This window comes from Bos taurus, chromosome 12, assembly GCF_002263795.3.
Source record: "Bos taurus isolate L1 Dominette 01449 registration number 42190680 breed Hereford chromosome 12, ARS-UCD2.0, whole genome shotgun sequence".
Classification (NCBI taxonomy): domain Eukaryota; kingdom Metazoa; phylum Chordata; class Mammalia; order Artiodactyla; family Bovidae; genus Bos; species Bos taurus.
In genome coordinates, this window is record NC_037339.1 from 29,949,103 (window position 1) to 30,020,779 (window position 71,677).

Below are 71,677 nucleotides of genomic sequence, written 5' to 3' on the forward strand. Positions count from 1 at the left end.
AGATCTTGTTTATTGGATTTTTTTTTTTTAATATAGAGGTTAGGGAGAAACTCATCACTTTGGTTGCCAAATAAGGCAGAAGAAGTTTGTAATCTCAAGATAGAGTCAAGATTTCTGGGAGAAATATCAATAACCTCAGATATGCAGATGACTCCACCCTTATGGCAGAAAGTGAAGAAGAACTAAAGAGCCTCTTGATGAAAGTGAAAGAGGAGAGTGAAAAAGTTGGCTTAAAACTCAACATTCAGAAAACTAAGATCATGGCATCCAGTCCAAACAATTCATAGCAAATAGATGGGGAAACAGTGGAAACAGTGACAGACTTTATTTTGGGGGGGTTCCAAAATCATTGCAGATGGTGACTGCAGCCATGACATTAAAAGACATTTGCTCCTTGGAAGAAAAGTTATGACCAACCTAGACAGCTTTTTACAAAGCAGAGGTATTTCTTTGCCAACAAGTCCATCTAGTCAAAGCTATGGTTTTTCTAGTAGTCATGTATGGAGGTGAGAGTTGGACTATAAAGCTGAGCACTGAAGAATTGATGCTTTTGAACTATGGGGTTGGAGAAGACTCTTGAGAGTCTCTTGGACTAGAAGGAGATCCAACTAGTCCATCCTAAAGGAAATCAATCCTGAATGTTCATTGGAAGGACTGATGTTGAAGTTGAAACTCTAATACTTTGGCCACCTGATGTGAGGAACTGACTCATTTGAAAAGACCCTGATGCTGGGAAAGATTGAAGGTGGGAGAAGAAGGGGAAGACAGAGGATGAGATGGTTGGATGGCATCACTGGCTCAATGGACATGAGTTTGAGTAAACTCTGGGAGTTGGTGATGGACAGGGAGGCCTGGCTTGCTGCAATCCATGGGGTCGCAGAGAGTTGAACACAACTGAGTGACTGAGCTGAACTGAACTAAACTTCAATTAATTGGGCTTGTATTTGGGCTCTGGGAAAAGGAACAAAAAGGTAGAATGGCTATCCCCTCAGAGGCCCAGATGTAGGCTCAGAGGCCCAGATGTAGGAAGACCATGGGTCCTCATCAGGGTTGAGGATTACTGGATGATTAAGAGGGCCCCCTTTTGGCATCCTGGAAGCTGCATGTAGGAATTGAATCTTCAGAGACTGTGAAACCCTTTGAAGAATCTCTCACTCTTAATGCCTTGAAATTTTATTCTATTGTGACCAGAAGAACATAAAACCTGTTCTGGAGGAAAGACCCCTCTAATAACGGCAGGCCTTACCCAACAAATGAGACTTTCTGGGGTCAGGTGAAGAGAAGGGCAGGGACCTGGGGGTGAAGTGAGTGGGGCAGGATTTGGGTAAGTGGGGGAGGGGAGAAAGAGTAGGGATGATTTTGTTTGGACCATGAAACATTTAAACAAAGCTCTTTGGATAACTAAAATGAGAGCATAAATCTCTGCAGGGTGAGGGGCTGAAGAGGATAGACGAGGTTAGGATATGGAAGCATTGCAGACACAACCTTTCTCGGGGTGGTGGAGCATAGAGAAATAGCTCCACGACTTATAATATTTAATTTCCCCAACTGAAAAAGTTGTGCCCACCTCATAGGGTAAAAAGTAAAGTAAATGTTATAATGTATGCCAAGTATTTAGAGCTGTGTAAGGCACACAGTAGGTACTCCAGACAGGTTAGCTATTATTGTTGTTATTAAGGCTGATCCTGCCTTGTTCTATCCTACAAAACGCTGATCAAATACCCTTGACACTCTTGCACGCAGCTGATTAGATGAAGAGTAAAAGATGTCCATCAACCTAAGGACTGTTGAAAGGATGAGCTGGTCAGTGTGAGTCTCTCTCTCAGTGTTTAAATAGGACTTTTGAAAAGCGTTCAGGAAATGATGGGGAAAATGTTCAGAAAATAGAGGCAGGACAGACAAAAGCACAGACAAGTGGAGTGAGCCGAGGTATATGAGCAGGGAGGCTCCAGAGTAGAGCTTTTGCGCTATTGCTCCTTGGCTCCCAAGGACTCCTCTGAGTCCAAGCCACTCCCGACTCTGCTTCATGAAGGCCCAGTTTAGAGACAGCTTCCCCTTCTAAGATTTCCATGAGATTCCCAGTCATTGCATATGTGTCCCCACCACAAAGCCCCTTGGCTTGACTCACCTTGAGGGGATTTCTGCTTCTTCCAAAAAGCCAAATTGAAAGAACAAATTGTCTTTGAATCGCAAAGAGCTGGACACAGCTTAACGACTGAACAGCTGGACAACGAATGGTGGCATGGTGGTATGAAACACTGTTTCATTTCTTCATCCTTCTCTCACTTTGATCTACTCTTGTTAAGTGCATGACCTATACCAGACATTGAGCTAGATGTTGGGATCATTAACACAAAACAGGGGGCTGACAGGGGAGCCAATAATTTTAATACTCTGATAAGTGTCAAGTCTGTTGGAGCCCTGGCATTAAACAGAGAGGAAGCACTTGACTGTGGCTAGTCAGGGTAGGGAGGTGCTTCTCAAAGGAGAAGTCACCAAAAAGATAAGTGTTAGTTTTCTTGGCAGACTAGAGGGACAGTGGCTTCCAGGAAAAGATAGAGCAAATAAAACAATGGGTGTCAGCTCCTGACCCCTGTGTATGTAGTGTATGTCATGTTTAGGAGGCTGGATTTCATCTTCAAGGAAACGAAAAGCCATCTCAACAAGCCTTTGAAGAAGAACCATTCTCTCTGCAGCATGAAGGAGAGAGATTGGGAGGGATGGGGACAGTTTGCAGGAGTCTTGAAGAGAACTGCTGAGGCCTGAACCAAGACAGCAGTGGGAATGGAGTTGTGGAGGGGGGTTGGTAACAGACTTCCATGACTCTGGAGGCTGGGGGGAGATGGGACCAGGATTCTGGATGACAAGAATGGGAAGAGGCTATCAGGAAAACAGAAAGGAAAAATGACCCGCAATTTAAGATAAATCATTCCACTGGGGGCATATTGAATTGTAGCTCCTGTTAAGATATCCAGGGAGAGAGGTCCAACCAGCAATTAGAAATGGATATACTAACACATATATATTGAATTTAGAAAGATGGTAATGATAACCCTGTATGCGAGACAGCAAAAGAGACACAGATGTACAGAACAGTCTTTCGGACTCTGTGGGAGAGGGAGAGGGTGGGATGATTTGGGAGAATGGTATTGAAACATGTATAATATCATATAAGAAACGAATTGCCAGTCCAGGTTTGATGCAGGATACAGGATGCTTAGGACTGGTGCACTGGAAGGACCCAGAGGGATGGTATGGGGAGGGAGGTGGGAGGTGGGAAGTGGGCTCAGGATGGGGAACATGTATACACCCGTGGCGGATTCATGTTGATGTATGGCAAAACCAATACAATATTGTAATGTAATTAGCTTCCAATTAAATAAATTTAAATTAAAAAAAAAATGGAGGTCAAGGGTACAGAAGAGGTCTGGACACATCACTGCAGGGGCCACTGTCAAATGAGGTCACCACAGGGGTCACTGAGGGTGAGGGGCCCAGGGAAGACCTGGGTGGAGGGCGCCTTGTTCTCATACAGAAATGTGAATGGGCTTCAGTGTCACTGAAGCCCATGTGCACAGCCCATGTTCAGAGGAGATTGTGCACACAGCTTAACAAGGGATCCGAGCTTGGGGCCGATAACAGGAAAGATAAGGCCAGAGGATTTAAGAAGGAAGGCGATCCAAGCAAGGGGCAAACTCTGGAGCCAGACCTCCATTCTCACCCAGTAAGGTTTGGGAGGTGGAGGTGAGAGTCTCTCTGTTTCTAAAGACCCAGGGCAGCCCTCACTGGCTGCAGAATCTCTCCTCCTGTCTCTGGTTCCAGCCTGCCATACACGGCTCCTGCTTGGTTTCCTCGGAATGACCCCACCCTGAACCAGCCTCAGAGCCTGAGTCCTTTATGATTCTACTCCACTTTCCTGGAAACAAGCACCATTTGACAAACTGTTCGAACTCAGAAGCTCAGTCATTATTTTCCTCTTTCTCCCTCTCCATCCCGAGTCACCAAGTCAATCTGTGCTCCTGTTACTCTCTGTTATCATGACCCCAACCCAGCTGATGTCTGGATCTCCCTGACTTTGCCTGCTCTCATCCCTGACCCTTCTGGATTCCAGATCCACTTTCCTGCAGCCTTCTGTTCTCACCCCGTCCCTTTGCTTGAAGCCCAGTGGCTCCCCACTGCCCCACACCTGCCGCTCTCTGGTTTTCTGACCTTGGACAAATCATTTAACTTCTGTGGCTTTAATTTTTGTGTTGGTAAAGTGAGGTAGTCAGTCTTTTTATGATTTCTCTGCTGCGCTTTGAAGACTCTCCTCATCTCACATCTGTTAGGATGTCTATTATCAAAAAGACAAGAGATAACAAGTGCTGGCAAGTATGTGGAGAAAAGGGAACCCTTGTGTTCTCTTGGTGGGAGTGTAAACTGGTGTAGCCACGATGGAAAATAGTATAGCGGTTCCTCAAAAAATGAAAAATAGAGTGAACCAGCAATTCCACTTCTGGAATATATATATCCAAAGGAAATAAATCATTGTCTCAAAGAGATCCTAGTTGACAGCAGCATGGTCACCATAGCCAAGGTATGGAAACAATCTAAGTGTTGATGGATGAATGGATAAAGAAAACATTTTATATATATATATAACATATTTATGTACACACATAGATATTATATATCTTTTCAATAGAATATTATTCAGCCTTAAAAAAGAATGAAATCTTGTCATTTGTAACTACATGAATAATGAAACCGGAGGGCATCATGCTAAGTGAAATAAGCCTTACTGAGAAAGATAAATACTGCATGGTGTCAATTTCATGTAGAATCTAAAAACAAAAGTCAAACTCATAGAAATGGAGAGCAGAGTGGTGATGGTTACCAGGGGCTGGGGGTGAGAAAACAGACAAGAGGTTGGTCAAAGGGTGTGAACTTTTCATCATAAGGTGAATAAGATCTGAGGATCTCATGGAAAACCTGGTGATTTCAGTTGTTGACACTGTATTGTAATTAATGTAACTGAAATTTGCTCAGAGAGAATAACTTAAATGTTCTCACCAAAAAAAGGATAAGCGAAAGGTCTCTGCTGGTGGGTTCCCACTCCAATTCACACAAGCCCTGAGGCTTCCAGGTCTCTCCACAGCCCAGGAACACCTGGCACTAGTCTCATCTAAGAGTTTCAGCTCACACTGTTCATGCCTGAGGCACTTCCCCACTGTGGCAGGCGTGTAAACTTAGGTCTTTTCACAGTGTGAGGAGACGAGAAGTCAGCTGTCCATGGACCAGGAAGAGAACCCTCAGCCAGGACCTACCATGCTTGAGCTTCCAGTCTCCACAACTGTGAAAAATGAATGTTTGTTGTTGAAGCCGGCCAGTTGATGGTATTTTGCTACAGCAGCCCAGGCTGACTAAGGCGGCTTTGACAATGAATTTAGGTTTTATGTTGCCATATTTGGGCTTCCCTGGTGGCTCAGATGGTAAAGAATCCACCTGCAATGCGGAAGATCTGGGTTCAATCCCTGGTTTGGGAAGATCCCCTGGAGAAGGGAACAGCTACCCACTCCAGTATTCTGACCTTGAGAATTCCATGGACTGTATGTATAGTCCATGGGGTCACAAAGAGTCGGACATGACTGAGTGACTTTCACTTTCTATTGCCATATTTAAGTAAAATCACCATGGGTCCTTCCCGTGTGCCCGCCCCTCCCCCTAGCCCTTTTAACGGGACCTACCCACCCATCACCCCACTCCCAGTGCTTATATTTGCCCAAGCCACCTTCTCTTTCCTCTTGATGCCTTCCTGTTTCTTGCTTTTTTTCCCCCAACCAACATACATCAACAAGTGGTCAGGCCCTCTTTTGGGGAAGACTAACCCACTGGATCCACTTTCCAGTTGACCAACCAGCTTGCTCCCAGACTCTGACCTGGATACCCCCTTTGCTGACAGTAGATACAGGTGAAGTTTCTTGTTCCTCTAGTTCTGTCATACTCTCCCTGCTCCATCCTCCAGCCTGCTTGAACACAGACACAGAAGGATACCGAAGAGGTCCTGTGCAAATAGAAGTTTTTTAAAACTGTGCAGCTCAGACGAGAACAAATCCAAACTGTCACAGGAGTGCATTTGTGGGGCGGCCAGATCAGAGCCAACACTAACATCCTCTGCTCCCCTGGAGTCTGTCTGCAGAATGTGCTTCCCAGGCTCGGAGACATGGGCCTGTTTCAGATCACGAGCTGGCATGCCCCAGTTGCCCATGGCAACCCAGCTGCACTGGCGCGTTCGCATTTATAAATGCGTGTGGGCTTAAAATTATATTATTGATTCTGTCTGGAAGACAGTCGTCTGATTTGTATATAGCTCTGAATAAATTACTCATTATCCTTTACAGCCATCAGAGTATGAGTCTCTTTCTCCCCCCCTCCCCTTTTTTTAATTTTAGAGAGACAGCAAATTGTGTCAGCAGATGTGAAATGAAATGCTTCTCATAACAACCATCCTATGAAATCAACATCCAGGGCACCATCCCGGGAAGTAGTCTGGCTGTTACTGAAGAGATTAAAAGGTGGAATGGATTTGGAAGGGACGGAGCTAATAGTGGGTAGTCCCTTTCAGAGGGGCCATAAGGGATAGTTTGAAGTACACTGAAAAGCAGACAGGAGCAGAGGGAGATGCAACCCCACCCTGGACTTGATCAATTCACGTTGAACCCAAGCTTTCTCTTCTGTTTTCTTTGAAGTGTAGTATATACTCAGGCAGATTAAAGTATTGTTCCAATACGCCTCTCCTCCCAGTAGCCATGCTTTTTGCCCTGTAGCTCTGTAGATCATCCCACAAAAAGCACTGTGTGCTGCCCTTGACTCTTATACCTTGTGTTGACTAATTAGCAAAGTGGCAGTGTGCCAGATTTGAACGTTTGCTTTAAGAAGCTTCAAGAGTTTTCACTTACCCTTCTGTGTTTTCGGTCATCAGTGTGAGGAGAATTTCCCTTGAGTAGCTGCTGCCACTTCAGCTGGGACGCAGAAAGAATACATGTGGAACAGTCACCCCTCCACCATCAAACCCAGCCAGATTGAAGGCTTGAAGCCCTACCCCAGCCATACCCAGCCCAGAGGAGCCACTTCAGCCAAGCTGCAAATGTCTGGGAAATAAATCCTCACTGCCACCAAGATTTTGTAAGTGCTTGTTACGCAGCAGTAGCTGACTGTTACAATCTTCCATCCTTTCAACATCATGGCCATCAGTGTCACTAATGTTGGAAAAGAAAAGAACAACATCCCTCACTCTCTGTTTCAGCTGCCACTGATCACAAGCCTTTAGGGAGAAAATGCACATCATGCATCACAATTTTAATTCACTTTGGTCTCTCATTGTGCATTGTGCCATCAACAGTGGCATTGTTATCAGGAGTCATGAGGAGACCAGTGCACCTGGGAGAAGCTCCAAGTAAATTGGAAGGTTTCATCTCTACTCCTTTAGTGCTCGTGGAAGTCCTGCCAAAAGATCAGTGGGCTTGTGTCTGAATTAGAGAAAAAGAGTGTCTTGATAACTCTCAGAAAGCACTGTCAATGTTCCTTTCAATCTGTCCCTAAATGAACACTTTTATCTTTGATCTTACAGCTTGGGTTGTTATTACCCTCAGGCTCTTTATAAACTTCTACATTTCCACTCTTCAGTCTAGGAATGTACACACAAGCACACTCAATCATTTTCATAAAACATTTGTGGAGCACCTATTGTGGGCTGGACACCTACTGCAGTAGTGAAGTGCTAGATGCCCTGTTGAATAAAAGAAGCACGGTTGTGACAGGCAGTTAGGGAGGGTAAGAGTCAAGCCTCACTCCTGGACATCTGTTCTGAGACACACGGCAGGTAGAAGTGCTGTTTACTAAGATGGAACAACCTGGGGAAGGACTGGTTTGAGAGAAAACGAAAAGTTCAGTTTTATACTCATATGTTGGAGATGCTTCTGAGACATGTAGAGCTGTCAGGTGGGCAGTTAGATGTCCAACATGGAGCTCAGAGGAGAGAGGTCTGGACAGAGGATATCCATTGGAAGGGTTGCCAGCATGTAGACTGGGGTTTCCCCGGTGGCTCAAGTGGTAAAGAATCAGCCTGCAATTCAGAAGACCTGGGTTTGATCCCTGAGTCACAAAGATCTCCTGGAGAAGGGCATGGCAACCCACTCCAGTATTCTTTATTTTATTTATTTATTTTAATTGGAGGCTAATTACTTTATAATATTGTAGTGGTTTTTGCCATACATTGACATGAATCAGCCATGGGTGTACATGTGTTCCCCATCCTGAACTCCTCTCCCTCCTCCTTCCCCATCCCATCTGTCAGGGTCATCCCAGTGCACCAGCCCTGAGCACCCTGTCTCATGCATCAAACCTGGACTGGTGATCTATTTGACATATGATAATATACGTGTTTCAATGCTATTCTCTCAAATCATCCCATCCTTGTCTTCTCAGAGTCCAGGGCCAAAGAACTAAACAGACATTTCTCCAAAGAAGACATACAGATGGCTAACAAACACATGAAAAGATGCTCAACATCACTCATTATCAGAGAAATGCAAATCAAAACCACAATGAGGTACCATTTCACGCTGGTCAGAATGGCTGCTATCAAAAAGTCTACAAACAATAAATGCTGCAGAGGGTGTGGAAAAAAGAAAACTTCTTACACTGTTGGTTGGAATGCAAACTAGTACAGCCACTATGGAAAACAGTGTGAAGATTTCTTACAAAACTGGAAATAGAACTGCCATATGACCCAGCAATCCCACTGCTGGGCATACACACCGAGGAAACCAGAATTGAAAGAGACACATGCATCCCAATGTTCATTGCAGCACTGTTTACAATAGCCGGACATGGAAGCAATCTAGATGTCCATCGGCAGATGAATGGATAAGAAAGCTGTGGTACATATACACAATGGGATATTATTCAGCTATTAAAAAGAATGCATTTGAATCAGTTCTAATGATATGGATGAAACTGGAGCCTATTATACAGAATGAAGTAAGTCAGAAAGAAAAACACCAATACCGTATATTAACACATATATATGGAATTTAGAAAGATGGTAACGATGACCCTATATACAAGACAGCAAAAGAGACACAGATGTAAAGCCCACTCCAGTATTCTTGCCTGGAGAATTCCATGGACAGAGGAGTGTGGTGGGCTACAGTCCATGGAGTAGCAAAGAGTCAGACACAACTGAGCAGCTAACACTTTCACTTTCTTTTTTTAGCATGTAGATGGCATTTAATACCACAAGACTGAGCAGAAAGCAAACACAGGGAAGAGAAGAGGGTCCAGTTGAGTGATAAGGACCCCAGCATTACAAGGACAGGCAGAGAGAAGAGGAGTAAGGATGAGGACTGTAATGGTGCAGCTAGGGAGATAGGAAGAAAACCAGAGATGAGGGTGGAAAATGTTGGTGTCTGCTTGTCATTCCCTCCGAGCAGCCATCTCCCCCACCCTTTGCTGCTGATGAAACTCTGCTTTGTTTGGGTCTTGGGGGTCATGCCCTTCATGAGAGGCAGGTCTCCTCCCCAGTTTTGTTGGGGGCGGGGCAGGGGCAGGTGTGAATCGTGAGGCCTAAGACATCCATGGTAATCACTCTCTTTGCTGGTTTGGGTTTAGTCATGAGCATGTGATACAACAATCAGGTGTGAGTGAAAGTCCACTGGGTGGCTTTGGGTAAAGTTCTCATGCTTTTGAAAAGTGAAGGAAAGGAGAAAACAGAGTTCCTCTCCTGCCTCACATGTGGCCTCTGGATGGAGACTCTGCAGCCATCTTGCAAGCAGGACAAATGTGAGCCCCAAAGCCCAAACAATGAAGATGCAAAGAATATTTGTGTTAAGTGACATCTTTGAATTGTTGGATTGACCAAATTTGGAGCTCTCCTTAGCAACAGATTTATTTTTCAAGATAATCATTTTTCTAAAGGTTTAGGCATGGTGGGTCTTCCATGACCTGTGTGTAGCTCTAAGCATCCTAGATAGTACTCATGGTTTCACACAACAGAGCAAGGTGACTCATGACCTCTAGTAGTATGATTATGCCAAGGGCTTGAGGGTGATATTCAGATCAGAACTTAATGGTTTCTTTCACCTTATTTGGGGGAAATAGCAATTTGCCAATCTTTTATGTGTATTCTTTGTCACTCAATGCTAATTTAATATTATGCTTACAGTTTATTTCTTTCAACAGTCAAAACCCAAATTCTTCTGCCAAGCTAAAAGCATATTTTATCTCAGTCATCTCAGAAGAAATGGATCACTTTTAATTATGACATGTTATCCACACTTGGTCAGTAGGAAGGATGCTGAGAATAACTGAGCTGAAAATAGTCTAGAGTTTATTTTTCACCTAACTTGGAAAAGATTCAGAATAGGGCAACATAAGGAAGAAAGAAATAGATATCGAAGGGTCAGGACAACAAGAAATGAGATAGAGATTTAAATACAAATAAAGTCCCTGAAGTCAAAATGTTTGATGACACTTAGTACCTTAATTAACCAGATTTTAAGATAATGACTGTATATCTTCAAATGGTTTGGGCTGTCCTTTAAACTCTTTGAATAGTGTTCTTTTTATTCAATTAATGCTTCTGAAAGAGCTTTAATTTTACATTAATCAAAAGCCCTCATGATATTCTCAGGATTTACTCAAATTAAAAGGTTTTGTTTTTTTTTTTAAGTGCAATTAAGTTATCAAGGCAGAGCCTCTGATTGCAGGGACAAAATTCCATAGCAACAGTCAGTTGACTAAGCCTGGGGCACTGCTGCATCCCATGTTCATGCCAGGCCGCAGGGGGGCATGTGGTCAGGCTCCACAATGAATGGGACCAACTTCCCTTTACCTTCCTTCTGAAGAGCAAAACCTGCTTCCTTGACAATGTAATTCAGTTCAGTTCAGTTCAGTCGCTCAGTCGTGTCCGACTCTTTGCGACCCCATGAATCGCAGCACGCCAGGCATCCCTGTCCATCACCAACTCCCGGAGTTCACTCAGACTCACGTCCATCAAGTCGGTGATGCCATCCAGCCATCTCATCCTCTGTCGTCCCCTTCTCCTCCTGCCCCCAATACCCATTTTTACCGCAAACAGCTCTCTGCCTGTACTTCTAAGCAGAATTCTAGAAAATTCTACAATATTTTTAAAAAGAGAAAAGCAAAGAACGAAGAGAATGTTTTCTTACCTGTCAGCATGAGATGTTCCTAACCTTCCCAAAGCAGTACCTGCTCTTCGTCTTCTCCAGCTCATGGCATCAGGCAGCCAAACCTGTCAGGGACTCCTGTACTGATTAGAATGATGTCTGCTTGGCCCCCAAGGGCAATTACTGATGATCAGTAGGATGCCAGGTGAAGAAAATCTTGCTACTTTCTTGCTGGGAGCAGCCAGTGCTGATGAGCTGTACCCGCGGTGCTGGCTTGCGCCTCACTGGGCCTGGATTTGTAACTGGAGTACCTGGGTACGTTCCTTCTCTCTCCCCTCCTCCCCGGGTGTGTTAATCCCATTACACGAGAAGGTAATTGATGCTAACATGAAGCTGGGAGGTGGGGTGGGGAGACAATACCAGACAGTGAACAAAGAGGAAAATAACTCCAATATTAAAAATATTGTCTTATCATCTTGCATGCTAAGTCACTTCAGTGATGTCTGACTCTTTGAGACCCCATGGATTGTAGCCTGACAGGCTCTTCTGTCCATGGGATTCTCTAGGCAAGGATACTGGAGTGGGTTCCCATGCCATCCTCCAGGGGATCTTCCCCACCCAGGGCTCAAACCCCCATCTTTTATATCTCATGTATTGCAGGTGGATTCACCACCACTGAGCCACCTGGGAAGCCCCTTATCATCTTGCCATTAATAGTAATTATATTTGGGTGCATTCCACAGTCCAAAATGGAACTCTTGATTACCCAATCTCACGCCCCCTCCAACTGCTCTATCTAAGATAACAGCTCCATTTTTTCCAGTTGTTTAAGGGAAAAACCCTTGGAGTCATCTCCTCCCCTACCCCTCCCAAACACACGTCCAGTCCACCAACAAATCCTACTGATTCTACGTTTGAAGTGTCTCCAGATTCCAGCTACTCCTCACTTCCTCCACCAACACCTCTAAGTCCAAACCACAATGCTTCTCACCTGGACCTTGGCTATACATCCTGACTGGTCTCCCTGTTTTCATTTCTGCCCCTTTGTTCAGTTGCTAAGTTGTGTCTGACTCTTTGCAACCCCATGGACTGCAGCACACCAGGCTTCCCTGTCTTTCACTATCTCCTGGAGTTAGCTCAAGTGCATGTCCATTGAGTTTGTGATGCCATCCAATCATCTCATCCTCTGTCATCCCCTTCTCCTCCTGCCCTCAGTCTTTCCCAGCATCAGGGTCTTTACCGATGAGTCAGCTCTTTGCATCAGGTGGCCACAGTATTGGAGATTCAGCTTCAGCATCAGTCCTTCCAATGAATATTCAGGACTGATTTCCTTTAGGATGGACTGGTTTGATCTCCTTGCAGTCCAAAGGATTCCCAAGAGACTTCTCCAGCATCACAGGTCAAAAGCATCAATTCTTTGTCACTCAGCCTACCCAGTACAAAATATTCTATGTAGAGAGTGATCTTTTAAAAACAGAAATTGGACAATGTTAACCCTCGGCTCAAATATCTGTCATGCTTTTCATATCATCCAAAGTAAAATTCATAACCTCAGGCTTCCCTGACCTGCCCTTCTCCCTGTCTGACCTCATCTCCTACTGCTCTCCCCTCGTTCCCCCAGGGACACCTTGGCCTTCTCTTAGAACACGAAGCGTTTCTGCCCTTGCTCCCTCTCACCGAAAGTCCTTTCTCCATACAGCCACAAGCTTCTCCCCTGTTCCCTCACTTCTGTCACGAGCGGGTTCAGTGCAGTGTTGAGGCCTTCCCGACCACCCTCATTAAAACAGCAGCTCTCATGCCTCTCTATCCTCAGCTGGCTGTATTTTTCTTCCTACTCCTGAATTCAACACCATATTATATATTTACATGGTGTATTGTATATATGGGAGATCGGGGTGGCTTAGATGGTAAAGAATCTGCCTGCAGTGCAGGAGACCCAGCTTCGATCCCTGGTCAGGAAGCTCCTGCAACCCACTCCAGTACTCTTGTCTGGAGAATCCCATGAACAGAGGAGCCTGGCGGGCTGCAGTTCATGGGGTCACAAAGAATCAGACACAACTGAGTGACTTTCACTTTTCATTATACATATATGAAACCCACTCTATTATTTTTACAACGTTTATTTATTTGGCTGTGCCACGTCTAGTTCCTGGACCAAGGATCAAACTCCTGTCCCCTGTACTGGGAACACGGAATCTTAACCATTGGACAGCCAGGGAAGTCCTGTCTTCAGTTTAAAGTAATATTATTTTTCTACTCTTCTATTTGTGAAAGCATTTTTTTAATGAAACAGAACAATTTTAAACTTATGTATAGAACAGCTTTTTCAAGAGGTTAAAAACAAAGAATGGATGTTTTGGGAAAGCATGGAAATCTGCTATATATACTTTTTTGGATTGGATGTGTGTGTGTGTGTGTGTGTGTGTGTGTGTGTAGCTGGGGGTAGGTAGTGAGGTTTGCAGGAGGTTAGAAAGAATTAAAAGAGCCATCAGGGGATACCAGAAGAGAAAAAATTTCAGAATCATTTTCTGTGTTGAAACACTGCTCTCTTTGAAATACAATAATGAAGGTAATGGTGCTACATAATTAACTCACATCATGTACATTGACTGATCTGTCTTGACAATCTGCTCTGAAAAAAGGAACCATATTAAAGCTTTCTTTCACATCCTTTGGCACATTAGAATAAGCGTGGCCGCTGGCCTCATGAGAACTTTTGTAGTGTTCAAGGTTTAAAATGCCTTCGCAGATTTTAAAATACGAGAGGACCACAACCACTCTCTCCTGTCTTAAAAAAACAATCTCTTTTTAAGCACATGTGTCAGTGGTGATCAGATTTAATATTTTTAAGAGGGAAAATGGATTCTACCAAGCTTTTCATTTTGAGGGTTTCAGAGAAGTTTTGTCTAAATAAATACTGTGCCCCTATCAGTTACCTCTGTGTATGTGTGTGTGTCTGTGTGTGTGTGCACGCTCAGTCATGTCTGACTTTTCAGGACCCCAAGAACTGTAGCCCGACAGTCTCCTCTGTCCATGGGATTTTCCAGGCAAGAATACTGGAGTGGGTTGCCTTTTCCTTCTCCATGGGATTTTCCCAACCCAGGGATGGAACTTGAGTCTCTTGCACCTCCTGCATTGGCAGGCAGAATCTTTACCACTAGTGCTGTTAGCCATCGCAATACTAATCTCAGTGGCATGCAACAGAAAGCGCTTATCTCTCGCTTTGTGGGTCACAAGGGTAGATCAGCTAGGGTAACTGTATTAGTCCATTTGGGCTGCTATGACTAAATACCGTAAACTGGGTAGTTCTCAAGCAACAAACATTTGTTTCTCATAGTTCTGGAGGCTGGAAATGCCAAGATCACAGCACGAACAGGTCTGGTGTTTGGTGAGCACTTTCTGCTTCAGATAGCCATCTTTTCTCTGTGTGTCTTGTGTGGCAGAAAGGAGCTCTCTGGGGTCTCTTTTATGAGGGCACTAATCCCAATCATGAGGGCTCTGCCTTAAGATCCAGTCACCTTCAAAGGTCCTACCTCCTAATACCATCACTTGGGGATTAGGATTTCAACAGAAGAATCTTTGTTATTGTTGTCATTCGGTTGCTCAATAATGTCTGACTCTGTGACCCTGTGGACTACAGCACGCCAGGCTTGCCTGTCCATCACCAACTCCCAGAGCTTGCTCAAACTCATCCATTGAGTCAGTTATGCCATCCAACCATCTCATCCTCTGTTATCCCCTTCTCCTCCTGCCTTCAATCTTTCTCAGCATCAGGGTCTTTTCTAATGAGTTCGCTCTTAGCATCAGGTGGCCAAAGTATTGGAGTTTCAGCTTCAGCATCAGTCCTTCAATGAATCTTCAGAATTGATTCCCTTTAGGATTGACTGGTTTGATCTCCTTGCTGTCCAAGGGGCTCTCAAGAGTCTTGCCCAACACCACAGTTCAGAAGCATCAATTCTTCAGCACTCAGCCTTCTTTATGGTCCAACTTTCACATCCATACAGGACTACTGGAAAAACTAAAGCTTTGACTACACGGACGTTTGTCGGCAAGGTAACATCTCTGCTTTTTTAATATGCTATGTTTGTCATAGCTCTTCTAAGGAGCAAGTGTCTTTTAATTTTGTGGCTGCAATCATTTTCAGAAGAATCTTGGGAAGATGCAAACAGACCATATCAGCAGCTCTCCTCCCCACACCTCTCATCCTCCTCCTGGGATCAGTGGGCAGCCAGGACTTAGGTCTGCTAACATCTCTGGTTAAAGCGAGTCACGTGACTAAATTCACAGTCAAAGTCTGGGGAAACACCTCCCATCTTTAGTAGGAGGGGTTGCAAAGTTACATAGCCAAGAATGCGGAGACAGAGAGACATGAAGAAATGGCGGGTGATACTTCAGTTTACCATGGTGCCCAAAGAAAAAGTCTATCAAATAGTGCATTCCAATGCTGTGCTTAAGTAGCATTTGTGGTTCTAGGGTGGCAGTCACTTACCTGTTCTGCAGTTCTGGAGGTAGGATGCTTTCCTGTCTCCAGCCACATGGATGGCAACCCATCTGGTTGTCGGCCAGCAGGTTGTCTGCTGCAGGCAATGGAGGTGATATAGGCTTTTCTTGCCTGTGCTGCCCTTAGACTACCAAAACTATCTCCGAAGAAGTAAAGGGAGGTTTGGGAGAAGGGTCGATTACGCGCAGATAGGGGATATTCTAGGCTGGCGAAACTATTCTGTATGATACTATAATAAGCACATGATACTATGCTTTTGTAAAAGCCCATAGAATGTCACAGCACAATGAGTCAACTTTAATATCTATAAATTAAAAAAAAATAATTTAAGAAGTCAAGGATCAGGAATTCACTAGCACGCCAGTGGTTAGGACTCTGCACTTTCACTGCTGAGGGCCCAGGTTCAATCCCTGGTTGGGGAACTAAGATTCCATAAGTCAGGCAACCTGGCCAAAAAAATTTTAAAAAGAGGTCAGTGATCCCATCTGGGACTCCCAGGGACTGGAGCCCTCTTCAATCTTTCCCAGCATCAGGGTCTTTTCTAACGAGTCAACTCTTAGCATCAGGTGGCCAAAATATTGGAGTTTCAGCTTCAGCATCAGTCCTTCAATGAATCTTCAGAATTGATTCCCTTTAGGATTGACTGGTTTGATCTCCTTGCAGTCCAGGGACTCTCAAGAGTCTTCTCCAACACCACAGTTCAGAAGCATCAGTTCTTCAGGACTCAGCCTTCTTTTTTTTTTTTTAAATCCAACTTTCACATCCATACATGACTACTGGAAAAACTGAAGCTTTGACTAGATGGACCTTTGTGGAAAGGAGGACAGTGGAAAACTGAAGATACAGCTATAACACGTCTGGAGAGATGAAACCCTCAGCCTCAGGCGAAGCTTTGTTAGCACAGTCTGAGGAAGTGGGTTAACATAAGACCAAACCATGTTCACAGGGATACACAACTTGTACTAGCATAAATTTATTGACTATTCTGGAACACAGAAGCGAGAACAAGAGAGCCCATGCTGTCAAGAGCCAACGACACTCTCTCCATGCAAGATCTGACTCCCCCTCCTTGACCTCTTTTGTCTGACAGACCCTCTGCCCCGTGTCCCCAGCCGACTATGCTTCAGCCACTCTGCCTCTGACTCTTTTCAGAACACTCTGAGAAACACTTCAAGATATTTCTTACTTGGATGACTTGCTGTTCCCCAAGCCTGGAAAGCTATTGCTCATCTTTTGGCATGGCTGGCCCTTCCTCTTCTTAATGGGTCAGCTTAAACCAGGCCTCCTTACAGGAGCCTTGGACTATCACAACGCTGCTTACACTGTGAGTGTGTGTGCATGCGTGCTTAGTCACCCAGTCGTGTGTGTGACTTTTCTGTGACCCCATGGACTGTAGCCTGCCAGGCTCCTCTGTCCATGGAATTCTCCAGGCAAGATTACTGGAGCTGGTTGCCATTTCCTTCTCCAGGGGATCTTCCTGAGCCAGGACTCGAACCCAGGTCTCCTGCATTGCTGACAGATTCTTTACCATCTGAGTGGCCAGGGAAGCCCTATGCTGTGTGTAGCACTTACACTTTGTAATTCTCCTGTTCATTTTCACTTGTTTCTGATCTGTCCCTCTCTCCATGATGCAAGCTCCATGCATGTCTTTTCACTGCTAGTGTATCCCCAAGACCTACAACCCTGCCTGGCACATAAAAGGTGTTCAATAAATATTCATTGAAAAAAGGGCTCTTCAGTGTTTAATATTTGGTTCAAGATCCTGATGGAATATGGGCCATGCTCTGGAGAGTACTGGGAGGACAGGAAGTCCCACTGCACACACTAAACTGAGACAGAATCCATATGAAATTACTCGTGGGCCACAGCTACATCCCCGGTGCTCCAAGAAAGACATAAACAGGAAAAAAAAAAAAAGAGAGAGAGAGAGAGAAATTTGGAATTAAGTAAATGCACAGAAAAAACAAACCCAGCATGAATGGCAACATGAATATAAATTAGAACATAATTCAAAGTCAAAACCATTAACATGGTCAAAGAAGAATAACATGTAATAGGAAAATGAAGAAGCTCTGTGTAAGTCATAAGCACTGATGAACAACATAGGAGCCAAAAGTATGTAGCAAAAACCCCAGAAATACTAGGAGACATTGATGAAAACACTTCTATTGTGGAATGTTTTTAATATTTTTGCCTCAGAAATATGACAGTGAAAATATACAATTAAGACAAAGAAGTGGCTTAAAAATACAATTAACTATACATTTTTTCTTCTGCTATTCATGTAATACACAAATCATTCTTATACTTGGCATAAAAAATGTTTGCTAATTTTCCAAAAGCAGAGATTTGTTTTTTCAACTTTCAAATTCAAAATCAACAATAATGAATTTTTTCATCCCCTAATTATTGAAAAATTAAGAAACCTCTTCCACATAATTCCTGGTTCAAAGAGGAAACCAGAACTGAAGACACAAAGTAAGTATCCAAAAGAGAATGGCGAAAAAACATTATATCAAAACCTACTGGATGCAGTTAAAATTGGGTGGGAATAGATTGGGAGGCAAGGGATGATTTTCAGCCTTAAATGATTTTATTGTTTAAAAAGAAAACAAACAAAATTACACCAAGTCATGATGAAATTATAATTCACAACAATTTGGATCTTATTTTTTCTTGATTATTGAGAAAAGAACTCAGTTACTTTCAGATGTTCTTCATTTGAACTACTTTTCTTTTTTATCCGTCCTCTGGCCCACATCACAGTAGGAGCGAATAAAGCGATCAAGAATCTGCCTTTCTGAAAATTATGAAGAAAAACAGGATGAAATTTTCCACTTAACTATTTCAGGGCTAAATAGAGAAATTTCTAAGGTGACAAATACCTGACAATAGTACTCTAAATATGAATTCAATGAGACCAAAAGAATCACGATAATCAAAGCTATTATGTCTAATAGCTAAAAAGACTCTTCAATATTCAACATCTCTTGAATGTAATTATTGACTAAAAAGAGCAAACAATATTCAAGGGATCAGCAAGACTTCCTGGAAAAAGCATGGATTGTGGAATGAAATAGACTTAGGCTTTTGTTCTGTGCAGCCACTCTAGTATTCTTGCCTGGAAACTTCCCTGGACAGAGGAGTCTGGCAGGTTACAGTCCATGGGGTTGCAAAGAATCAGACATGACTGAGCACACATGTGTCATCTCTATTTATTCGTTGCCTCATCTCTGAATCAAGGTACTGATACTTACCTAGCACAGGTGTTGGAACGGATGAAGAATGCTATATGTGAAGCACCTAGACAGTGCTTGTTCTGCGTGATGCGATGAGAAACAAAACAATAGAAACTATTGCTCCAAAAGTTACATGAAAGCCAGGGTTGCTTTTCTGCCTACCAGTACTGGTAGGCTTTGCAGTCTTTGAGTGATAACTGATCATGGGAGGCCCCTCTCTCCCCAGCCTCCATTTCCTCATCTGGAAATTGAAGGAGTCTTGTCTGTTTATGAACATCTATGGTCCCCTAATACTAACTACATATTTTTAAATTGTACATGGTGGAGCTATAAAGCTTTGTAACTCCTAGAAATTACCATCTGTGCAGCCAAAACTAAGAGAAAGAAAGCATGCAAGTGATGTTTGCCTGTCCTTGTGCTCAGTGTGACGAATGCCATCTGAGGGCTAGAGATCAGGGTGTGTGTGTGTGTATGTGTGCACGCAGCTGAGTTACTCTCCACCTAAGTTTGCATTTGTTTTTGTGATCCCACATTGAACTTTGAATGTTTTATAATGTACATAACATGTTAGTTTGGTGATATAGGAATATGTGTCCTAGAAAGTGACCCAACCAGTCCTGAATGACATTTATCTCTTTGAGGATGAGCTACATGAAGATTTGCATGTACCCTAAGAAGACTGTCACACACACACACAAAAGCACCAAACAGGAAATAAAGATTACACAAACTAAAACAAAGCTGTGAGAGAGCACAGACTTCCACTGGAGAAATCAATTAACCACAAGAAAAAGAGAAGTCGCCCTGGAGCAGTTCAACCACAGCAAAGTGAGATCAGAAGTAAGTGAAAAGCTAGATGTTTTCTTTTTAATAAGTGGGGATATATTCACTGGGGCTTCTTCGAATAAAAACTTATTTTCAATGGGATGAGGTTTACACAAAACTATATATGTTGCATGCATGCTCAGTCGTGTCTGGCACTTCGTGACCCCACAGGCTGTAGCTCTCCAGGCTCCTCTGTCCATGGGATTCTCCAGACAAGAATACTGGAGTGGGTTGCCATGCCCTCCTCCAGGGGATCTTTCTGACCAAGGGATCAAACCTGCATCTCTTGCATCTCCTGCAATAGCAGGTGGATTCTTTACCACTGTGCCACCTTTTTGTAGTCACATACATATATATTGAACACCACGGGCTAGAAGTTGGGAAAGTTTCTATTTGGTGGAAAGCCACGTATTATTATGACCTGTAATTTATCGAATAGTAACTTGAGACCTCATCTTACCTTTGTAGGAAACACCCTGAAGGTACTCTGTGACTTGAGAGGGGCTGAATGAGTTGAGAATTGTCAAGAAATCCAGGTAGGCTTTCCCGTAATCACTTTGGTAGATGGACTGCTTCTTCGTGCGCTCTTGGCTCCTCATGTGGCTGAACAGCACAGAAGGGACTAGAGAGACGCAAGGGAAGGAAAGACAAGAAGCTGTCACTGGGCAGAGAATCCCAGCCTTTATTTGTGGGACTCGCCAGGTCCCACAAATGTGTTGTGGAATGTATTGAGGAATCTCGGAATAAGAAGAGTCTACAAAATTGTTTTAAAAAGTTACAGGTGTACTCACCTAGACCTTGAGAAGCAATGGGTAGGCTCGAGTAGCATCCATATTTGAAACTAAAATCCTGTAACTCAGGAATTTTAGCTGGAATTTGGTAATTCCGTCGAAATTCTGTGTCTGCTGGTCGGGGAACTAACTTTTTCCATTCTAGAAACATCTGAGAACGCTGTTTATCCTTCTGATCTGGGGCAGAGGTACAAATGGAAGGCAATAATTACTCCTTGTAAGGTATTTCTAAATAGCATCATATTTTCATTCCATTTTGCTTCTGGCAGTAGCTTCCAATTTATCACACTCAGAACCGTCTCTTCTTGCATTTAGAGGTATGGTCAATGTATTTTTTATGGACATTTCAACCAAGAAGTAATTTTCTGCTTTATCAGGCACAGGAAGCATAGGCTAAAATGATCAGAAGTAGTTTCTAATGAATATACTGTTCATCAGTTAGGAGTGTTCTTTGTTTCTGCTTCATGGACTCAGACAGCACACCTCACTCCAGTAGTCCTGCCTAGGCTCTGGGGCTGGGGTTAGGAAGCAGAGTGAGATATTTTAGACAGGGCTATGGTTGCCATATAAAATATAGGAGTTCAGTTAAATTTGTTGTAGTTGCTATTTTGGTTGCTGCACAAGGCCCTTGCAATGAAATGTGGAGTTAAGTTTGAATTTCAGATAATGAATAATTTTTTGTGTCTGTATAAGTACTCATTTTTTACCTGTTATTAGGACTTCCCTGGTAGCTCAGATGGTAGAGAATCTGCCTGCAAACGCAGTATTTTTGCCTGGGAAATCCTATAGACAGAGGAGCCTGGCAGGCTTCAATCCATTGGATCGCAAAGAGTCAGACACAAGTGAGACACTAATGCAATATCATTATTCAGTTTTAATTGAGCATCTTGTATTTTTATTTGCCCAATCCAGCAACCTTAGATGGGCAGTACACATCATCCCCATTACCTAGAAAAGAACCACTCAAAAAAGACCTTACTGATGGATGGTTAGGCCAGATCATTGTTATTAGTGGGTCATAATAGTATTATTCTTGGAAATAACTGCTAAGAAATATTCACTAATATGATCATTAAAACCTCTGACGCACTAGCTAAAGTCAAGTTCCACAAGCATTACCAGATTAATGAAGTAGAGAATCACATCATCTTACTTAGAATGAGCTCACCCCTAATTCTCGCTACAAAATGTTGGTTCAGAGGTACATCACACAACACCAGCCTTAATCAGAACAAAAATATTAAAAATAGGAGTATCATGAGCAATGTCACAACAGTGCTAATTACTACTGACACTAACCTTAATTCTTCTTCCAAAATAGTTTTTCAATAGGTCTTCTCGAAATAGACTCCAATGTACATTGTATATCAAGCAATATGTGATGTCATCTACTGGCACCCAAGAGCAGTTTAATATTGATTTTTTAAAGAATGATCTCCATCCAGAACAGCACAGTGGGAAAGGGTTTCACTACATGGTGTCTCTTAATTTAGATGTTGCAGGGAGAGAGGACATGGGTACTCAATGGCCCTCATAATGACCTCATAAACTGCCTGAGGAGAAGACAAGGTTAGAGAGAAGGGAAAACTCTAGGGCTCCAAAATCAGGACACTCCTTAAGATATTTTGGACAACCGTCTGGTATTGTTGCTAGTAAGTACCATCTATATAACTCAGTTTTTGTGAATTACTAATCAGTTCAGTTCAGTCACTCAGTCATGTCCGACTCTTTGCGACCCCATGAATCGCAGCATGCCAGGCCTCCCTGTCCATCACCAACTCCCGGAGTTCACTCAGACTCACATCTCTAATATCTTTATTAATAAACAAATTCCCATTTGTTGCAGATGTCTAGCCCTTTTTCCTAGCTACAACTCAAAAGCAAATGCTTTCAGTTCCTACATGTGTTCTGTGCCAAAGTTAGAGATAATGAAGTCATTGTTCTACCTTAAGACAACCTAAAATGAGTGTGATGAGAAAGAGATAGACAGGAGACATAGATACAGAATGTAATACCTTGCAACTGTAACAAATGGAGATAATACATCAGAATTACTTAGGAAGGTTATGCCAAAATATACCTGCTGAACCTCATCCTAGACATTGAGAATTTCTAGATGTGGGAGGGACCCAGGCACTTATATTATGAACAAGCTTCCCATATGCTTAAGAATCACTGACTCAGAGCTTTGGATAAGGTGCTACAGAAGTCCAGAGGGAGTGGCTTCTCTGGTAGCTCGGTGGTTAAGGCTTTACCTTCCAATTCAGGGAGTGCAGGTTCGATCCCTAGTCAAGAAACTAAGATCCCACATGCCTCCTGGCCAAAAAAACCAAAACATAAAAAACAGAAGCAATATTGTAACAAATTCAACAAAGACTTTTAAAATGGTCTGCATGAAAAATCTTTAAAAAAAGAAAAAGAAAAGAAACCCAGAGGTGGAAGGAAGATAAGAATCAAAAGGCAGATACAGTGGGAGGGGACGTGGGTAAACCTATGGCTGACTCATGTTGATGTTTGGTAAAAACCAACATGATACTGTAAAGCAATTATACTTCAATTAAAAATAAAGAAAGGCAGACACAGCAGAAGGTGTGTTTTGACGAATGGTCAGCACTGAAGCTAAAATGCACGGTGCGTTTATCAAATGCAGTCTAGTTGGTGTGAATGTGAAGAATGCAGGGTAGGGAGGAACAGTAGCTGAGGGTGAAGCAGGAGGGGAAGGTTAGGATCCACACTGTGAAGGGTCTTGAGAGACTTGTCCATATAGAGCAACTGGAGATGAAGACCCAGAAATGACAAAAATCAGGCTCTGGATTTACTCTGAGTTCCTTTGAAGAGAAAGAGTAAGTTTTCATTGATCCTTAGTACATATCACCATAATAGACCTCATTAAATATTTACTAAATTGAGTGAACAAAAGAGAAAAAAGAAATGTAATTGCTATGTATTAGTAATTAATCTGAACCACACTCTAGTGACTGCCTACATGATATATGCTTACAGTAACTCTTAGTTCTTAATCCTTAACTAATGGTTTTATAGTCTTTGTAAAATTTCCTATAAATGAGTTCCTTCAGCACTATTGGGAGAAATTGCTGATACAGAAGGATCTGAGGAACACCATGTGAGTGCTGAAGTGCAGCCGTAATGTTGTTGAAGTCCCAACAGAGAAGATAACCTGACCCAGTGCCAACCCCACCCCGAGGGACTATCCCTGTGCCTCAGGAGACCAATTCCCACTGGTTTTCTTTTCCAGTTGGTAAAGGTGATAGGGCTTCCCTGGTGGCTCAGTTGGTAAAGAATGCACATGCAATGCAGGAGACCCAGCTGCGATCCATGGGTGAGGAAGTTCTCTGGAGAAGGAAATGAATACCCACTTCAGTATTCCCGCCTGGAAAATTCTATGGACAGAGGAGTCTGGTGGGCTACAGTCCATGGGGTTACAGAGTCAGATACGACTGAGCGACTCTTTCACACTTCCACAAAGGTGAGACCAGAGTAGTTATAGCCCAAAGGGAGAAACTGCCCCTTTGAGATAGTCCATGGAATTGCAAAGAGTCAGACATGACTGAGCAACTAAGCACAGCACATGATGTTTGATCCCTAGGTGGGGAAGATCCTCTGGAGAAGGAAATAACTACCCACTTGAGTATTCTTGTCTGGTGAATTCTATGGGCAGAGGAGTCTGGCAGGTTACGGTCCATGCAGTTGCACAGAGTTGGACATGACTGAGGCAACTTACACACACAGCACATGATGGCTGCAGAAAGGCCCCTGTAAATCCACAGCAAGGACTGTTCAAAATGACTAAGACCAAGGGCACTCAATCTATAGCCAGGTGAAAGCTAGTTCTGTTCTAATTCATCAAAGCCAAGTTCTCAAGCCTGAATGTGTAAACAAGCCCCTTTTACTGCTTCTCACTCATTGGCCTTAATTCAATAATGAGGATTCAAAGACAAGACACAGTCTCTGTGTTTCAGAAGCTTAAAGTATTAGAGAAACAGATACATAAAAGGGAATCACAATATTATTTGATAAATGATGTGGAAGAGGAAAGAACAGGAGCTATAAAAACATGGGAGGGGCGCTGATCCAAATCTGGAGGATCAGAGAAGACTCCTGGGAGAGAAATGAAGTTTACATTTAGACTTCAAATACGGACAGAGATAGGGCTTCCCGGGTGGCTCAGTAGTAAAGAAACTTTCTGCCAATGCAAGAGCCGCAGGACACATGGCTTTGATCCCTGGGTCAGGAAGATTCCCTAGAGGAGGAAATGGCAACCCACTCCAGTATTCTTGCCTGGGAAATCCCATGGACAGAGGGGCCTGGGGGGCTACAGTCCATAAGGTTACAAAGAGTCAGACACGAATTGGTGACTGAGCACACATGGACAGATAGGCTAAAAATAAAAGGAGGGAGAAGTCTTCACACAGAAGAGGCAGAGGGCAAAGGGCACAAGGTTACAGGAGGCATTGTAAAACTGGAGGGTAGGGGGCAGTCATAGGGGCTGGAGGACGCTGAGGGGGTGGGCAAGGACCAGATTATACAGCACTCACCTTAAGGCACTTAGCTTTTATCCTGGGGATAACGGTGGGGAGGGGGATATAACTGAAGGGTTTTAAGCTGGAAAGTGATGTCAATTGGCACATCTGGAAACTTACTATGACCCTAGTATGGACATGGACTTGAGGAGACAAAGTTGGAGAGGGGAGTGGATTAGAGGTTATCCAAGAGATAGATGATGATAGCCCGAATTAAGGCAGGGGCCATGGGGAGGGAAAGAAGCAGATGGAGGCGAGAGATTTAGGAGGGAGTCTCGACAGGTCTGGGGTATTTATCCACACATGGGGAAATGGTAATTTGTGCTTGCAGAGAGCACAACTCTAATTGGAAGCTTAAAGACATCTTTTAAGAAGGCTGACATTTCAGATGTTTTTCCATGACCCTTTATCTGCAAGTATGGAGGTCTTTTGATTCTGTTCCCATCCAGCTTCAGAAAGTATACTTCCCAAAGATTCTCTCCATCACTCAACAAATATTTACAGGGAATGAGGCTACATGCTGTACTAGGCCCTGAGTGAATAAGAGCTTTGGGGGGCGTACTGAGTCATGGAGGAAAGAGCAAAGCACAAACAACAGGAAACAAGAATCAGTCAACACATGACTGCAGAATGCAAAGGCGACGGGCAAACAAGATGACAGCAGGCCTCTTCAGATAAATCTAGGAAAGGTCTCACAGGCAAGGTGACATTTAAGCTGGAGTCGAGAGAGTGACAAAATGAAACCGCGCCTTTCAGGCAGAGGGGACAGGCTGAGTGCTGACCAAAGGTGGGCAAGAGGTTGCAATCTTAAAGGAACTGAAAAAAGGCGCATGTCGCTGGAGACTAGTGAATGAGAGGGAAAGCAAGGGCCAGGCCAGGCTTGCAGGGCCTTGTGAACCAAGAGAACGAAGTGGAACAGGGATTTTATTCAAAGTGCAAAGGAAGACAGTGAAAAGAAGCAGCAGAGGTATTCGATCCAGTTTAGACTGTGAAAGAGCCTCTGGCTGCCATGTGGCGAAGGAATTGCAGGGGTCGGTAGATGATACACAAAGTTCAGTGTTAGGGGAAGAAGAAGGTGATGACTTGGAACCCTAATGAGGCCTCTACTTGATCCCCCAATACACAAAATCAGGGGCCCAAGGAAGGACTTGAGGAAGAGATACAAATGCAGAAATCCTCGGGATGATGGAGAGTTGCTTTTATAAAGGAACCAGGAACCCTAAGGAACTCTGTTAGAAGTCAAGTAGAAAAAAAGACCAAAAAAAAAAAAGAGAGAGAGAGAGACACAAAGAAGTAGGGGAAACCAGGAGAGTATGGTGTCACAGAAGTTCAAAGGCCGCTTGCTCCTTCTTGTTTCAAGAAGGAGCAAGCAGCCACTGACATTTCATGCTGCCAGATTATTGGGCACGTTGACAAGAGTAGCTTCAATGACCAGATGGGGCAGAGACCAGATTGGAAAGGTTTGGAAGTAAAAGAATTAGCAGTGCTTCCTATGAAACCCAGTGGATGGCAACCATGCAAATGACTCCTCCCTCCCCACACTTGACCAGACTGAGAGCAGATTGGAGAGGTTAACACATTTTTAGAAGATGGAAACCAAATAGAGATGCAGCAATTGAGTTAGCAAAGTAGGGAAAGCTGAAATGAAGGGACTGCAGAAGGGGTTAACAAAATTAACCCACACAGCAAATCCACACAGCAAATCCACATGAGCTAATCCACACAGCAAAACTGCAGCAGGCTCAAAGTCAGAGGGAATTGGTTCAGTGGAAGGCTGGTATGGAGGCTCAGGGCAGAAAATGGGTGATCTTGGTCAAAACTTGGATACAGAGTGGTTAGAATTCCCTGAATCACCTTCTTGACCTCATGGTAGTCACATGATTACCCTTCCTAGACAGGTTCTTGGAGCAAAACTGAACCAAAGAAGCTCTGGATTCAGGGACACCAGGCACAGCAGAAGGCGATGTACTGAGATGTTGGACCAGGTAAAAATGGATTTAGTGAGTGTGACAGGCACATAGAAAACTAAGCATTTTAAAAGAATTAATTATTAAATATCAATCACCTCAGATATGCAGATGACACCACCCTTATGGCAGAAAGTGGAGAGGAACTCAAAAGCCTCTTGATGAAAGTGAAAAAGGAGAGTGAAAAAGTTGGCTTAAAGCTCAACATTCAGAAAATGAAGATCATGGCACCTGGTCCCATCACTTCATGGCAAATAGATGGGGAAACAGTGCAAACAGTGTCAGACTGTATTTTGGGGGGCTCTAAAATCACTGCAGATGGTGACCGCAGCCATGAAATTAAAAGACGCTTACTCCTTGGAAGGAAAGTTATGACCAACCTAGATAGCATATTCAAAAGCAGAGACATTACTTTGCCAACAAAGGTCCGTCTAGTCAAGGCTATGGTTTTTCCAGTGGTCATGTATGGATGTGAGAGTTGGACTGTGAAGAAAGCTGAGCGCCGAAGAATTGATGCTCTTGAACTGTAGTGCTGGAGAAGACTCTTGAGAGTCCCTTGGACTGCAAGGAGATCCAATCAGTCCATTCTGAAGGAGATCAGCCCTGGGTGTTCTTTGGAAGGAATGATGCTGAAGCTGAAACTCCAGTACTTTGGCCACCTCATGTGAAGAGTTGATTCATTGGAAAAACCTCTGATGCTGGGAAGGATTGGGGGCAGGAGGAAAAGGGGACGACAGAGGATAAGATGGCTGGATGGCATCACCGACTCGATGGACGTGAGTTTGAGTGAACTCCGGGAGTTGGTGATGGACAGGGAGCCTGGCGTGCTGCGATTCATGGGGTCGCAAAGAGTTGGACACGACTGAGTGACTGAACTGAACTGAACTGAATGGTAAAAAAAGCAAAAGAGAACTAAAAGGAAATATACCCATAAAATATCATTTGGCTCAGTAGTGTTTGTTGTTGCCGCTATTTAGTCTCTAAGTCGTGTCCAACTCTTTGTGACCCCATGGACTATAGTCTGCCAGCCTCCTCTGTCCATGGGATTTCCAGGCAAGGATACTAGAGTGGGCTGCCATTTCCTTCTCCAGGGGATTTTCCTGACTCAGGGATCAAACTCATGCCTCTTGCTTTGGCAGATGGATTCTTTACCACTGAGCCACCAGGGAAGCCCAAGCAGTGTTAACATAATTATAATATATCATATGATCATAATTATAATATAAACACTAGCAATGGCATTAACTCCAAATTTGTAATATACTTATATTGAGAGGATGGATGGAGGGGACATGAGAAAGAATTGTAGGAGGACCACATCCTCAGTTACTATAACTGAAGTCCATCATAATGCCTAAGACTGATGAATCAGAAAGAGTAGTGCGAGGATATGATTTTAAAATACAGAGGATCCCATAAGAATAAATAGTTGAAAGGATGGAAATTGATAGTCAGTGGGAGTAGGACCGAGAGTGGATGGGGGAGGGGTCAGGGAATTGCTATTTCACTGTGAACCTGTAGGTAACTATTAGATTTCACTCTATGCACATATCAGTTTAATAAAAGGAATTTTAACATAAGAGTTTTTAAAATGGTAAACCAGCAGTAAATAATTGCGACAGAAGGCTTAACTCAACCCCATCATCTTCTCCTGGCTCATCCTTGTCCTTTGGACACAAGAAGCCTATCCTGACCTCTTCCTCCAGTGTTAGGCTGATGTCCTACTGTGCACCCACAGAACCCCGCATTTCCCACAACATGCACCTTTTTATAGGTGCTCACTAGGTCAACTCTTGTTTGCAAAATTGCCTTTCTCCACGTCTATACTGTGAGTGTCTTGAGGGAAGAGACCACATCTGTGTTGCTCACCATGGAGACTCCGGTGCCTAACATTTTACCAGGGAAAGGAGAAAAATGAACGTTTACCCATCGATCGGTCCACAAAATCTCTCTTTGTGATGGAAATAAACTGATTTCCTATTGCCTTCCGAACTTCTTCCATTGATGCAGCAATTTTCCAAGGAAAGTAGCTCTTTAATGAGGTTGTTGATTGAGGTAGTGTCCAGAGAAAGAAGTCCTATGGATACAAACACAATTTTCAAGAAAATCCACAGGGTTTCACCTTATGGAATGAAGAACACATGTGTTTTTGTATGTATGTGCTAAGTCACTTCAGTTGTGTCCAACTTTTGTGACCCCATGGATTGTAGCCCGCCAGGCTCCTCTGTCCATAGGATTCTCCAGGCAAGAATACTGGAGTGGGTTACCATTTCCTCTTCCAGGGGATCTTCCCAACCCAGGGATTGAACCCAGGTCTCTTACATCTCCTGCATTGGCAGGTGGGTTCTTTACCACTAGTGCCACCTGGGAAGTGTTTTTGTATACACATTCTTTTGAGTTCTTTACACCCAGCTACCACGATGAAGTTGCAGTGTCTTGCAGAGCCATCATCTGACCCAGCTATAACATGGAGCTTTGTCATTTCTTTCATTTTTCATGTGGAAGACAAGAAAATATGGCTGGGAGAAGTGATCATATTCTAAATATATTTTATAGGTATATAAGGTTTCTGGATGCATAGAATGTGGGATGTGAAGCAAAACAATGGGCCAAAAATGCAGAGAGGCCTCAGAAGAGTAAATAATGCAATAGACTCTCAACTTAGGTGATGGGAGAGTCTACAGGCTGGCAAAGGAACACTCATTGGCTTAGACAGCACAGGACCCTCCCACTCTGGCTCTTATTGGTTGAGACAGCACAGGACACCCTGCCACCCTGGCTGCCATTTGTTGAGAGCCTTCAATAACACTTAAAGGGAAAATAAATGCTGTCCAGTATGTATGTGTATGTCATATGTATACATATACAGTGTAATATTGTAACTATTTGGCATTAATTATAAATCTTAAGGAAAATACTCAAGAGGTAAATAGATTATATGTGGGTGCCATGAGGAACCAAATTAAATGGGGCATGTGTGTGTGTTCTAATGACTCCAAAGTCTACATCTAAAGCTCACCTTTTCCATTCGAGTCATAGATTTGTGCATTCAACTGCCTATTGGACATATCCTCACCCAACATGCCTTCAACTGAGCTCACATTTCCCCTAAAACCTTCCCCACCAAACCTGGTCCTCCTGAAAGTTCCAGTTCAGTAAATAGCATCAGCATAGACCCAGCCATCCAAGTAAAAACAGAAACAGCATTCTTCTTTCACTGCCCACCTTGTCTTTTACATCATTTCAGTCATCAAATCCTGACCTTAAATTCTACTGACCTGACCATCAAATTCTACTACCTTATTACCCATTGAACATGTCCAGGTGGCTCCATCCCAGGTGGCACCATGCCATGTGGAAACCCAATAAATGAAATCCTTTGCTACAATTGAGCTTTGCCTTTTATGATGCGAGAAGGGTACACAGTACCTAGAAAACAGAGAGAAGGTCAGCTACTTTCATTTAGTGGAGAAGGAATTCTAGCTGGCTCTTTTTAAACTAAGCCTATGAGTTACCTTGGTGGACAAGAGAAGAGCATTCTGGATAATCAAAATAGTATAAATTGTGATGGTTTGAGAATGCATATACCAAATACAAATACTTGTACATACCTGTTCATAGCAATTTTGTTCATAATAGCCAAAAGGTCAAAGTCACTCAGTCATGTCCAACTCTTTGTGACCCCATGGACTATGTAGTCCATGGAATTCTCCAAGCCAGAATACTGGAGTGGGTAGCTGTTCCCTTCTCCAGGGGATATTCCCAACCTCGGGATGGAACCCAGGTCTCCCACATTCCAGGCAGATTGTTTAGCAGCTGAGCCATCAGGGAAGACCAAGAATACTGGAGTGGGTAGCCTATCCCTTCTCCAGCATATCTTCCTGATTCAAGAATCGAACCGAGGTCTCCTGCAGTGCAGGCGGAGTCTGCAGCCAAAAGGTGGCAACAACCCAAATGTCAATCAATAGATAAATGGATAAACAAATTGTGGTATATACATACAATAGAATATTATTCAACCACAAAAAGGAATGAAGTGCTGATAGATGCGACAATGTGAGTGAACTTTGAAAATGATGTTTTTAAACAATGCTAAGTGTGAAGCCAGACACAAAGGTCATATATGGTACGAGTCCACATATAAAATATCTAGAATATCAGCCATAGAGACAGAAAGCAGATTGATAGTTGCCAGAGACAAGGGGAGAGAGAAATAGGAAGTAATTTCTTAATGGGTACAGGGTTTCCTCTTGGGATTATGAAAATATTTTGAAATGTGATAGAGATGGTGTTTGTATAACATTATGAATAGCAATTGCCAGTGATTTGTTTACATGAAAATGGTTAATTTCATGCTACATGAATTCCACTTTAATTAAAAAATATTTCTTATTTAGGGGGATAAGGGAGAAGTAGTTAGAAATAATTGTGAGAAAGTGAGCAAAAAATAGTCTAAGAAGGACCATAGCTGTAGATGATGAAGGACCTTTGGGATATATCCAAACTCTCATTCTTATGGATTATGGATATAATATTAAAGTCAAAAGATATGTAGATAGTATCTTACCTGACTAGGGTAAGATCTGTGGTTCTTGATTCCTCTTGAAGTCCCAACATTGATCGAATCCTCTTTAGAATATGGTTTCCAGACATACTCATCATTGTACTGTGTTTGATTAGGAATAGGATCACCAAGTGAATATGTATATCCTAGCCTTCTGGTACTTTTCTGACTATAAGAAAAGAGTAGAAACCAAACTAAGATTTACATAACAATTTCACAACAGTACACGTGTCAAATAATTTTTCAAAGATTGGCTAGCTTAAGGCTTGATGCCAGAAATAATTCAATATCTAGGTTTCCCTGAACAAAGCAATCCTGTATCTTAGGATGGCCCTTAACAAAAGTATGGGAGTCCTAATATGAAATTTAAAAGAATAATCTGAAATTCATTAAAGTTTTAAATTAATTTTTTTTAAAGAACTGAGTACTCTTCTGTATAAACAAGTAGTTCAGTGTAACCAGATACTTGGTAAAGAAAAGTTTCTATGAAAAGTATTCCAGTTAATAAAAGGAAGAAATATAAGAATTAGGATACCAATGGTTTTCAAGTCCCTACTGAAATAATGAAATGATCAGTAGTTGCCACTGTGAATATACACACAAAAAAACACCTATTAAATATTTTTGTTAAAATACCCAACCTGAATCAGATGAAGTCTTTGGAATATCAGATTACAGGAAATATATGAAAAAAGAGGATGTTTTTAAATGACATGATGAGGGTGGAGTCAGAAAAAAATCCAGAAGAATAACTTGCTTCTTTGACAAAGAAATTCTCAAAAAAAAAAAGAAAAGAAAAGAAAGAAAAGTAGAGAAACCTGTAGATTAAGTGAATAAAGATAATACAATGCATAGACCTTGTCTGGATTCAATTTCTAGGCAACTTTTTTTTTTTTTAATTATGAGACAATTGGGGGAAATTTTATTGCTGATTGGCTATTTGAGATTAAGGAATTGTTTTAGGTGACATAATGGTATTGTTACATATTTTTAAAGAGTCTTTATCTTTCAGAGAGACATAAAAACATATTTAGAATTGTGTGTGTGTTGGTCACTCAGTTGTGTCCAACTGTCTGCAAGCCCATGGACTGTAGCTCACCAGGCTCCTCTGTCTTTGGGATTCTCTAGACAAGAATACTGGAGTGTGTTCCCATTCCCTTCTCCAGGGTATCTTCCTGACCCAGGGATCAAACCTGGGTCTCCTGCATTGTAGGCAGACTCTTCACCATCTGAGCTATCAGGGAAGCCCAAATATTTAGAATTAGCATGATATAATGCCTGGATTTTGCTTCAGTATTATTGAGTGGGAAGGCTAAGTGGAGGATATACATTAAAAATGTCCATGTGTTGTTGATTATTATAGCTGGATGATAATTGGGAATTTATTGTATATTCCTTTTTCTATGTCTAAAATATTTCATGTTGACTTAAGAAAAAAAAAAAAGGAGGAATGGGTTAGATTCAGGTTATGTTTGCAAGAAACCAAACATCTGGAAAGTGGGATCCATCTGGATGCTGGACTGTTTCACTTGTCATTCAGATGAGCAGATGCAAGCATGACTGTGGTCCTAAATCAAACCGAAGTCATCAAAGGTACATGAAGATTTTTGCAAAGGGAACACAGAACAGATTACTTTAAAGGAATCGATTTGCACATCTGCATTTCTCAGTATACTCTTTCCTAATGTGTCTCCCCAAGTACAAATCTGCATATCTATGTGGGTCTTTCCCGCATCTCCCATCTCTTGCTCCCTGCATTCTTCTTCATCACTATACTTCGGGGTGTAAGCTGCCAACCATGAGAAGGGTGCCTGGCAAAGGGAAACTTCATTATAGTGCTTTCAGGGAACCCTCTTGTAACCCAAATTTCATACACTTACCCAGGACTTGCTGTTCTAGGTCAAGAGTAAAGGGTGGGACTATAACCAGAGTATTCTGGCCTGTGTGGGGATGTCCTGTATGTAGGTATGCTGTAGATGGTGTGGCTGAGAGTAACAGCTAGTTTTCCCTTTCCTAACAACTATCAAATGTTCATCCCTCTCTAAGGAGAGCTTCTAAGAGAGCAGAGAATATAGATTGCTGAAAATGGCTCTTTCACTCACATCTTTAAATGTAAGCATTTTTCCAGCTTTTAAAAACGTCCCTAAGATATGTCGATAGCAGGAAAGAAGAGCATCTCTGTGAAGATGAAACAGTACAGGATGTCAATGCTGATTCTTTTCAGTGTAACTGGAATCTTTCTGAGACTATCACATTTTTAAAGATTTACTGTATAAAACTGGTACATGAAAATCTTGTGATCTTTTTTCAGATTTTTTTTATTCGTCATTCAATAAGATACTTAAATCTACTTTTTTAACCCATATGTATTATAAAACATTTACTTCAATATAGCCAATCCTCATTTTATTTTATTATGTAAAATATTTAATACATGAAAGTATATGCTAGCTTGTCATACTATTAATTTTACATGTATGCTGCTGCTGCTGCTAAGGCGCTTCAGTCATGTCTGACTCTGTGCAACCCCATAGACGGCAGCCCACCAGGCTCCCCCATCCCTGGGATTCTCCAGGCGAGAACACTGGAGTGGGTTGCCATTTCCTTCTCCAATGCATGAAAGTGAAAAGTGAAAGTGAAGTCGCTCAGTTGTGTCTGACTCTTAGCAACCCCATGGACTACAGCCCACCAGGCCCTCCATCCATGGGATTTTCCAGGCAAGAGTACTGGAGTGGGGTGCCATTGCCTTCTCCTTTACAAGTATAACTATATGCTAACCTATATAACTTTTTCTTTCATTAAATGCATAGTAAATATTTGTTTGGTATCTAAAGAAATCAATTAAATTGTTTCTGATTTTTATGCATGGTATTATTTAATTATTTGCCGAAGTCAAGCACCAGAGTTCTGCACACATGAGAACATTTTTAACTAAGAAACCTCATTTTTTTTTTCATACTCCTCACTTCAAAGATAGCTTACATATATAGCTATACATTTCACTGTATTATTTTTATTACTTGGATATAATTAATCATATTAGACTTAAATCACTTTACACTTCCCCTGTCTACTTTTAATAATCTTCACTAAAATATGCATTCCATAATTTATCAGTAGTTTTCATAATATTTCTCAAAACATATTTTAACATTTATTTGAACTATAAGTGTAGCCAGGTTTTATTTTGACAGGAGGTAACCTAATTTCACTTGCTGGTTGGACAATGACTGATTTTACCAGCTAGGTAAGCCTGGTGTAAATTACATGAGTTAAATCTTCAGCTCAAAGTTTTGGATAAAAATAGATTTAAAGTATGTAATGATAAAAAAAATATCATATTGGAAAACATTTACTGAAATTAATGTTCCTATTTTCCAAGTCCTTTTTGAGTATATAATATGAAATAAGTTTCTTCCAAGTGAAGGAGTAACAGACGTAATTTAATAATCATTTGTTAAGACATGCCTTTTCATGTCTCAGAAAATGAGATAGGGAATAACTCAATAACTGGATGACAAATCATCTAATTATTTGCTTTCAATAAAAGTGAAGGAGTACCCAACCAAGCTGTCAGCCAATCAATCATTAAAAATCACCTGTGATTTTGCCATAAAACCCATTAAGAGTTCAGAGTATTGAATGGCAATGCTTCACTAAAACTCCTTTCATTCACATCTACTTAATTATGAGAACAAGTCTTCTCAATATGAGCATTTATAAATAAAAAAAGTAAGCAGGAAAAATTGATGCTGAGTGTGGTCTTATTCCAAAAATAATAACACTCAAATATGGAGACATAAAGTAATTGAAAACAAAACATCCCCATTTATCTCATTAAGATGCAATTCCAAAAAATTTACTTTTTGTGTTTAGTAATTATCAACAATTTGTAATGTGTTGATTGCTTTCAGCAATTCTGTACTAAAAATAATGTGATAACTCAATACTTGGAGTCATATAACATGTTTAAAAATTAATTTCAATTAATATACTGAAACAGTTGCAAAGAGGCATAATGGAGTGATCAATAAATTGCCTTCAAACACAAAATATATTAGAGCAGGGTAAAATTCTATGGAGGAAGTGGACTGGGAGTAAGAGTTCAAGAAGGAAAGAGAACGAAATAAATAATCTATTAAAGAAGAGCTTGTTTGTATATATTTTTTAAAGGGTCAGAGAGCATCAATTTGCTAAGATGGTTAGATTACTCACTGGTTATATGTAAAGAAACGATTTAATGGTCTTGTTTTAAAATGTCAATATTCAGGATGGGTTGGAAGTTTTATGTTTTACAGCTATTTTAATTTATGATGAGAACTTTCCTGTGAACTTTAAAAAGACGTGAATTTGAAGACCACTAATCTAGACTCCATAAGTACCCATTTGGTTCTGGCTTTCATCCCAAATGTTTCCTCTTCAGACAACCGTTACTGTCAGATGGTAAATCTCCCCGTAGGGGACATAATGTGACTCAGTGGGATAGCAAGCAACTCGGAAATCAAGAGCCTTGCAGCCCTGTGCTTTATGGAAGTCTGTCATAAATATTAGGCTGGGGGAAAATGAACAGAAATCTGGGGGGTAACTTCTTCATGCTAGCCAGGAGACTAGTGTGTTCAACTTGTCCTCAGAACAAACACGTTAGTCAGGAGTCATCATTCCCACTTTGCCAACCTTAAAACTTTTAGCCGAAGTAAAACTGGGCTTGTTACTTGTCTAAGGTAGCAGAGAAAATAAGGGCTAATTAGAACAGGGTGCTGAGGTTCAGCTCAGAACCCATTTCTGCCTGACTGCACTGCTGCAGTCTGGCCAGTATTCCATTGGACTTCTCAACAACGTGCACTTCTAAGGTGAAAAGATCCTCTACATTGGAAGCAATCTACAGAGTAAATACGGGCAAGGGAGGGTCCTCCATGCTGATTTCCCATTAATCACTGATGCCATGAAAGATGGCAGCCCCACCCTTGCTCACCCACCAGCGAGCTTAGAGGGGCAGCTGATGGAGAGAAATTCCCACCACCCTCGGTTCAGGTGGAGCTGGGGAGAAGCTGCAAGGCAATATTGCTTTAGGAACCAATAGTTGGAGGGGTGAAGGTAAAGGTAAGCGGACCTTGACCTTGTTCGACCTTCTGAGACTACAGTTGGCTGGAAGTGCTAACAATTCCTCACTTGTCCATTCATTCAGTTGTTATTGCCTACCTCCTATAAACCAGGTAACGGACTCAATTCATGCTCCATGTTTGGGTAGCACAATTATATTAACTATATACTGACTCTGTTGTAAAGCATGACACACAGTGGCTTTATGAAGGATCCGTGTATTAAATTTCTAAATCTCCCTATAGGGGCTTGGGATACTGTTTTAAGGTGAAAACCCTCTCTGACGCTTGGAGGAGACCTGTGTGTGCATCGGGTCTTATCTGAATGCATTTTCTATAAGCCTTCTCTGACTACTCTTTATCAGTTTTGGACTCTGAATAATAAAAGACAGGTGAACAAGTTCAAGTGTGTACATCAATGTGGCACGAACAGGGAGGTACCGAAACAAAGCAGGTGCTGTTCCTGTCTTAGGTGTGAATGCAGTCCTCATCGTGGTGGCATAAGAATCCCAACTGGTATCACCTGCTAAGAGCACAATAAACTGGTTTTAAATGTGGCAGACAGCATAGTTTGATCAAATGTTATTTCAATACTTAACACAATTTTGCAAGAGACAAACATTTTGAGTGGTAATGTAGAGTCTAAAGGAATGAAGGCCAACTTGTAAGCTCCACCAGGGAAGAAGGGAAGCTCAATTTAATCATCTGAGTTTCCCCCCTAAATAAAACTGTGTTCAGCCGTGTCTGATCCTTTGAGACCCCATGGACTGTAGCCTGCCAGACTCCTCTGTCCATAGGATTTCCTGGGCAAGAATACTGGAGTAGTTTGCCATTTCCATCTCCAGGGGATCTTCCCGACCCAGGGATCCAACCCATGTCGCCCACATTGGCAGGCAGATACTTTACCACCGAGCCACCAGGGAAGCCCTCCTTTAAGTTACTCGAATAAGTCTATTGTTTTCCTTGAGAATTCACATTGGCTGTTTTCAAGAATTTGAGCAATACATAAAAATATAAAGGGAGTTCACCTGAAATTCTATCATCTTAATGCACTCACTATCACTGTTTTAATGCCTGACTTTTCATGCATCATATTGGATACATCTGTAAAGGCATGAACTGATTTTACACAAAGGGGGTCATAGTTTGCAAGTCAGGTTCTCTCCTGGAGCCCTTCTCCGTACTCCTTCCTGCTCATACTGTCCTCACCCTTCACCCATCCCTCCTCCCAGGTTAACAGTTGTGCCTGTTTCTTTCCAGACTTTCAGACCAGCAGACATAATCATATACAGATTGATATATATGTACATCAATTCGGTAATAAACTGGTTTGTAAAATATTTTTTAAATTTCCCCTATTCTTTATTTATTTTTAATTTTTTGGCTATATGACATGGCATGTGGAATCTAGTTCCCTGGCCAGGAATCAAACCCATGCCTCCTGCCTTGGAAGTGTGGAGTCTTAACCACTGGACTGCGAGGGAAATCCCAATGTATTGGGCTTTAGTCCTATTTCGTTTTACAAAAACAGGCTCATCCTACACAAAGTAACCTTCATGTATCTCTTCTATCTGTCACTTAATAGCATGATATGAAAATCCCTCGTCTGCTGCAGCTCCAATTCATTCTTTGTAATGACTGCGCAAGATTGTATAGTATGGTGAAGTCACTCAGTTGTGTCCCACTCTTTGCGACCCCATGGACTGTAGCCCACTAGGTTCCTCTGTCCACGGGATTTTCCAGGCAAGAATACTGGAGTGGGTTGCCATTTGCTTCTCCAGGGGATCTTCGTGACCCAGGGATCGAGCTAGGGTCTTCCACATTGCAGGCAGACTCTTTACCAGCTGAGCCACCAGGGAATCCCATTGTATGGTATAGATGTTCTGTAAAGCTGTGAGAGTGGGTGAGCTCAGCAAGGGGCGGAGTGTCATTAGAAGAGCTGATGTCCAAAGGCTGAAACCCAGGCCTGTCCAATATCAAGAGGTTTGGGAGATGAGGAGCAGCTGGAGAAGGAGCCTGAGAAGAGTGTAAGATGAGCAGAGAACCAGGAGGCTGTGGATGGCGGAAGGAAAAAGGAGTTTCCAGGAGGAGGGAGGGACCACCTACAAGGCAAATGCCCCTGGCAGACCCAGGAGAGTGTGGACAGAGAATTCACTGCTGTGCTTAGTCACTTAGTCATGTCTGATTCTTTTCAACCGTATGTACTATAGCCTGTCAGGCTCCTCTGTCCATGGGATTCTCCATGCAAGAATACTAGAGTGGGTTGCCATGCCCTCCTCCAAGAGATCTTCCCAACCCAGATATCAAAGCCAGGTCTCCTGCATTGGCAGACCCTAGAACTGATCTGCCCAACCTCTCATTGCCAACAGAGTATCACCAAATTACTTGGGAATATAGTTTTAAATTTTAATTCAGTGGTCATTTGCTCCTTCATAGCTTGGCAGTTACCTGTGGCTTTTTACATTTCACTAACACCGGGGTGAAATGATCTCTTCACATTTGGTGAGTTTCACCTCCACCTGAGGCTCCCCTAATCTAATGAAAGGCTTAGCCCCTTCCTGTCATGCTCTGTCCCTCTGCTTGCAGACTCCTGTCTACTCTCTGATCCCGTCATACTAGAAATGACATTATCCTTTGATTCTCCTGCTTCACTTTACACTTTAAAGCATTTTATTCCAATTGCAGAATTAATGCTCTTTGTTGAGAGAATTTCAAGCATAGACAAGTAAGTGGGGAAAAACTGTGAGGCGGTGCTGCTCTCTAAAGAACCATCACTGAGCCTGAAGCTCTGAGTTTGACAGAGAAATCAGGAAGTTTTTTCTAAGCAAGCAACACCAACCTAGGCCCCATCACTCTTGGCAGACGCAAGGAAGGATGTGAGGCGAGGAACATCCTGGATTATCTGTTGGACCCTAAATGCAATTTCAACATCCTCATAAGAGAGAGGCAGAGGGAGGTTGAGGAGGCCATTGTGAGCATGCAGGCTGAGACTGGAGTGATGGGGCCACAGGTCAAGAGTGCCGACAGCCACCAGAAGCTGGAAGACGCAAGGCAGGACTCTCCCCGGAAGCCACCAGAGGGGGTGCAGCCATGTCAATAGCTTGATTTCAGGCTTCTGGTCTCCAAAATGTAAGAAAATAAATTTCGGTTGTTTTCAGCGACCCGTTCATGTTAATTTATGATAGCCTTTGGAACGAATACAGCACTTAAGAGCCCAGTCGATAGTAAGAGTTCGATAGCAATAAGCCCACGGTGGTCATCATCGACCTCATCCTATTTTGAGACCAGACCTGGGCACTGACACATCAGACCCACCTTTTGGAGGGTGACCCTTCCATCAGTGGAGGATGGAGCAGCATGGAGTGACTGTTAGAGACTTGGGACTGGGTGTGAAGGGGCAAACTCCCCCAGGGGAAGAGGCACTTTGGAGGCAGAATCAACGAGACCTGGTGATGACCTTGAGGTGTCAGTGCCCTCCCCTCTACTTTGAGCAGCTGGGATCCTCCTCACTGCACTTCTGTGTCTAGGAGGACAAGGAGTGTAATTTTGTACATGAGTCTGAGGCTCTCCTGTGACATCCAATGGCATGTGGTAGACAGATGAATATTTTGGTCTGAGATTGAGGAGGAGTTTATGAGCTAAAGATTAGAGAGCCATGAATTGGCACTTGAAGCCCTGTGGCAGGATGTGGCCACTCAGAGTATGTAAACCAAGAGGGATACACCTTGGAGGATCGAAACATTCCCAGACAAGAGAGGGGAGAGCAGACAGTGAAAAAAACCAAGACAGCATGGCTAGATAGGGAGATGAGATTCAAGGGGAATGCGAAGGGGGAGATCCTGGTGAGGAGCACCCCCCCACACACACACACAAACATGTACCTTCCTCTGCCTCTCCTGTTTGCCTGGACACCACAGAGAAACTCGGTGTTGTAAATATTTTTGTATTATTTTTTTTTTTCATCTGCTATTTGTAATTTACAAAGGGATGAATGGGATGAAAGTATACATTTCATTCATTCTCCCGGGACTGCAATCCTAGGGAATTTACAGTTGAACAATCCCCACTGCTCTGGAGCCACCAGGGAACCACAATTACCCAGCTAGAGGGCTGCAGTGGGTTATTATTGCCATGAGAAAGGCCAGGATGGAGCTGACTACACAGTAATCACGCCACTAGCATCACAGCTAGAGTGGCTCTCCCTCCACCGACACAAAAAGCTGAGTTAGTAAACCCGCAGCATTTGCATGCAGAATTAGTATTAAAAGCACTGCCTCTGTTAGATACAAGATCCCTTTGAAAGAAAGGGATGCGAAGATTAGAAGCCAGTACTAAAGGCTCTAGTTCCCAGCCTCTGCTGCCTATGCGCCTGGGGGTCGCGTCTCTGCATTCTTCAGCCCTGCCCCCCTTTCTGGGCTGTTTCTCAGATCCTGCCTGGGGTCAGGGTTCCCCCTGGGTCTGCTCTCTTCAGAGCTCCCCACCACCGTTTCGTCTTTGTCTTTAGCCTTGTTCTCCCAAAGGTGTCAGTCCTCCCTTTGCCTTGTACCCTTCTGGGTATTTCACAGGGCGTTTAAACAACTGAGCGTTTTAGGGAGGGGTTTGGCAGGAGTTAGGGCGAAGGGCTGGGGAGAGGCAAGGTCATGAAGGCCCTTTCATTCTCCCTGAATTCCCAGCCTCTATTTAAATTGAGTTCCATCCATAAGATCGCGGTATCTTGAAGACCTGGGCAGCCTTCGCCCTAGGTACCCCAGCTCCAGGAGAGACCCCGCCCCCGAACCTCGCCGGGCCAGGTGGCAGGGTCCGCAGGCTTACTTGGCCGTCTCTTGTTGCCATATTGAGAAGGGCACGCATCTTCCGGCCCCGGCTCTGCCATTCTTGCTCCAAGAGGCCGTCGTCGCGGGGCGCTTTCCACCAGCTCGACTGGGTGCTGCGGTGGAGGCTGTTTTGTGACGCGTCGCCATGGAGACGCAGGAGGGTCCCGACAGCTCATCTCCGGTGCACCGAGGTGCTCAGCGCTTCACCAGGCCGGCTGAGGACACTGTGCGATGGTAAAAAGATGTGTTTCTAGTGCCGTGGATACCCTACTTTTGTGTATTTGTGTAATTCATGCAATAAGCTTTCCTGAGCACTGTCATACATTTGGGAAGAGGAGCAAAAGGGGATTAGACTGAAGAAAGTAATATTGTCCGGCTTTAACTGCAGATGTTCATCTTTGCGCAGTTTTCAGCTTAAGCGAATGAAGGCTAAATTGTCAGGGATCTTGCAGGATCTGAGCAAGAGGAAGTAGGAATCAAGCAAGAAGACAAAATCACAAGTCATGTGTGCCAGTGGAACTAGAGCCAGAGTCTCTGAGATAGGTCCATGCTATCAAACGGGTGACCCCAGCACAGGAATTAGGGGACAGTGGGAAGGTGGAAAGTGTGCTTGGAAAGAGGACTGAGCAGGGTTGTGCGGGACCCCATTTTCCTCTCCAGGCCATGTTCCTGGCACCAAAAACTGTGTTTTGTACTTGTTGATTTAACTGTTCTTCTGTCCCCACAGATTGGACTGTGTCTCTCTCCCCCAGGTATGTTAGCATTTTCACAGAATGTAGAGGGTTTTATATTATTGGCAGCTACCTGGTAATCTGGTACATACTAGCAGTTTAGTAATATTGAATGTCTCCAAGTTAGGATACAGCTATTACCTACTTCCTTAGCTGATAAAGAATCTGCCTGCAATGAGGGAGATCTGTGTTCTATCCCTGGGTTGGGAAGATCCCCTGGAGAAGGGAAAGACTACCCACTCCAGTATTCTGGCCTGGAGAACTCCGTGGACTGTATAGTCCATGGGGTGGAAAGGAGTCGGACATGACTGAGCAACTTTCTCTATCATTACCCACTTAGGGCTTCCCAGGTGGCGCTAGTGGTAAAGAACCTGACTGCCAATACAGGAGATGCCAAAGACTACCCACTCCAATATTGTCGCCTGGAGGAGTCCATGGATGGAGGAGCCTGGAAGGCTACAATCCAGGGGTCGCAAAGAGTCAGATGTGACTGAAGTGACTTAGCATGGGTTACCCACTTCGGTGCAAAGAGAAAACAGTAAATATGCATTGGAGACTGCCAGCTCCACGTTTAAACAGCAATTTACAACAATCCCTTATCCTTTCAAGGAGTTATTCTAACACAGACCTTAGATAAACATGTTTACATGCAAGTGCTAAAAAAGTTCTTCATTTTTAGCCTAAAAATGAAGTGCTAAATAAGAATTTTCTGAGAGTAGAGTCCCATCCATGTAATGGAATGAATATAACACATTTAGACTCTGAAATTTGTTGCAATGAATGGTGGGACACACAGACTTCTATGGTATTAGAAGGAATGCATCTAAATTAAGATTTAGTAGTGAAGTCTAAATTAAGCAAGTAACACCCAATAACAGATTACTGTCTGGAAATAGTAGAGCTCATTAGCATAGTATAATTTAAAAGAGGTATATTTTAAAAATAGAGGAGTGAGTATATAGAATTTTAAAAGTGAATTTTTATTAATATCTTATATTTGACTTCTCCAGGCAGGCTGTGAAATGGGCAAGGAGTGGGGTGGGTTGGGTACACGCTGAACTGAGAGCCAGAAGATCTGTCAGTTTTTACCTGGGGGCCTTGGGCACAAAGCAGATACAGTTCCAAGTCTCAGCTTTCTTATCTGTAAAGTGAATATACGACTACCCACCTCACTGGGCTGTAGAAACGAATAATTCTAACAATACTTGATAAATCATAAAACCATACACACCTATGGTATTGCTCTTTTGTCTTATTGCTCTTCTGATCTTCATTCCTTTTTGTAGTCTTTCATTTCTGCTTCAGAATGGATGGTTCTTACAGGTCCATTTCATCATGAGCAGTACAGTGCTCTTCTTGCCTTTGAATTTGGGTTCCTTGAGGCAACTAGAGATTTCCCTGGTGGCTCAGACAGTAAAGCATCTGCCAACAATGCGGGAGACCCTGGTTCAAACCCTGGGTCGGGAAGATCTCCTGGAGAAGGAAATGGTAACCCATTCCAGTATTCTTGCCTGGAAAATCCCATGGACGGAGGAGCCAGGTAGGCTACAGTCCATAGGGTCACAAAGAGTCGGACACGACTGAGCGACTTCACTTTCACTTTCACTTGAGGCAACTCCATTCAAGGATTAAGTAGAAATGTTTCCCTTTCTTCTTTCCCATAATAGATACTAAGCACCAGAAGTGAGCCGTATGATGTATGTTAGAGGCATTAAGGGTTATTACTTGAGCTTTGGGGTAGGGGGGCTGGGGGGGAGGCAGTGAAAGCAACCTAAAAGGATTGACTGAGCTGAGCTCCCTTGGAGAGTAAGATCAAACCAGTCCATCCTAAAGGAAATCAACCCTGAATATTCACTGGAAGGACTGATGCTGAGGCTGAAGCTCCAATACTTTGGCCACCTGATGCAAAGAGCTGACTCACTGGAAAAGACCCTGGTGCTAGGAAAGATTGAAGGCAGGAGGAGAAGGGGCGACAGAGGGTGAGATGGTTGGATGGCACCACTGATTCAATGGACATGAGTCTGAGCAAACTCCAGGAGACAGGGAAGCCTGGTGTGCTGCAGTCCATGGTGTTGCAAAGAGTCAGACACAAGTGAGCGACTGAATAAGCTTCCAAGGGCACTCAGAAGGCAACCAGGTGAAGAGGGAGTGGCGCCCAAAGGCTGAGTGAGGCCCCAGAAGCGGGGACTGGCCTGTGTCCTTCAAAACCCCTGAGAACCTGGTGTTGCCATTCTATGAAAGAGGAGGGAGAGAGCCTAGCAGAAGGCCCAGCAGCCACTCTGGGAAACTTGGGCTCCACCTGAATGTGAGGAGAATGAAGTGGATTAGGCAACAGTGTGAAGGATCAGTTTAAGTAAATCCTCTTTTCCAGGAGTAAGAGAGGCAAGGTTCCATATCCCCTGCCAAAGTGAGTCAATCACACAGAAACTAAGACACTGAGTCTTCCAATACGCCTTTGAAAGAGTTTTGAATTGATCAAAACCAAATGGGGGCTTCCCAAGTGGCTCTAGTGGTAAAGAACCCATCTATCAATGCGGGAGACATAAGAGAGGCAGGTTCGTTCCCTGGGTCAGGAAGATCCCCTGGAGAAGGAAATGGCAACCCACTCCAGTACTCTTCCCTAGAGAATCCCACAGACGGAGGATTCTCCCTGGCTGCAGTCCATGGGGTCACAAAGAGTCAGACACGACTGAAGGGACTTGGCACACACACAAAACCAGTTGAGAGTAGCTGCATCGAATGGGTTAAATGTTAATTGGTTATTACCAATTTAAATGATTACAATCAATTTCTGTCTGCCATGCACATGGCCAGAAGAAGCATGAGATGAAGAAGTAAGGACAGGGGTGGGTGGTGGAGGGAGGAGACAGCAAGGAACGAACACTTGAATTTTGCCCATGTAAGAGAAGAGAGTCTAGTGGGGGAAGAGGGAATGGGTCAGGTAGAGGGTTATTACCTGAAAGGAGAGAAGAGTAACCAAGTTCATAGGCCAAGGCTAAGGAGCCACAAGAGAGAACTTGACCCTCCAGGGAGGGTGGATGGGGCCCCAGCCTGGAGGAAGTAGATGTGCCAGGAAGTGATCCCCAAACTGAGCATGTCTGCCACAACCTGGGCATCTGGTGAGGACACAGGTTCTGAGTCAGTAAGTCAGGGCAGAGGGTGGGGAGAGGGTAAGATTCTGCTTTTCTAACAAGACCCGCAGGTGATTCACGACATTTGAGATGGATAGATCTAGAACCGTGTCCCGGGACCAGCAGCCTTGGCATCACCTGGGAGCTTGTTAGAAACACAGACGCTCAGGCTCCATCCAGACCTCCTGGATCAGGATCTGCAGCCTCACCCTCAAGAGATTCCAGGGCACATTCCAGCCTGAGGAGCTCTGCTTCGGTTGACACGAGATGCAAGCTTGGAGAGGGAGTGGGAAAGAGTTGGTGGGAGACTCGGCTGGTGGCTGCTTCCAAAAGCCCAGAAAAGGTCACAGATATTCTTCAGCGATGCCAAGTGCTTTGGGTACCAATATGATGAGTGGGGTTTTTCTGACTTGCTTGTTGTATTTGGGCAAAAGACTTCCAGTTACTATGTGGTATGCAGTGCTTTTATTTTTATTCAAGTCTCTTCATGTAAAAAAAAAAAAAATACTGCCATTTCTCTTTTAGCTGATTGATTGCCTTGTAAAACATTTCCTCAGTTTCTGTGATGGACTCTGTGTTATTAAGGGTTCTCTAGAGAAACAGAACCAATAGTGTGTGTGTGTACAGAGAGAGAGACTTAGTTTAAGGAATTGGCTCCCACACTTGTGGGGCCTGGCAATTCCTAAATCTGCAAAGTAGGCCAGCAAGCCAGAGGCCCAGGATGGCCTGGGGCAGAATGAGGTCCAGGTCTTCCTGAGGTCACCTGGTTCCTATCTGCCACCAACAGGGGTTGTGGTTAAGCAATCCAAGAATGACTGCTATCCTTCCATTGAAAAATCCAGAAAAGAAAATCCCATACTAGTCTCTATTAGGACAGTCCAGTTTAACAGGGTAAATTCTAAGCTCTGCTTCTAACTTGCCACTCAGCAAACTCACATTTTATTCAAATAAAGCCGTAACAGCAAGTTCAGACCTTTGATTCTATCAAAACCTTGTCAATAGTACATACATGTCACCTCCCTCCTGGGCCATCTCTCTTGTCTTCTGATTCTTGAGTTTTTGTCTTCTCTGAACTCTTAAGAGTAATTATTCATGCCTTACACTGTTGGTTCTCTCAAGTTTATTCAAGCCATGAGTATCAAGTGTGAACATTCATTTAAAATCTGTTGGACCAGCATTTATCCTTCCAAATGAATGTTCTCTTCTTCAAAGTAATCATTTATTATAATGACACTGCTATTGCTTAAAGCATCTTTGAAATGCATTAGAAACTCTGTTCAGAAATTGATGCACATTCTTTTGAATTTCTTAAATATGGGTATAACTTTGCTCTTTGAAGATAAGAGTACTTGAAACAGAAGACGTTTGAGCTGATAATTAAGGTAAGCAATCGAGTTAGGCAGTGTTATCCTTTGGCCAAAATTCAAACTCTAACCATGAGGTAATAAGATAAAAATTCCCTCCTGTAGATAATGTCCGGATTTGCATTCTTTTGGAACAAATTAATAGCTTAAAGTGACTCTTTCACTGAGAGCTTCTGTAATGTCACTTGGATAAATCAATCATTACATGTTTATTTTAAAACTAAATTTTACACTTACCGTCATTAATTTTATCACCAAAACTGGATCATAAGCATTTTAGATGCTTTCAATTTTGAATGTGTCCCTGAGCACTGATACTATTGTTCTTACTAGCTGAGCACCTGTCTGTTACAAGACTGGACACTCCTTGAAAGCAAGGGCTATGTTTTAGGCACCATTACTCACCAGCCCTCGGCTTCCCTGGTGGCTCAGATGGTAAAGAATCCACCTATAATGTGGGAGACCTGGGTTCAATTCCTAGGATGGGAAGATCCCCTCGAGGAGGGCATGGCAACCCCCTCCAGTATTCTTGCCCAGAGAATTCCATGGACAGAGGAGCCTGGCAGGCTAAGTCCATGGGGTTTCAAAGAGTCAGACACAACTGACCAGCTAAGCACACATACGTATTTCCTTAAAGGCCGTGGATAGAACTTTGCTAAGTGAATATCGAATGAGTGAATGCACTTGGTTCCGAGTCAAATGATAACAAATTTTAATGATAAAAGAAAACTTTTAGATCTTTAGTCCATTCCTGGAGTGATGACTGATGGCTTTTCAAAAAATGGACTTTGTCAATTTTTGTGAATAGAGTTTCTATTCCCTTTGGGAAGTATATACTATTGGATATCCACCTAAGGTTTATTTGCTCTGGTATAAAACTTATTTGATTGTTAATATTCTTCATTTTGCACTGAATTTGAATAATAAACATTTATCATTTTCTGTTATTAAGGAAGATTCCCATTTTCTGAAACATCAGTATCACTTTTTTTCCTCCAAATACTTCATAGACTTGTTATTCAAAAAAGGCTCTTCTTTTTAAAAATTTTTGTTTATTTTTGGGTGTGCCCTGCAGCATGCGTGATCCTTGTTACCTGACCAGAGATCAAACCTGCGCCCCCTGCATTGGAAGCACAGAGTCTTAACCACTGGACCACTGGGGAAGTCCCCCAAAAGGCTCTTCCTGAGAAAGTAGCTATAAAACCACAATTCTTACTGTAAGTTAGTAAGTTACAAGGCCAACATACCACCTGCATAGCATGATGGAATGGTCACACACCTTGGTCACAAATTTAATCAATTCTATGTTGAATGCTAAGGAAACATTTAATTTCACGAATATGGCACATACCATTTCAAATACAAACGAAAGGACAATTGGTGGTGCTATCAAAATGCATCATACAGGAACATTCTTTAAAAGGATAAGAAAATTATACTTGGGACCCACAAATCTTTCTCATTAGAAGCCTATGTAGCAATTCATTCATGAAGGTTTTTATATGTAGATAGGATGATTTTTTTTTCTTTTTGAAGAACTCCACTGTAGCTATGAGATGAAAAATGTTATTGATGTGACTACAATGTATTATGATAATATATAGCTTTCTTCTATTTTGCTTTTAGTGTTAGGATTGCTAAAAGCTTATAAAATACCCAGCTGACATTATGTGCTTTTATTAGAGAGGACACAGCCACATACATTATCCTTCTCCCGTCATGTGTGGTATCGCATCACCTGGCCTCTCTCTGCACAGGCCACTCTGTTAAGAGGGAGGCCACAGGAGTTCAGATTTCAGGCAGCGGGGGCAGGCTTGCAATCCTACCAGCCTGGCCAGCCCTCCGTCAAGCCTCACCTCCGCTGTTTGTCCTAAGGTTTCATCCCACCAGCAGGATGAAAGACAGACTTGACTTCTGGAGAAAGATGTCCTGGACTTTTTGCTGAGCCAGGTTTGCAAGACAGTGGCACTGCTAACCTCACACTTGCTGGGTTTAGGTTCAGACAGGGATGTCCCCAAGCAGAGGGCCAAACCTGGAAATAGGAAGCATCTTGGGGCAAAACCTGGGTAAGATGGCTCCGCCTGGGAAGCCCCCAGGATGCCAGGGTATGTGGTGCCAGGGTATGCCAGGGTATGATGCCTGCTGCTTCCCTCTGGCTCTTTGCAGAAGCGTTCGAAGAAGAGAAACCTTCCAGCCGTGGGGCCAAAGCCTCCCATCCTGAAGTCAGCTGCATCAGACTGCCAAGGCATCACCCTTGGAAATGCAAGGAAGGGGCCTGTCAGAGGAGAGGATATGGAGGTACCCGCCTCCCTACTCTCTCACGTCCCCTTAGCCCTCGATGCTGGCACAGGCCTGGGGTGTAGGAGGAACTGCGGAACATCCAGCCCAATCAGATAAATGGGTTTGGTGTCTCCTCAGATTCCAGAACGCATGGAAATGGCAATTCTGCCACAAGAGGCTCCATCAGAGATGATCTGGGTGACAGATTGCAATTAAAAACTTCATCTATTGAACCTGAAAAAAAAGTAAAAAGGGCCTGCATTATTACCATCTCTGGTAAACCAAAACCCAACAGTACTTAAAACCCACACAACATCCAATGTAAACATTTCAATGTGAACAGAGAATCCTGGCTTCCCCAGAAAAACTCAAAAGACAGAAACATGCTACTTGCTGTTCACCAAGAGGACGCGGATGGTCACCTGCCTCTCCATAAACTGGGCATGCAGGTACTGTTTCTCACTTGATGACAGAAGGCCCACAGGTGGGGACCAGATGCCAAGGACAAAGGTCAGTTTCTGAGAAGGAGACTAACTGATCACCAGGGCAGAGCCAGTGGAGATGCCTGCCTGGCCACTGATGTGTTGTGGCTAGACCACCTAAGGTGCATAATTATGGCTCAAATGAGCCTTGAGGAATCCTCCCTCCCCTGCTCTGGAGTGGAAGGGGGCCTCAGGGCTGGGTCAGAGTAAACTTGCAAGGAAGCACTATCCAACTTCACATGCCCCTCGGTGTCCCTGGGATAACCAGTGGATGCAGCCTGCAGGACAGAGAGTGATGGTGAAACAGAGAAAGCCTGCCCAGGCTGCCCTGGCCAGGGGGTGAGGCTGGAGGGCGTCCAAGGGAGGACCGGGCATCTGGTGTGGGCACAACCAGGCAAGGTAACCTTCCCCAAAAGGATGAGCATATAAACCCTGCTCCCCACCACCACACATGGCTGCGATGGGACAGAACATAAAGGCATCTTTGTAAGGAACACCCAGACAGAGAACATAAAGCAACACGGGGAAGGGAGAAGGGGAGGAGCGGGGAAGGCAGGAGGGAGAGGGACACAGAGACAGAGGGAAGCTGCTTCCAGGATAAGAAATAACCAGGAGTAAGCGACTGATCTGATCTGATCTGATCTGAAGCTTCCCTGGTGGCTCAAACGGTAAACAATCCGCCTGCAATGCAGGAGACCTGGGTTCGATCCCTACGTCAGGAAGATCCTAGAGAAGGCAATGGCAGCCCACTCCAGTGTTCTTGCCTGGAGAATTCCACAGACAGAGGAGCCTGGCAGGCTACAGTCTTCAGGGTTGCAAAGAGTTAGACGTGACTAAACAATTAATACACACTTCAAGCATTTTTTCGAGAAACACAGGAAGAAAGCAACTGTCATGGAAAACAATTAGTGAAGCATCTGTATTCTTTAAAAAAATTTTTAACTGCAGTTCATAGAGACTGGTGGATTTTTTGGCTTGTTGGAGTGTTTTTCTTTGTTGGCAATTAGCTGCAAGAGTACTGGTTCAAGGAAGTTGCCTTTCAGCACAGACTAGCCTGGGACAGAGGGCAGGCTCAGCAGAAGACAAATCCAGACAAGACTTGACTGGTGTCACTGCCTTAGCCACACTACCTGAAAAGTCTTGCCAAATCCTGGGGAGGAGCTACTGGATAGAAAATCCAGAACGCACCAGATATGACCTGCAGTTTGTTAAGAGAAGAAGTCTCAAGGGTTATTCTTTAGTAGTCTTAGAAGCCCTGGAGAACCTTCCAAATATATTTTTTATAATTTTATTGATTTTATTTATTTTCTGGCTGTGCTAAGTCTTTGTTGCTGCATGGGCTTTTCTCTAGTGGTGAGTGCGGGCTACTCTCTAGTTATGATGGGAGGGCTTCTCATTGTAGTGGTTTTTCTTGTTGCCGAGCACAGGCTCAATATTGTGGCGCAAGGGCTTACTCTGAGGTATGTGGGATCTTCCCAGACCAGGAGTGGAGTCCGTGCCTCCTGCATTGGCAGGCAGATTCTTTACCACTGAGCCACCAGGGAAGCCCTCAAACATTTTTTTTTTTTTTTTGCCCTCAAACATTTTTAAAGATGGATGTCTCGACCAAGTGTCTTCCTCCCTTAACCAACACGTTTCCCTAACATTCTGTTGCCCTGAATATGCACATCAGGAAAACATCATTCTTCTTTAGTTAAATTATTGTTAAAAATACTTCAATGAGCATTAACATGTATTTATGTTAACAATATATTTTAAAATTATTTTCTGAGTATGCTGCACAGTGAAACCACTGAGAGAAAACCTTAAGGAGCCTAAAAGGAAAAGTCATTATATTCTTTTTTAAAAAATTTATTGGAGTGCAGTTGATTTACAGTGTTGTGTTAGTTTACTATATTTCCTTTTGGTAGTAAATGTTTCTCACTTCTTTCTGAAAAATGTGATATTATATTTCCCCTTTATCAAGAGGCCTTTCCTTTTCCATTAATTGATTCTTTTCTCCCATGATATTATTCTACCCTTCAACTATCATTCTGGGGGTACTTGAAAACTTTTTTTAAAGGTCAGATTTATTTTTTCCTTTAAAAAAATTTTCTGGCCCCTCCACATGGCATGGGGGATCTTAGTCCCCTGATCAGGGACTGAACCTCTCTCCCTGCAGTGGAAGTGCAGAATCTTAACCACTGGACCACCAGAGAAGCCCCAACTTGAGAATTTTTAACATACCTCTAGAAGTTACGCTGAATTTTCGATCAGAAAAACTGCTCCTTCGGATTAAAGGTTCACTCATTTTTTCCAGGAATAATTTAATGGTCTCCTTCTTTTCTGGACTTGTACTTGACAAATTTAGAACTTTTCCATTCACTTTTACAGTGGAATTGCTGAGCCCAAACCAATAGAAGAAATCAAACAATGCATCGGCTTTGAATTCATACGCAAAGCTCAAATCTTCTCCGTTAACAACCTTGTTTCCTGGAGGGAAAAAATTCTTTACTACTTCTTGAAAATCAAACTGAAAGAGAAAGAAGCATTTAATTAATTACATGGATATAACTATAACATTATATTATAGACATACATTACCATAGTTATATTATAGAATTAACAGCTGTCCAAATGTCCAAAATATCACACCCTTTATTTCTCTTTCTGACATAATTTTAAATAGGTGTCTTTATTTAAAAACAAACAAACAAATCTTTACCTTTGCATAAGTTCCATCAAGTTCAAGGTAAAAACCTTGAACTGCTTGGTCAAACTGATATTTATTCTTACCCCATTTCTCAGAAGTTGCTAGAAACTAAGTTCACCTTATTGGTAGTGATAATGCAGCAATAGAAAATGTCAGTCTGGATTCAGTTAAGTGAGAGTTAAGCTTTAGGGACTCCATCCTGGCTTGCAATGTCCAGACCCCCTTCTGTGTTGGCAGCCGTGGATTAACACAGGCCAACTCACCTGGAGCCGGTAGCTTTCTCCAATCACTGAGGAAATGACCATGTCCATCCCCTGCTCTATCTGTCTTCTTATCTTGGGGTGCCTTGTGTTCACAAGAAACGCGTATGTCCTTTCTAGAAATGAGGAAGCACAAGTCAAAAACAAGGGCGCACTTGTGACCTAGACCTACTTCTTAGAGAATTGTTGGCTTTCCGGTCACCAGCAAGCCAAATGACATCAAGGGCTCAGATGCGCTAACAAGCATTCCTTGTTACACTGTGATCTGTTCCTGGCCTCTCCTGCAGAGAAGGGCATCTTGACTTTGAATTATGAAGTGAGCAGGGGATCTGAATGACTCCGAACAAGATGAGCAGAGAATCAGCTCTAAGAATCTGAATGAGGAAGGGCGTGTTTGAGGAAGTCTCTTTGGAATTTGTAGGCCCATTCTTACTCTCTTGGACTCATTTTTAAATAAGAACATTTTAGAAGTAAGTTTAAGAAATTCTAACGCTTTCACAGAACTTATGCTCGTGACTCTCCACATACTACTTTGAGCAGGAGGAAGACGGGCAAATGGAGATATTTTTATATAGGAATTTGAGTTAATTTAGTCGCTATCAGTTTGATTTCCTGGAAGAAACAATAAAGGGATATCTTTGAAATTTGAAGGCCACAGCATGAAACATGAAAGCATCTACAAGCATTTTTATTTTCTTTAAAATTAAGTTTATTTTAGAATAATTGCTTAATAGTGTTATGTTAGTTTCTATTGTACAGCAAAGTCAGTCAACTACACGTATATATATCTCCCCTCTTTTTTGGATTTCCTTCCCATTTAGGCCACCACAGAGCACTGAGTAGAATTCCCTGAGCTATACAGTAGGTTCTCATTAGTTATCTATTTTATATATAATATCAATAGTATATATACATCCATCCCAATCTCCCAATTCATGCCACCCCCCCTTTCCCCCCTTGGTGTCCAGACCAAGCTTTGCAAATAACATTTATTTCCTTTATCCCAGTTTTCTCATCTGTGAGAGACAGAGAGAGAAAACTAGGATTCTCATCTGTAAGAACCCACCTGCAATGCGGAAGACCTGGCTTCAATCCCTGGGTTGGGAAGATCCCCTGGAGAAGGGAAAGGCTACCCACTCCAGCATCCTGTCCTGGAGAATTCCATGGACTGTATAGTCCATGGAGTCGCAAAGAGTCGGACATGACTGAAGTGACTTAGCAGCAGCAGCAGCAGAGTGACTTTCACTATCACTATCTCATCTATAAAATGGGGGTGGTATAAGTACCACATAGGCAGGATGACCAGGCATCCTAGTTATGCCTGAGTCAGTTCTAGTTTATACCTTTGTCCCAGCATAATTATTACAATTCCTGTTTTCAGGTTCAAAAATGTTCTCCTTTGGATGACATGCCCCACAGGGTTTTTGCCCAATTATTGACATTAGCTCATTCCTCACAGGAGTATTTGATACGGGGTGGGCATCCCACTCCAGTACTTTTGCCTGGAAAATCCCATGGATGGAGAAGCCTGGTAGGCTGCAGTCCATGGGGTTGCTAGAGTTGGACACCACTGAGCGACTTCACTTTCACTTTTCACTTTCATGCACTGGAGAAGGAAATGGCAACCCACTCCAGTGTTCTTGCCGGGAGAATCCCAGGGACGGGGGAGCCTAGTGGGCTGCCGTCCATGGGGTCGCACAGAGTCGGACACGACTGAAGTGACTTAGCAGCAGCAGCAGACAGTATGATACATCATCATCATCATCACTCCAGTCATTTTTGCAACCCCTTCAGGCTCAGAGATCACTTCCTGCCAAGACAGGAAGTACAAAAGAAAACTCAGAGACAGATGGCTTCTGCCGCAGGGTCATTTAGAGGTATGCTCTGCAGGCCTCCGCTGATGGCCTAACCCATCTAGCTTCCAGCCTTGCACAAGCTGACACCCTCTCTGCTTTCTCCACGTCCAACTTCTGCCTCATCAACAGGCCACAGTCCACAGCCCAGAAAGGCAGAACCAAACCCAAACTTTATACACCTACCTTTCAAGGAGTCTTTTTTGGTCTGTACATGAACAAAGAAGAGCATTGGTTTGCTCAATATAGTTTCCCTGTAGTCTTTATAATCGCAGTAGTTGGTCAGTTCCACATATCTGTGAAAAAAGCAGAGATGATTACAAATGCTATGTAGCCTTCCACTGAAGTCAGGACAGGCATGTACTGGACACGCGTCTGCTATATCCACAGACCCTCCAAGGGAAGTCCTCTAAAATGTATTCTTGGGGAGGCAGTCATATCTTATATCAAATAAGTAATTCCCCCTCCCCTGGTTGACAGACAGATCAACATGCCACCCAAAGGTGGCCTGGGGCTGGGGGAGCCTGGCACCAGCATTCAGCTCTCAGGGGCAGCCTTTACCAAATGATGACCACTACCATCTTTTTGGGCTGTAAGACAGCAGTGTGTGTGTGTGTGTGTGTGTGTGTGTGTGTGTGCACGCGTGCCCACTCAGTCGTGTCTGAATCTCTGTGACCCCATGGATTGTAGCCCACTAGGCTCCTCTACCTGTGGGATTTTTCTAGGCAAAAATACCAGAGTGGGTTGCCATGCCCTTCTCCAGTGTATCTTCCCGATCCAAGGATCAAACCCTCATCTCTTGTGTTGGCAACTGGATTCTTTACCACTAGCCACCTGGGAAGCCCCTAAGATAGTGCTACCAGAGCACTATGTATCCCTGAATTGAGAATGAATTATCCTTCATAGGTGGACTTCTCAAGGTCTTCTCCAGTGCAGTCATCCTAACTGATGGATCTGAAATTTTCCTTTCCTTCTCTTTTTCTCTTCCTTTTTCTAATCCTGAGATAAACCCAGCCCCCTCCAGAGATGCAATATTCACATGAACTACTTCACGTCTCCCCCGATTGTGAGCTTGTACAGTTTTAAAAAACTAATGTAGGATTTCTGCCCAGGGCCCTATTCAATTTAGCCTCCTTGGTCTTAGTTCATTATTTCAACCCAGGAAGATCTTTTTGCTTTTTGACTGTGTCTTCCAGCATGTCAGTTTCCTCTCCCTACTCTACACATTTTCCAAGCCGCCTTTCTGTGTCTCTACCTGCATTGTTGATTTAAAAGAAGACAGATGTAAATTGGCTTCTTTCAAGAAGATGGCTAATTTTCTAGCCAAACCCAAGTTCAGAAGCGGCGTGGACACGGGTGGGCTGAGAGGTACCCAGCGGGCTGGGGGATGCATCTGCCCTGAGCCCTCTTCAAGACAGGGTGGCCTCCCCACTGATGGGCATCGCTATGAGGTCTGCGTGGGGTGAATGGGGGGCTTTTGCTATAGGGCTGTGTGTTGGCTTCTAGTCCCAGGCAGAGACCGCTCCTGCATTTCTGGTTTGTGGTCCTTCCAGAACCTGACCTGAAAAATCACCGCCTTGGGACCACCTGCAGCTGGGGGGCTCTGGCCACACAGTCCGAAGCCTCCTTCCCCATCAACCTGCTTAGAGGGGCTGGAGCTGGAGACCCAGACCAAAGCCTGGGTCAAGAGCAGTGGGAGAATTTATCTACCCCCGAGTCAGGAAAACACAGCTTCCGCTCGTCTGCCTCCAGCTCTGTCTCTTAGAAATCTGTGTCATCATCTTTTTTTCTGGGATTGTCAGATCTGATATTGAGAGCTTTTAAAACCTGACCCCCGATGGAGCACCTGGAATGCTTCCTGCCTTCTATTTCACCAGGCTTTTAATGAAGCCTCCACCTCCCAACCCTGGGCATGGAGGTGGGGATGGTGTTTAGGGGGGTGCTCCCGTGATGGGTGAGGGGGACACAGGCTGGTGCATCCAGGCAACGAGAGGGGGGGGCTGGTGTCCCTGTTCAGGGGTATGGATGCGAGGGGACAGGAGTTGGGGAGAGGAGGGTTGGGGTGGAGAAGGAGGGAGCCATGGAATGGACTGGGTGAGAGAACACAGATGCAGACTGGGATCTGCATGGCTTTTCCTCCATGCCTCCCCGCCCGCCCCCCACCCCACTCCCCACCCCCTGCCCCCACCGCCACCCTTCCTGGGCAGAACAGGGTGGAGAGAGCATGGGGTAAGCGGGCCCCTGAAGGGCAATGTCACCGTTCTTCTTTGTCCCGGCTGACCAACTGCCAAAAGGTCCTGGAGAAAGGAAGCAAAGGAGAAGGAAGGAAGAAGGGAATGCCCCTTGCTGGGTTCCTTCTCTCTCATTCATTCATTCACTAAGCCTGGGTGCTGACCTGTGCCTTACGCAGCTGAGGTGCTCAGGGCCCAGGAAGTGGGGGTGGGGTCGCAGGGCAGCAGTACAGGGGTCCCCCTGTGCTCCCCACCCCCTCTGCCATCCATCTATTTGGCTGTCAAGGACCTAACACAGGCAGGTGAGAGTGACCAGGGAAGCAGGTGAGGAGAGGCCAGCCAGTGAGGTCTGTGATTTCAGAGGGTGTGAGACAGGGTAGAGGGAGAAAGAAGAGGAAAAGCTTATAGCAAAAGAAGCAAAGACCAAGTCTGACTGGAGTAAACATCAGAGAGACAGATGCACGATGCTGGGCTGGGAGTACCACCTGTGATCCATCCAAAGCAATTTTCACACTCTCCCCACCTTGATTATCATGAAGTGAATTCATAGTCAGTTACTGCTACTGCTGCTAAGTCGCTTCAGTCATCTCCGACTCTGTGCGACCCCATAGACGGCAGCCCACCAGGCTCCCCCGTCCCTGGGATTCTCCAGGCAAGAACACTGGAGTGGGTTGCCATTTCCTTCTCCAATGCATGAAAGTGAAAAGTGAAAGTGAAGTCACTCAGTCGTGTCCGACTCTTCACGACCCCATGGACTGCAGCCTACCAGGCTCCTCTGTCCATGGGATTTTCCAGGCAAGAGTACTGGAGTGGGGTGCCATCGCCTTCTCCGATAGTCAGTTAAGCACTTAATGTTTCCCTCAAGGTGATTCCTCTGCGCTCAGTAGCCAGTCTTACGGTCACTCTCTAGGGCGTGCGTGCATGTGCGTGCGTGCGTGCATGCGTGTGTAATACACTGAGAAAGCCTGCAGCCTGGACTTACCCAAATGACAGTGCTCCACTTGCCTCTGCCTAAAATCGATTGTCTCATTGGAGGTATCGTTGGCAGGGAAAAGATAAAAATCTCAACTTGGAAACAATCACCGGTTGGGAAAATAATTGGTTTCCTCCAGAATTCCGCGGAAGAGGCTTTTTCTGAATGCTACTAACCCTGATCAAAGTCGAGGGACTGGGAGGAGGGAGGGGAAGGGGGGTCTTCTGGAGAGTCACATGTTGAGTTAAATGCATAACTTAAACATGAGTCACTTCTTCTGGAGCCTGAATTTAATAAGATATCCTGAATAATAAGATGACTCTCAACATCATTTAATCTTCCTTTGATGATATAGAGACACTTTTAGGATCTTACCCGGGCTGTCAACACATCACAGAGCAGTGCCAGTTATCGCTGTACCACAGATGTGAGAAAATGCTGCTCACGCGAGAGCTCTGATAACAGAATTTACAGACGAGATTGTGGCAAGATCCCTGCTTAACGCTCTATTGAAACCAGGTTGCAAAGAAGAAATATCCCCTTACGTTAATCCATTCCCAGCCTCCCAGATATGGTCCAATTGTTAAACACCTCAGAATCACAGTGGAATAAATAAATGGGAACATCCCTTTTGAATTCAGACATATGCACAGACACTGCCCTTCAGAGGCCTGCTGGTATGAAATTTGGATATGCAAGTCACTAAGATACAAAACAGACTGAGGACCTCATTGTTAAATCTCACAGGTCTTCAAGTACCCGACATTCAGCTAACAGTTTTAAGATGAGCCTGACTAGACTACCTTAGTCTGATGAGACTAGCTATCTCATCTTTCATTATGCATATTTCTGAACTGCTAATGCAGATATTGCTCCTGTGTCCTGGATATTTATTATATTTGCTGAAGTTATCCCTAGGGAAGAGAAGCAGTTGACGAGAACTGCTTTAAACTCTGATTTCTTCAGTGCTTTTACCCTGGCCCCAGAATGCTCCTAGGTTGGAACTTCCTACACCTGGCTTTCATCCACTGTGATGGGAAAGCATGGTGGTGGTGGTGGTTTAGTCGCTAAGTCATGTCCCGCTCTTGCGACGCTATGGACTGTATGTAGCCCACCAGGCTCCTCTGTCCTTGGGATTCTTCAGGCAAGAATACTGGAGTGCGTTGCCATTTCCTTCTCCAGGGGATCCTCCCAACCCAGGGGTTGAACCCAAGTTTCCTGCATTGCAGGCAGATTCTTTACCACCTGAACTATGAGGGAAGCCGCAGTGGAAAGCATAGTGATTCAAAATAAGAAGATTTAATTTGTATCCTGATTAACTGGCTATGTGAACTCAGTCCCAGAGCCACAGCTCATCATGACCTTGAGTGAGTTACTTAACCCATCTGACCCGGTCCCCTCATCTACAAAAGGGATATAATAGAATCACCGTCCATTTGATGATGTAATGAAGTGCCAATAACATAGACATACAGACGTGGGCTCATAGTAGATGCTCAACAAACATTATTAGTGTCTTTAATTCTGGCCAACTCCGCTGACCCTAGGGTGAAATTCTGTAAGCTTCTGATGCACAGCCAGGGCTGTGTTCATTCAAGTTACCAGGAAAAGAAGACTATGTATAAGTTTCTGAAAAATAAATAAGTAAGAGTTTCCCCTTCCTTGATCCAATTTCTTTCCTCATCTTTTTAGTTTGGAAAGCTAAAGGGAACTGCTTAATGAAGGCAATATCTGAAAGATGGGACCAAGAAAGAACATAGAATTTTTGCTTCTAGCAAATCAGGGATAGCTAAGATCACCCACCCCAAAGATACCTATTCTTCTCCAGTTTCCTTCAGATTTTACATCATCTTGGAATGATTCAAAAGTCACTCCAAATTTTCCTGGCCCCTGAATATTTAAACTGGCTTCCCTCATGGCTCAGCAGTAAAGAATCCGCCTGCTAATGTAGAAGACTTGGGTTCAATCCCTGGGTCGGGAAGATCCCCTGGGAAAGGAAACAGCAAACCACTCCAGTGTTCTTGCCTAGTGAATCCCGTGGACAGAGGAGCCTGGTGGGCTACAGTCCATGGGATCACAAAGATTTGGACACAACTTAGCAACTAAACAACAACTGACAATTTGTTGTTAATACTCAAAGACAAATAGAAATTCAAATGCACGCTCACATCTGTGTGTGTGTGTTCATTTCTAAAATATGTAGGGAGGAATAGAGAAAAAGAGGAATATATTGGATAGTCCTTGTGTAAAAGGCCCAGAGATTGCTAATATCTTCCACAATTCTTTGCTGTGACTAAGCAAAAGCTTACAAGGACATTCTTTCCAGTGTCAACTTGTTAGTTTTATGCAAAACCTCCCCTACACACTCAAAACAGTTCCTTTGGTTCATCATCTCACCTTCTTCTTCTGCCCGACTCTTGTGAAATAAACAAAAATTTCCAATTCATCACTCTAATGTCTGTGGCTCTAATCATTGATATGCATGTTCAATCATTCATTTCTGCAATAAACAATGACTAAGCAAATGTTAGGACAAACCTAGACAGTGTGTTCAAAAGCAAAGACATCACTTTGACAACAAAGGTCCATATAGTCAAGGCTATGGTCTTTCCAGTAGTCATGTACAGATGTGAGAGCTGGACAGTAAAGAAGGCAGAGTGCTGAAGAATTGATGCTTCTGAACCGTGGTGCTGGAGAAGACTCTTGAGAGTCCCTTGGACTGCAAGCAAATTAAGCAGTCAGTCTTAAAGGAAATCAACCCTGAATACTCTTTGGAAGGACTGATCCTGAGTCTGAAGCTCTGATACTTTTGCTCCTGATGCAAAGAGCTGACTCATTGGAAAAGATCCTGATGCTGGGAAAGATTGACAGCAGAAGAAGAGGGCAATAGATGAGATTGTTGGATGGCATCACCAATTCAATGGACATGAGTTTGAGCAAACTCCAGGAGATGGTGAGGAACAATGAAGCCTGGCATACCGCAGTCCACAGGGTTGAGAAGAGTTGGACACAACTTGGTGACTGAACAACAAAGCACCTACTATGTGCTTGGCACTGGGGCCCTAACAAAGAAAATAGTCTTGCTTTCTAGAAGCATACAGAAGCCCTTAGGAGAGGGCTAAAAAAAGGTACCATTTCAATATGAAAAGATTCACAACTAAGACCTCATTGCTTATAGTCTGATTATTGGACCTACAGCACTGACATCACAGGGGAGCTTGTAAAACTGCAAAATTCTGGGTCCCTCTCCAGTTGTATCTGATCTACAATCTGTTTTAACAAGCTCCTCAGGAGACTTGCAAGCTTATTAAAAGTTTGAGAAGCTTTGGCCTAGGACACAACCCCTGTTATTCAGAGGCTTACAAACTAATTAATCATTCAAACACACACAGACCAGAGGACTGCACAGTGCCCTGCTTATTGTGTCCACAGGGCTATGTCCTAGCGATGTAAATAAGAAGAAGCAAAGCCAAGAGCCTGAAGTTAGAATCATTTACTGAGCTGAGTCAGGTATAGCAGAAGGGTTGTTCTGTCAGGCCAAATAGACTGCCAATGGGTGGGCAGAAGCAGGAGATGGGAGCCCCAGTCGGGGCAGGGAGTCACGGCTTAGCTAAGCCTTGGGGACTGTGGGTAGCTGCATCCAGGCCTGCAGGTGTGTGTTTGCAAGGACTGGAGTGTGGCTGGAAGGACAAAGCTAGGCTCCCAAGGAAGAAAGCAGCAATGGCTCGTGGCTTTTTTTTTTTTAATTGCACCCGATCTTAAAAAGTATTGCAGCATGCATACCCTTAGTTGAGGCACACGGGATCTAGTTCTCTGACCAGGGATCGAACCCAGGCCCCCTGCATTGGGAGCTCAGAGTCTTAGTCACTGGACCACCAGGGAAGTTCTGTGGCTCATGGCTTTTGAATCACCCCATATGGGTTTGATTTCTGCCTCTGTGACTTCAGCAAATATTTTAACCTTGTTGAGATGCATATTCTCACCTATAAAATCTGGCAGACAAGAGGTGCCCCATGAGGAGGCTGAAAGATTAAATAGCATGTGAAGCATTTGGCGTTGGGGCTGCTTGATGAGAACATAAGCTGACATTGGTCCCGTGATGAAGATGTGCCACTGACTATCTTGAGGGCTTAACAGATTTTAATTCTGAACAACTTATAAAGTTGGTGGCATTATTATTCCCAGTTTACAGCTGAGGAGACTGAGTCACAGAGATGAAGTCACTTTCCCCAGTCACTCGGCTAGTAAGCAGCGGGACCAGGGTACAAACCAAGGCAGCCTGGCCCAGCACTCATGCTTATCCACACTTTGTTGTTGTTGTTCGGTCGCTCAGTTGTGTCTGACTCTTTGTGACACCATGGACTGCAGCACAGCAGGCTTCCCTGTCCTTCACTATCTCCTGGAGTTTGCTGAAACTCACATCCACTGAGTCAGTGATGCCATCCAACCATCTCGTCCTCTATCACCCCCTTCTCCTCCTGCCTTCAATCTTTCCCAGCATCAGGGTCTTTTCTAATGAGCGGGCTCTTTGCATCAGGTGTCCACATTTACCCTAAACTGAATTCCATAAAAACCATAGTTCAACACATGAGAGGTTATTACTTCATCAATACCACTATGCATCCTGTATAAGGGGCTGCTATCCTGGGCAGGTCATTAAATCCAAGACTCAGACCTGGGGCCAGAGCAGAGGATTGGTCGTGTCAGGAGCCCACTGAGCACAACAGTAAGGGTGGCCAGGCTCCATGCGGAGATGCTTCTGAGAAGTGGGCCTGGGCCGCAGACAGAGCCCAGGCACCTCCCACCCACCGTGGATGGAGCTGACACTCCCCGCAGTGACAATCTAAGTATGATCCAACCCTGACTTTACCCCCATGAGTCTCCTCCCTGCCTCCCCTGCACTTCCTGCCCCAGGCGGCTCACCTCAAGGGGGTTGAGACCATCACTCAGCTAAGAGATGCTCAGATCTGAGCAGAAGCAGGTCACAGCACTACTTTCAGCGGCTTCCTTCATACCGCTGGACTTACTTTCTCTTTTAGGCTGATTATATGTGTACTGGCTGATGTAATCCCAGTCATTTATTTGAGGTTCAGGAAATCTATGAGCGTGCTGCTGTGTCCCAGAGGAAGTCAGAATTATTCCAGGTTGGAAGCAGCTAGCTGACAGCCTGGGCTGTAGAGTTAGACAACTCTGCTGAGAGGCCTTGGCCCTGCAGTTCACCGGCATCTCACCCAGGGAAATTACTTAATCTGAGTCCTAATTTTCTCATCTGTAAAAATGAGAAACAAACAATGGCACCAACTTTGCCAGCTTTTGTGAGACAATAGCTGTGAAATACTTGGCACCAATGCTGAGACTCAAGTAAACATTAAAGAAAAATGTATTTGCTTTTTTCTCAAGCAGCCTCTTACATGCTAGAGGACTACTGAAAATAAGGGATTAGAGCTCCTCTTTGTCAAACGTTGGCCATTACATCCCACTAACAGGCTGCATTATAGGAAAAAAAAAAAAGGGAAAGCTGTGTGTATGCGTGTGTGATAGTTAATGGTAATTTACACCTGGTACCCTGAGCAAATTTCATTTGTAACATGGGTGGGAATTCTGCGCTTGATTCTGGGATCTTTAGAAGTGTGCTAGAACTTACTGGGAAAGAGTAAATCATGCAAATTCCTCTTCAGTTAAGTTGGCTAGAGATCACCGAAGGAAAGAAGAAAGGAAGAAGTGAACGATAGCTCAAGAGCAACTATTTTGAGACAGGAAGCTGCATCTATCTTCAAACCAAAGACAACTGGGTAAATCTGTGCCAGTTTGAGAAGCAGCAACTTCAGACACCTGAATTTTGACTGTGCCTCTCACGCCTGATCCATGAGGGCAAAACCTCTCACTGCCGCCCACAACTGTCTTCCCCTTCTTTCTAGAAGGCTCCCTCTGTTCAGACCAGGTTCCCTCCCAGTCCTCTTTCAGGACTGCACATCCACCTGCCACGGTCTGTCCCCCAAGAGGAAGGCAGGTTGTTCCACCTCCCGAATTATTCTCAGATACACCTTGCCATTCCCAGGTACAAAAGCCCTTGTGCTATTGCTTAGCCCATAAGAACCTTGTATTTGCTGATTCTTCTTTGCACCCTGGTCTCTGTTACCTCGTCATTGTTTATTCTGGACTCCAAACTGCCGGGGGAATTTTAATTTTCCCTTATGGAGGAGGTGTTCAAAGCAAGAGTTTAACAACCAGATTTCAATACCAGTTCAAGTTTTGCAGCGCTGTTGGCTGAGATCAGGGGAGTAAGGACTGCCTAAGACCTAACCTGTAGCTTCAATTAACTCTGGACATTTTTATTTTTCACACTCTGTTCTCAAATACAATGCTTATCTTCTTTTTTAAAATCTCTGCAAATCTGATTTCTAGCTCAGTTCCTACCACCATCCCCTGCTTATGGCTTGGAATTTTCAATTCGCTCAGAAAGGGAGAGATTTTTGCTGGGGAATCCTGTATCAGGCGCTCAGTGAAAGCCCTCACTATCTTTTGAGTGGAAAAGCAAGGTGTTCCCCAGCAGCTTTGAAGAAGGCATTTTAAATATCTCCTTTGGTTTGCTGGCCCCTCTTGACTTTATTCCACACATAGGGTGCCCGGGGCTGCTGTCTCTCCCTGGAGCAAAGGCTTTCTAGCTTAATAGATGTCTGCTTACTCATCTCAGAATCAACCTGTCCCGCTTCCTGATACCCAGCTCCACAGCACAAAAGCAAGCTCCCCACCCCGCAGGTGAAACTGGAGCCACCGGGTAACCTCTGGAAGCAAGAGACCCCAGCAGATCCCAGGGTGAAACTCGTCCTCCTTTGCCCTCCCAAAGCCCGCCTCAGATGGGCTTCAATCCTGCTGCTTTCAAGTCCCCTAGGAAGTGCTTCAGGCACTTTGCCACCGCACTTAAACATTCTGTGACCCTCCACCAAGTTGTTTTGGCCCCAGCTCTGCTCCCGGAAGCCACACTGCACTCATCTTCCCAGAATGGAACTGCCCACTCGACAGCCAACTGCCCGCTCAACAGCCCACATGGTCCCTGGGTTGGACTTCACAGGCTTTGGTTCCTTCTCAGACACGGTTTATTAATTTCTTTTTTTGAAAAGGCAGTGAGGCTAAAGATGGGAAACTGTAAACTTCCGCTTGCTCTCACCGGGTCTCCCCTCTGGATCCAGCTGATAGCGCAGAAGAGAACAACCTCTCCCCGCCCCTCCCCCTCAGGCTAAAGCGAGGGTGTGAGTCTCTGCTTAGCAAGGGTGTGCCTCTACTTTGAGCTTATTTGACCGGGTTAAGGAGCCAGAAAGGAAGAATCATCAGCCAGTTCCGAGCTCCCCTCCCTGCCCACCCTCTACCACCCTTATGGGCGGCTTGGACAGCTGTGAAATGTCGGTGCAAAAGGCAGAAAAAGCCAGGGCAGGGGGAGCTCCGCACCTCTGGGTGATGTTAACAATGAGAAAAATCTATAAGTGTGATGGGGGGTGGGGGTCCAGGCTGGATCTCTGGAAGTGAGGCATGGGGATGGGGATGGGGATGGGGGTGGGTAGCGTGGAGGCCTCGGCGGGAACCAGGAGGCGGGCTGGGGTGCGCGGCGAGGCCACCCACCTCCTCATGTAGCTGCTCAGGCGGTAGAGCTGCCCGTCGAGGCGCACGAAACCGTCTCCGAAGACGTTGAAGCCCCCGCGCGCGGAGGCGGGCTCCGCGGGCGCGGGCACCACGAGCTGGTCGCCGCGCAGCTGGAAAGCGCCGGGCTGCAGCCGCAGCAGCTGGCCCAGGGGCAGCAGGGCCAGCTCGCAGTCGCACGTCCACAGGCTGCGCAGCTCCCCCGACGAGATGGATGTCAGGCTCGGCCTGGCCGCGGGGGCGCTCTCCAGCCCCGCCATGGCCGGGCTCGTGCTCTCGCTGTTGATGGCCCCCGGGGAGGCGCTGGTGCCCCGACTCGGTCCGCCAGGGACCCCGGGACGCCGCTCAGGTTCCCGCCGGCGAGGAGCGCAGAGCTGCGGCTACCGTGCCGAGAAAACGGCCCCGGCGCCGCGCGGCCCTTTTATCCCGCGCCGCGCCCCTCCCGGCCCTAGGGCACGACCCCAGACGCTCCGGGCGGGCGCGTCACAGCATCTCAGGACTTGGCACGCTCCCTCCCGGCCGCGCCCGCTCGCGGCCAAGGGTTTACTCATCGCCCTGGGGTCCGCCGCTCCACGCCTGGGGCTGGGCCCGCCCCTGCCTGGACACTGTCGGCGAAGGGGGTGGGGGTAGGGACACACACTGCCAGGGGACACTCCACGGGGACAGTGCCAGGAGGGAGGGAAACGTCCACCGAGGCTGCGGGGTCAGGCCCGGGGTGGGAGCCAGGGCGCGCAGCTCACCCAAGGCACCACACCTCCGCGCACGGGTTGGAGCGAGGCATGCATCCCTCTCCCGGCTCCCCACCTGGGGCCCTGGGGCCCTGGGGCCTGGGGCAGTGCCGGATCTCTGATCTCTACTCCCATGTCCCGCCCCCAAGCAGGAGTCAGATGCCAACCACCGTCTCCTATCCTTGCTGTTTTTTCCCTTCTAGATCATTCCGTGAATCTCCCCTGCTCAGCTTTTGCTTCGCCTGGATTCCCTTCTATGTGGAAATCCCACTGGTCATCGTGTCACTTTCCCACAATGGCTTCGTGAATCCCCCGTGGATTCCATCGCTTTGTTCTCCTTGCTTCTCTGGCACGGCAGACCACGGGGAGCAGTGTGTCCAGAGCGGGGGTGGAGGTGGGGAACCGAAGGGACCCAGAGGCCCTCTCCTCCCCTGCCTCCCCAGAGGCTGAGCCCCTCGAGTCCTGGAACATCTCCGGGTGTTCAATGTGGAGATATATTTGAGAGTTAGGTGTGGCTCGTTTTGTGCAAGGCATGAAAGGAGGGCTTTCCCATTCAGTTTAACTGTACAACTATTGCCAAAACATATACTAGCGGACAGGAAGAAAGCTAAATTCTGAGAAAAGTAGAATGAATAAACATAAGCCCCGCGCTTTCCTAGCGTGTGTGTGTCCTTCAGTCGAATCCGACTCTTTGGAACCCTGTGGACTGTAGCCCACCAGGCTCCTCTGTCCATGGGATTCTCCAGGGAAGAATACTGGAGTGGGTTGCCATTTCCTTCGCCAGGGGATCTTCTGGACCCAGGGATCGAACCCTCATCTCTTATGTCTCCTGCATTGGCAGGCAGGTTCTTTACCACTAGCCTCAACTTACTAATAGAGAGGTGGACAAGCAAGCATTCCAGCAATCCTAGGACACTGAATGAAAATCTCTGTTGAGGATAAGCCTGAATTTATGGGAAGAGAGTCCAGTCTAGTGCTGAGATGCTGGAAGACTTCCTAAGTACTGTAATTTAGGACTGACTCTCAGCCATTTCCCAAAGTTTGAGTAGAACTTAGAAAATATCTTTAACTCGTCTTTATGTGCCCCCACCAGGACCCTGCATAGGTTTAATCATGTGAAATAAGGTCTTTCTGTCACATCTCATTGAATCTTAGAATATAAATAAGCTCCATTCACTCCTTCCTGCAGACAAGAGTCCCTATAATCTGTCCTTATGGCTGTGTCTTCCTGAGCAAATCTAATTTGTCCAGCAGGCATTGATACCGAATCAATCTTCTGCAGGAGGAAGGGGGCATCTGCCTGGGAAACAAGCACCTGAGGGTGTTCTTTCACAGGGTGAAGCCTGGGGATCACTGCGCAGGAGGTAGGTATGGGGAGGCTGAGGCTGTTAGGTGAGACCCAGAGCCTGGGATTGTGTTCACAGACAGAGAGGTGGCACCGGGAGTAGACCCACCACACCCTACTCAGGTGTTCATTCATTCTCACCCCAAACACTGCTGTAGTTACTGCTGCCCACCAGGCACCAAAAAAAAAAGGACTTGATGAAGGTGAGAGCTGTACTAGATGTATGGACCAAGGATGAGGGCAAGATCAAGAGAGGGGTTGATTCTACCTGGCAGGGCCCAGGAAGGGTTCTCAGAGGAGGTGACCAAAGGCCTGGACTCTGAATACAGGATCAGAGCATCATTAATAAGAAGTTAGAAGATCCTGGACCAACCGTATGCAAAGGAGAAATTAGGGGGAGAGTAGAAAATTGTGTGACCAAAGAAGCTGATACCTATTTAGGGTGCTGTTTTTGTTATTCAGTTGTTGTGTCTGACTTTTTGTGACCCCATGGACTGTAGCCCACCCGGCTCCTCTGTCCATGGGGATTTCCAGGCAAGAAAACTGGAGTGGGTTGCCGTTTTCGCCTCCAGGATTTAGGGTGAGAAGGTGAGTTTTGTAAGGGATGAGACCAGAAAGGGAAAGTGGAGCCAGATAACAATAGGTTGTCTGAATTGTCTAAGAATTAGGATTCTTAGGGTACTGAGGAGCCTTTCAGTGCTTTGAAGGAGGGAAGTGGCATAATTATGCCTGAGTTTAAATAGATGCTTTCGGTTATGACCACACAGAAGAGGTTTTGAAACAGGAAGATTGGAGGCAAAGAGACCAGGAGATTGATGTAGTAGTCTAGGTAAGATTTAATGAAGGTCTGACATAGCAGGATGTCAGACATAGCAGAAATGCCAGGATGAGTTGGGGACATTTTTTAACTAGAGTCAGCAGGATTTCATGAGCTAATCTACAGAAGACGAAAGTGCGAGGCAAAGGAGTAGAAAGATGCTTTTAGTTTCTCACTTGGGTACCTCGAGGGTGATAACAGTAATGAGGTCAGAGGTTGTGGGAGAAGGAGCAGATTTGGGAGGGAATCCGATCAGTATGTACAGGTGTGAGAGCTGGACAGTAAAAAGGGCGGAGCACCAAAGAATCGATGCCTTCGAACTATGATGCTAGAGAAGACTCCTGAGAGTCCCTTGGACAGCAGGAAGATCAAACCAGTCAATTTTAAGGAAAATCAACCCTGAATACTCTTTGGAAGGACTGATGCTGAAGCTGAAACTCCAGTATATTGGTCATCTAATGCAAACAGCTGTCTCATTGGAAAGTCCTGATGCTGGGAAAGAATGAGGGCAGAAGGAGAAAGGGGCATCAGAGGATGAGATGGCTGGATGGCATAACCGATGCAATGGACCTGAACTTGGGCAAACTTCGGGAGATGGTGAGAAACAGGGAGGCCTGGCGTGCTGCAGACCATGGGGTGGCAAAGAGTCAGACACAACTGGGTAGCTGAACAACAGCAGCAGGAACTGATGAGTACAGGAGGAAACATCCTTATTGGGGCTACTTATGGAACAACCACCTAGACAAGTCCAGTAAGCAGTTAGCAGGGGGCTCTGGAGTTTTGGAGAGAAGACATTGTTAATGATTGAAATCTGAAAGCCATTAGCTCAAGGACAGGGATCAAAGCCAGAACAGTGGTTAGGAACATCTACCAATAAGTGAGAAGGTAGGAATTTGAACCCAAGCCTTTAGCTCACTTCCACAAATGTGTGTTGAGCACCTGCTATGTTCCAGGGCCAGCGGTTTGCTGACGATTCCAAGGTGAATAAATAGAGGAGGGCCCTTTCCTCCAGTCATAAAGAAACGTAGGGATCGGCACAGCTCATTTTCTGCCGCCATGTCCAGACTTGTTGCTGAAGCCCAGTTATTTATTTTGCTTGTAGCAGGTCTCTGATGCAGCAACAGCAATAACAACTCCAAAAGTTGCTTTCCCAATTATCAGGTCAATGAGAGCATGTCTAGGGCAGAGCTCCATCCAGCCCCACATGGACCAAGTTCAGTACTACTGATCACCCTTCAACTTTTACTCTCTACGAATGGTTTGGCTTTGTTGAGAGGCAAAGTGTTATGTGTCAGGGTTGTATGCATTTGGTTAAGATGAACATAGCAGCTCTCCCAGCTTCCCAAGTGGCTCAGTGGTAAAGAATCTGCCTGCAATTCAGGACACCTGGGTTCAATCCCTAGGTCAGGAACATCCCCTGGAGAAGGAAATAGCACCCACTCCAGTATTCTTGCCTGGGAAATCCTATGGACAGAGAAGCCTGGCAGGTTACAGCCCAGGGAGTCCATCAAAATGTGTTGCAGTAAAATATCAACAACTTATTACCTGAAAAGAAGAATTCAATGAGATTTTTCTTTGTTTTTCCATAGTTCTCTGATTTTCCAATTTTTTGTATTTTCCAAATGAGTATATATTGTTTTGCACAGAATAATGATGTGGGACACAATAAAAATATTTTAAAGAGACTTTCCTGATGTGTTATCTAGAGGCTTCATTTCATGCATTTTCAAACACCTGCATTTCTTAATGGATAATTTACGCACTATCAGAATGCCAGAGAAAGACATCAAAAAGTGAACAGAAAAGAATAGCATTCATTGTAATACCAAACATTGCTAACTAGTGGAGAGTTAGATCTTTTCATGTGTTGTTTCCTTTTCATTAAAAAGTATTAACCAGGCAAACATAATCAAGTCTAGCAAAGATATCTTCAGTCTTTTTTATATTGTTGGCTTGTTTACACAGTTGTGTTCATACAGTAGAGTTTTCATTCTGCTTTTCTTGTTTAAGACCATTTATATGTATATGTGGTGTTGGAGAAGACTTGAGAGTCCCTTGGACTGCAAGGAGATCCAACCAGTCCATTCTAAAGGAGATCAGCCCTGGGTGTTCTTTGGAAGGAATGATGCTAAAGCTGAAACTCCAGTACTTTGGCCACCTCATGCAAAGAGTTGACTCATTGGAAAAGACTCTGATGCTGGGAGGGATTGGGGGCAGGAGGAGAAGGGGATGACAGAGGATGAGATGGCTGGATGGCATCACCAACTCAATGGACGTGAGTTTGAGTGAACTCCGGGAGTTGGTGATGGACAGGGAGGCCTGGCATGCTGCAATTCATGGGGTCGAAAAGAATCGGACACGACTGAGCGATTGAACTGAACTGAACTGATATGTATATGTGTGTATATATATATATATAATGTTTCAGAAATTGTTTTTGTAAGTATTATTTTAAGCCACTGTTTTTTTCATCAAGTGGATATATTATAGTTTGTCTCGACATTTCTTTGCTCTTAATCTCTTATGTTATTTCCAGTTTTTTCTTATTATAAACAATGCTGCAATGAACATCCTTGCACATTAAGTTTTTAATCCAAACTCTCAGAAATGGAATTATTGAGATAAGTGATATGACAATACACAAGGCTCTTGAAACATGTACCATTGTTTTCCAAAAGAATTGTACCCAATTGTCTTCTCACCAGCTGTAAATTCTCATGGTTTCCAATATTTGGTCCTAGGGGTTTGATACCTCAGCTATCTATATTTGTAGTTCTTAGATTACAAATGAAGATAAAAGTTTCGATGTGATGTTATCATTCAAATTTAGAAGACTGTTCATAGCAGAACAATAACCCATGGGTGAGTCTGTGGCTATGTTTGCAGTTCAAGCAAGATAATCAAGATCTTGCCATCCCCATATGCTCCCTTTGGGGTGACGTCACCGGCTCACAGGCTCAGTTCCTAAGGTTTGGAGGTTCAAGTCATCCAGACCCAGAGAGCTTGACTCCAATTAACCAAACTCAGCAGACTGAAAGCCAGTTCTCCACCAGCATAACCCCCATCCTTGGATTTCCTGTCAGCATGCAAAGACATGCAAGTTTTCCCCTCTTAACAAACAAATAATTTTTGAGCATTTTTATCTCTCTCCTTTTAGCTGCTCTCCCATCTCTCACTTTCCCTCTTTAGACAAACTTCCTGAAAGGACCATCTAAACTCCTGCCTACCATTCACTCTTCAAGACTTTACCACCAGACCTCCACCCTATCACACCACTGTAACTGACCTTCCTGACTCCCCAGTGATCTCCATGCTGCCAAATCTAACAGATGCTTTCTGTCCTAATCTCACTAGACAACACTTTTGCTGAAATTCTTCCCTCCCTTAGCTTGTGAAGAAGTTGCACAGACAGTGCATAGTGCTAGGTTTTAGTTTAAAACTCAGTGCTGACCCTTATTGGCCCTGTCATCTTCACCTCTCTGGTGCTTGACTTCCTCATTCTTAAAATCCATGCAAGGTAGGAGAAGGCAGAACAGTCACGTGACTCCTAGCTCAGCTGTTGCCGCCTTATCACCTGGATTCCAGTTCCATGTCCAGCTGTGATCTTGAGCATCTGGCTCCTCTCTGCTCCAGTTTCCTCCTCTGT

General features: G+C 44.3%; 2 protein-coding genes across 7 annotated transcripts; both read right to left on the minus strand.

The window, feature by feature from the left end:
• Positions 1–17,823: 17,823 nt before the first annotated feature.
• TEX26 (testis expressed 26) lies at positions 17,824–41,889 on the minus strand. Of its 6 annotated transcripts, none has more exons than XM_059892012.1 (8): positions 41,508–41,878; positions 37,137–37,218; positions 32,696–32,830; positions 31,600–31,765; positions 28,959–29,109; positions 20,525–20,701; positions 20,194–20,355; positions 17,824–18,469 (listed from the first exon to the last, which is right to left on the minus strand). In XM_059892012.1, exons 1-8 carry the CDS (start codon positions 41,683–41,685, stop codon positions 18,396–18,398), a joined length of 1,125 nt encoding a protein of 374 aa, XP_059747995.1. In that variant the 5' UTR covers positions 41,686–41,878; the 3' UTR covers positions 17,824–18,395.
• Positions 41,890–48,019: 6,130 nt separating this feature from the next.
• Positions 48,020–65,519, minus strand: MEDAG (mesenteric estrogen dependent adipogenesis). The gene is made up of 5 exons (NM_001083660.1): positions 65,124–65,519; positions 54,489–54,598; positions 52,453–52,565; positions 51,724–52,009; positions 48,020–49,249 (listed from the first exon to the last, which is right to left on the minus strand). Exons 1-5 carry the CDS (start codon positions 65,399–65,401, stop codon positions 49,125–49,127), a joined length of 912 nt encoding a protein of 303 aa, NP_001077129.1. The 5' UTR covers positions 65,402–65,519; the 3' UTR covers positions 48,020–49,124.
• Positions 65,520–71,677: the final 6,158 nt, after the last annotated feature.

What these genes read in the sequence shown, in the direction of transcription:
- TEX26 (XM_059892011.1), bottom strand. Translation starts at nt 41,685, where the DNA reads ATGAGCTGTCGGGACCCTCCTGCGTCTCCATGGCGACGCGTCACAAAA. An exon ending in ACAGATCTTACCCTAGTCAG is followed by an intron (nt 29,110 to 31,599) that starts GTAAGATACTAT and finishes TTGTATCCATAG; the next exon opens with GACTTCTTTCTCTGGACACT. An exon ending in TCAGGGTGTTTCCTACAAAG is followed by an intron (nt 18,470 to 20,193) that starts GTAAGATGAGGT and finishes CATAATTTTCAG; the next exon opens with AAAGGCAGATTCTTGATCGC.
- MEDAG (NM_001083660.1), bottom strand. Translation starts at nt 65,401, where the DNA reads ATGGCGGGGCTGGAGAGCGCCCCCGCGGCCAGGCCGAGCCTGACATCC. An exon ending in CTGAGCAGCTACATGAGGAG is followed by an intron (nt 54,599 to 65,123) that starts GTGGGTGGCCTC and finishes CTTTTTTCACAG; the next exon opens with ATATGTGGAACTGACCAACT. An exon ending in ATTCAGCGTAACTTCTAGAG is followed by an intron (nt 49,250 to 51,723) that starts GTATGTTAAAAA and finishes CTTTTTTTTCAG; the next exon opens with GTTCAATAGATGAAGTTTTT.